Source organism: Phragmites australis, chromosome 5 (genome assembly GCF_958298935.1).
Source record: "Phragmites australis chromosome 5, lpPhrAust1.1, whole genome shotgun sequence".
Taxonomy (NCBI): domain Eukaryota; kingdom Viridiplantae; phylum Streptophyta; class Magnoliopsida; order Poales; family Poaceae; genus Phragmites; species Phragmites australis.
Genome location: NC_084925.1, coordinates 6,779,600 through 6,849,445, shown reverse-complemented (window position 1 = coordinate 6,849,445; position 69,846 = coordinate 6,779,600). Strand labels below are relative to the sequence as shown.

The 69,846-nt window shown below is 44.0% G+C and overlaps 5 protein-coding genes across 19 annotated transcripts; 2 read left to right on the top strand and 3 right to left on the bottom strand.

Moving 5' to 3' along the window:
* Nucleotides 1-10,670: 10,670 nt before the first annotated feature.
* On the bottom strand, nt 10,671-15,666 carry LOC133918619 (probable histone deacetylase 19). 8 transcript variants are annotated; one of them, XM_062362580.1, is made up of 7 exons: nt 15,037-15,665; nt 14,272-14,712; nt 13,353-13,583; nt 11,496-11,587; nt 11,317-11,377; nt 11,167-11,226; nt 10,671-11,022 (listed from the first exon to the last, which is right to left on the bottom strand). In XM_062362580.1, exons 1-7 carry the CDS (start codon nt 15,577-15,579, stop codon nt 10,915-10,917), a joined length of 1,536 nt encoding a protein of 511 aa, XP_062218564.1. In that variant the 5' UTR covers nt 15,580-15,665; the 3' UTR covers nt 10,671-10,914. The 8 variants fall into 8 exon arrangements, 7 of the variants coding, with proteins under 7 accessions (XP_062218564.1, XP_062218565.1, XP_062218566.1 ...); XM_062362581.1 differs by having other exon boundaries at nt 10,671-11,019; XM_062362582.1 differs by having other exon boundaries at nt 11,317-11,374.
* A 13,573-nt stretch (nt 15,667-29,239) lies between these two features.
* Nucleotides 29,240-35,880, bottom strand: LOC133918618 (pentatricopeptide repeat-containing protein At2g02750). Of its 4 annotated transcripts, XM_062362577.1 has the most exons (5): nt 33,765-35,880; nt 30,636-31,264; nt 30,457-30,561; nt 29,932-30,086; nt 29,240-29,574 (listed from the first exon to the last, which is right to left on the bottom strand). In XM_062362577.1, the coding sequence occupies exon 1, from the start codon at nt 35,774-35,776 to the stop codon at nt 33,890-33,892; it is 1,887 nt and encodes a 628-aa protein (XP_062218561.1). In that variant the 5' UTR covers nt 35,777-35,880; the 3' UTR covers nt 29,240-29,574; nt 29,932-30,086; nt 30,457-30,561; nt 30,636-31,264; nt 33,765-33,889. The 4 variants fall into 4 exon arrangements, with proteins under 4 accessions (XP_062218561.1, XP_062218560.1, XP_062218562.1 ...); XM_062362576.1 differs by having other exon boundaries at nt 30,457-31,264; XM_062362578.1 differs by lacking the exons at nt 29,240-29,574; nt 29,932-30,086; nt 30,457-30,561; nt 30,636-31,264 and adding exons at nt 31,281-32,995; nt 33,057-33,183.
* A 37-nt stretch (nt 35,881-35,917) lies between these two features.
* LOC133918617 (uncharacterized) lies at nt 35,918-43,260 on the top strand. Of its 4 annotated transcripts, none has more exons than XM_062362571.1 (13): nt 35,918-37,012; nt 37,112-37,292; nt 37,694-37,806; nt 37,939-38,043; nt 38,486-38,555; nt 39,040-39,095; nt 40,052-40,102; nt 40,692-40,796; nt 40,881-40,925; nt 40,991-41,102; nt 41,520-41,722; nt 42,087-42,173; nt 42,613-43,260. In XM_062362571.1, the coding sequence occupies exons 1-13, from the start codon at nt 36,083-36,085 to the stop codon at nt 42,781-42,783; spliced, it is 2,229 nt and encodes a 742-aa protein (XP_062218555.1). In that variant the 5' UTR covers nt 35,918-36,082; the 3' UTR covers nt 42,784-43,260. The 4 variants fall into 4 exon arrangements, with proteins under 4 accessions (XP_062218555.1, XP_062218557.1, XP_062218558.1 ...); XM_062362572.1 differs by having other exon boundaries at nt 35,920-37,012; nt 41,529-41,722; XM_062362573.1 differs by lacking the exon at nt 40,881-40,925.
* Nucleotides 43,261-58,760: 15,500 nt separating this feature from the next.
* On the top strand, nt 58,761-60,991 carry LOC133918614 (pectate lyase-like). The gene is made up of 4 exons (XM_062362568.1): nt 58,761-58,969; nt 59,173-59,940; nt 60,078-60,216; nt 60,523-60,991. The coding sequence occupies exons 1-4, from the start codon at nt 58,761-58,763 to the stop codon at nt 60,739-60,741; spliced, it is 1,335 nt and encodes a 444-aa protein (XP_062218552.1). The 3' UTR covers nt 60,742-60,991.
* A 108-nt stretch (nt 60,992-61,099) lies between these two features.
* On the bottom strand, nt 61,100-63,380 carry LOC133918615 (nuclear ribonuclease Z). Of its 2 annotated transcripts, XM_062362569.1 has the most exons (6): nt 62,821-63,380; nt 62,624-62,719; nt 62,410-62,523; nt 62,085-62,153; nt 61,929-62,003; nt 61,100-61,375 (listed from the first exon to the last, which is right to left on the bottom strand). In XM_062362569.1, the coding sequence occupies exons 1-6, from the start codon at nt 63,301-63,303 to the stop codon at nt 61,301-61,303; spliced, it is 912 nt and encodes a 303-aa protein (XP_062218553.1). In that variant the 5' UTR covers nt 63,304-63,380; the 3' UTR covers nt 61,100-61,300. The 2 variants fall into 2 exon arrangements, with proteins under 2 accessions (XP_062218553.1, XP_062218554.1); XM_062362570.1 differs by lacking the exons at nt 61,929-62,003; nt 62,085-62,153.
* Between the last annotated feature and the right edge of the window lie 6,466 nt (nt 63,381-69,846).

The window sequence follows — 69,846 nt, the reverse complement described above, 5'->3', positions numbered from 1 at the left end:
GGGATCACAGTATCCAAATCAATGGCCAAACCGCTAATGTTCTGAAAACTGAACTGACGAGGGTGTGCACCAGAGGATGAAATAACAAAGGAGTTGATCACCTGAGAGAGGCCGGGAATGACAAGAGTGGGGGCAGATCCAATAGCGACCGATAGAGCACCAGCAACACCGGCAGCAACTGAAAGATCAGCAGCAGCTTCATGTCCAAACGTCACATGAACGACATGGTTGACCTCCACATGCACACCTCCAGAAGCAGCAAAAGCAGCAGCACCACCAGAAGAGGCTTCATCATGAGGGACGTCAGCTACGAGCATCTCAGCACCCTGGTCCCTGGAGCGGTGCATCTTTCACATTATCATTATCAACACCAGTCTGTCAGTCACGTAGATTATCAACCCTGAGGAGGCAGAGGATCCTCATCGGTACCATTATCAACACCAGTCTGTCAGTCACGTAGATTGCCTCAACTGGGACTGACCAAGAGCGAACACCAGTCTGAGGAGGCTTCTCCGATTGACACAGTAACCTCATCAAGCACGTTTGAATTGAAATTTGGATTCCGAGGAGCCCGATGATCACGCGCCCCGTTACGGGGAGACCACGTTTCCGTTGCGTGCAGATGATCAACCGGCGCATCCAAGACCCCCAGAGATGGATCATGTCGACCTTGATCTGAGGCAGGAGCACTACTAAAAGAACCAATGGGGAGATCCTCAGCATAATTCAATTGATAATAACTTGCAGGATAAGAAATCCTCTTGAAGACCGAAGAGTGCTTTGATGGAGCAGTTGAGGAACTGAAGGATGAACAGCTGATGTATTGGATGCAACAGCAGCATTCATCAGGGGCATCACCGTGACAGTTCGCCGGCCGGCCCAGCTCTCGTCGAGGTGGCGTGGCACCTCGCCGTCGATCTTGCCCACGTACATCCGCAGCAAGTCCGGCTTCGGGAACTCGGCCAGTGAGCGCGGATGCGCTTGTGATCGGTGCCGACAATGTCTAGCACCCCACATGACCCTCTGCACGGACCGGGGGTGCCGCATCGCCAATGTGCCACTAACGAAGATGAACTTGTTTCCCACTGGCTCCATCACGATCTGCAGGTTGGGCTGCGAACTGGGCTGCATGGAAACAGCTACGAAGGAAGGAGACAGTTGCGTCCTTATATGTCACGGACGGTTGATTGCAACATGATTGCACCATGACGTAGAAGTGGACAACGTCAGATAATCCGGATCCGCCGGGGAGTCGGGGTCTCGAGGAGCTATCGGGTTGGTTGCAGAGGGGGAGGGATCGCTAGATCGTAGATAATTTCCACCAATTTTGATGTTTACGTTGGTTTGCTTGTTTCACATAATCTAACGGAAGCAGGGAGAAATCAGATGGTAGATTATGATACAATCCAGTCTCAAATCGTAAATTGTGATTATAAAATCAAGCTGCTTGTTTTGGTTTTTGGCTTTTGCTACTAAAATTCAAAAGCAAAAATAAAAACAAATAGATCCTTATTAAACTCACTAAACATTATGAACTTTTGTTACTATACGTTTTCGCAGTACTTCTTGGAGACTTTGAGCCCTGTAGGTTACCCTGTTTCAATTCCGGAATGAGCCCACTAAACTCACTGAACATTATGAACTGCTTCCTAACTAGTTTTGTTTTGCATTCTCCTTCAATAGAATAATGACTTATCGTTGAGCCTTGTAAAGAAAGATTATTACATTCTCAAATACTATGTTTTTGGCCAGGTACCGACTCATACTCTGATGTGAAAGCAAAATGCTGGTAAAACATCTCTTTTTTACTATATGAAACATGAGTTAGTTCACGTGTCACCTCTTCTCCCACTCTCCTCTTATTTAATAAAAAAAATAAAATTTAAATAATTTATCCACTAGGAAGGTCAGTTGTGACACCAACTGATCCGGTGGTTTCCTTGGCCCACCAAAGTGTTGGGCCAGAAAAGAGTCCATGTGAGAAGAGTTGGTTCATATCTTGTTGGCCCGGCCTCACTCGTGTGGTCCATATTTTGTCTCCTTGTATTCTCCAACGATGAGTCAGTGTCGGCGTGACAGCGTGAGCTCTCTAGCCTCACCTTGAGTTTTGGTACCTACACCGTCGACGTCGCCAGAATCAGGCCACAACTGCCTCTGTCCATGAAGGCTTCCTATCCGGGCGGTTCACACCCCGCTCTCCACCGTATTCCCAAATGGCGAGCTCGATGGCGATGATCTTTTTTTTTTCAACGAACTAGGCAGGAGAGGCTGGCTGTCGATTGTATTGATAAAGAAGAAGGCTCAGACTGGGCAAAACCATGGCCCCAAAAGGGGTTAAAGCGACGAAACAATAACTGCTACAACTAAGGCATAAAACAACAACGACAACTCTCAATAGCAGCCGGTTGGACAAAAGCCCCAACATGCACCACACCACCTTGGTCACCGACGTGTCGCCCCAGAGAGCATGCCTGCCCTTCACCAAACCGACCACCGCCATGCAGGACTGACCGCCATCGAGCCACAGTGCCCCATAGGGCTACCACAATCGTAACCACCAGACATTGACCACCATCAATGGAGCACCATCTGACCACCATATCACCAGATCGCTGAGCACCGGTCTAGCCACCGTCATGCGAGGCTAGCTGCCGCCACGGCGCCAAGCTATCGCCAGCCCCAACACATCTCAGACTCGCGTTTGCAATCATCAAAACTGTGGTCTTGATCGAGCATAGAGGAAGCCGTCGCAAAGCCGACCACACCGCACCGAGAAGGCCACCGATGTGTGGGACCCATCGCTGCAGTGCTGCTGCAACACCGCATAGACCCACCGACTGAAGCATCGCACCAGATCTGGTCACCCCTGAGGTTGCCTCAATCATCGCCTAGATCACAGCGCGTGGGCACCGCCCCACACCTATCGCCAGACACCACACTTCGGATCTGGTTTGCCTCGCCATCGGGGGTGCGTAACCCTGCCCTGAAACCCATACAGATCCTCATTCCACCGAGCCACCACCAACATCATGGCCGCACCACACAGACAGATGTGCCTTGCCTTACTAAGCAGGGCTCCTTGCTGCAAACCGATGCCACGCCAGCCATTGCCGCCCTCACACAGCCACCACCACGTGCCGTCGCGCACCGAACTCACCTCTGCCCTATAGGGCAAGCCGCCGCAGGACGTCGTGCGCCGTCTTGCCGACCTGAAGCCACTCGGGCGAGCATCTGCCGACATTTGTGTTGCTCGACCGAATTCAGGCACCAGTCGCCTCTAGCCACCGCCTGTTGTCATCATCGGCATGGCCCCGACCAGATTTGGTCGATCACACGTGGATCCGACTAGCCTTGACTGGATCCAGCTGGTCCTGACCGGATTCGGCCCCCAGTCGCCACCAGCCATCGTCGATTGTCGTCATCAGCGCGGCCAGGGGCCGTCAAAGTCCGTCGCCACGCCGCCCCTTGTGCACGCTGCTATGGCCCACCCTCGGGCCGCTGAGTCACTACCTGGTCCCAGATTTAGCCGCGAGACACCATGTTGAAGGGCACCAACAGGGTGTGAAAATCCCCGTCGTCGCCGTCCTCACCGCGACATGGACTTCTGGCAGCCGGCTCTGGCAACGGCGGGGTGGGGGAGAGGAGTTGGGTGGTGGTGGCACCGGAGGTCAAGGAACCGCGCGCTCGTGTCGCCCCTCGGGAGTGGCCGAGGGGAACCAAAAAGCTATATTATTACCTTTGGTGGCGATGACCTTGCCCACACATCGAAGGGTATGCGCCAACTATAGCGAAAATGACCCTATTAAGCTATGATTGTGATTTTGGTGATTAATGATAATATAGTCATTGGGACTAGTATGTTTGTCAAAGATATATGTTAGTAGGTCTAATAGATGCAATATATCAAGAAGCCACCGCAGTCGAGATAAAGTTTGATTGAATTAGAAAAGTCATAGGAAGATTTACCTCACCAGATGGTCTGGTGCAGATGAGTTTGCACTTACTGGAGTATTTTACACAGAGAGGATGCAAAGGCTCAGATGGTTAAAGATAACTCACCGGAAGGTCCAGTGATATATTTGAAGGTACACCAGAGTGTCTAGTGTTCATAGAGGAACTGAGTGGACCTCACCGGAGTCTGGTGATCTGCACTGGGTAACATCGGAATATTTCCTACAGAGAAGAATACAAGTGTAAAAGACTGAAGATCAACTCACTGGATGGTTCGTTGCTTGGTTTGTGCACACTGAGTTATAACACCAGAGCATTTGTTGCAAAGGTGACTACAAGTGTTGAAGAATAAAGAACAACCCACCGGAAGGTCTGATGTTCTAAGGATGAATGCACCGGAGTATTTTACACAGAGAGGATACAAATGCTCGAATGGCTCAAGATAACTCACCGGAAGGTCCGGTGATAAATTTGAAGGTACATCGAGTGTCCGGTGTTCACAGAGGCATTGAGTGGAGTTCTAACAACTAGTTTCTGATATTGTACTCACCGAATGATCCGATGTTAGTACTAATATTCTCACCGAATCATCCGGTGTTAACAACTTTTCTGAGCCGTTGGGAAAACGACTAGTTGGCGGGTTTAAGACTATAAATACCCCTCAACTCAATTAGTTGAAGGCGTGACATGCTACTGGAGCCCAGAGAAACTCATATAAACTTGAGAAGATATTCAAGCCACTAAAGTGTTTAAAGTGATCATCCAAGGCAATTAGGCATAAGATTAGTGAGTGATTAGTGCTTATAGGCCTAGAGAGAGTGTTGCTAGGTGATTGCTGCCTAAAGAGTATATCAAGGAGTGATCCTACCTTGTAATAAGTGGTACTCTGGCGCCTTAGAATCTTGCTGACTCACCGGCAACTTGAGTTGGAGTTGCTCAAGCTTGTTGACCCTTTGACTTGGTGTGGAGCGGCGGCAAGATACATAGACGGGGATGCGGAGACCTTTGCCTTGATGGCTCAAGCTCCGAAGTGATCACAACGGCAAGTGACCGGAAGAAAGGCTAGTGGTGAGATCTTGCCTTGGTGGCTTGGTGGCTCATCCGGCTTTAGTTGCCTTGGTAGCTTAGTGGCTCATCCAGCTTGGTGGCTCATACGGAGTCTAAGGGGAGAGCTTGGTGTATGCCATCCCTATGATATTGTGTGAGGGGGAGTTGCCTTTGTACATACTCTATATTACTTTTGCTGTATTTGCATTGCATAGCATTTTTGTAAGACAATTATGTTAGTAAGCTTTACTTATATGTTCTTTACACTTTCTTATACTAGTTATGAATTTATGCTAAGTGTAGTGGATGTATAACAATTTATGCAAACTTAGGCTCTTATTGAAATATGACATAAAATCTGTTGAGCAAGCTTGTCTTTTCTAAGAATAAACTTGAAATTTGAACATAACCTTTTGTCACCTTTGAGTGTTTGCTTTAGCTTGATCACTGCTTAAATTAGGGCTAGGTCTGTGAAAAGCTTGTGCTAGGCCGCTTTGTTCAGTTCAATAGATTGAGGAGAGCTTTGTCTATGTAAATGTTTAGCCCATGATTAACCATTGGGAAAGTATGTGCTCTTTTGTGTTGTAAATGCACAACTTGTTTTGGTTTAATGAAAAATTTCATATCTTGAATCCTATGTTGAGTTAATAAAATGAATGATGAAGTTTTGAGCTAAAATTGAATCCAATACGGTGACTTAAGGCTTTATGTGGTTTGCCAAAGAAGTAAACTCATAGTTGCTTAAAACTCACTTAAGGATAGTTAAATGATAAAATGAGAAAATTAACTTGTGCTTTTTAATGTGCGAAGAATGTTATTTTTCATGTTGTCAAACTAAGGTTTGGATTGATACGTGGGTGTTTGCCTAGCCCATCGGGTTGAACTTGACATATCACTAGTTTCTCTAATCTTTACACTGATCATGAAACTATAGATGCTTTTGTGGTGACATCTTTTGGATAATTGAACAATATGATTAAAATTTGCTTCATTTCCGGTGCTTGTGGCATAAACTCACTCCGAGACTTTGTGCGCCTTTGAGTTCTATTGTTTACTCCTCCTAATGCTTTGATATCTCTAGTCCTTGCAAGTGCTTTGTGATCTATATATGAAGTTTTATAGATTTGTATTTTATTTGCACATATTTTGCATAGTCTTGTATCTTTGATGTTTGTATTGTCAAAGGGGGAGAAAATATGCCTAAAGATATTATACATAAATATTCAACAAAGAGGGAGAAAAAAATAAAATACGTGCAATTATTAAAGAGGAGCACATGTTCTTGGGTTTTTGAGTTTTTCTTGCTATTTTGAGGTTTTTGGCTCGTCTTTGTCTTTCTTTTGGCTTTTGCAATATTTCTTATACCGAGTGACATATTTTTTCTCTTTCTCGAGTTTTTGTTCACTTGGATGAGCTTATCTTGTATTAATTCTTTAAACCAAAATCTTTGTGCTTTGAGGGTTGTCAATGCACTTATCAAGGGGGAGATTGAGAAACCTAAGTTGAAATGTGACTTGTTTTACTTGATGAGCGATTGACATTGATATTTATTTGCCTTGATGATCTTCGGTTTTGCATGAGTTTTGATGTGATTTGAATTAATTTAGGATTTCATTTGAGCATACTGATTATGGATTAACTGGAATTGGAGTTGGGGATATGTGTTTGCTTGTCTCATGGTGTGCAGTGATGGATGCAATTTGGCGGTCGACGGCGGGATGATCGGAGCTTAGTGCCAGACGATCAAGGAGGTCGGGCGGAATCAAGGGTGATTCTAGCTGAACATGTGGAGATCAAGCAGAACATAGAAGGCGGATAGAGATAGCGTGTTGACAAAGTCAATCAAATGGGATGTCGGTGCAAGTGACAAGGCGACCAAAGAGATCAAGAGCGGGAGAGACTTGCCGGCGGTTAGGATCGCATGACGGAGTACACACGTAGATATCGAAGCGCTTGCTTAAGATGTAAGCAGGGCAGCGAGTCACGCTTTGAGAAGCGTGCAGGCGGTTTCAGAGTTTGGCCTCAACCGTGGGAGGATTGGAGGAGCATGTGGCACCATCGCGAAGCTTGAGTCGAGGCAAAGCTAAGTCTTGAAGGCGCCATGGCTGTCCGATGAATGGAGAAGAAAATAGACTAAAATATCCTCTGTGATAGGTAGGAGTGTACTTCAAGAGAGGGATATTTTTGAAAAAAGCTAGGAAACTTAGGAATAAAATTTTCTAGACCTATAAATAAAGGATAGGGCTATGAGAGAGTTTGAAACAGCCACTTGAGCCCCTTTGTACCACCTATTTGAGAGTTTAGAGTTAGAGTTTTAGAGGAGAGAAGGATGAATGCTTAGTCCATATAATAGTCGAGAGTTTTGAGAGATAAATCTTTGTAATCCGTCTAAAATATGACTGACCTCTTTGAGTATGAAATTTATATTTTTGTATATGCTTGAATTCCCCTCCTTCTAGTTTCTCTCTATCGTTTCTTTTGCAAGTTTGTAAGTTTTGTGGTTTTTGATTTTAATTTTTGTTTTGGTTTTTTAGGTTGATATTTCAGCATCTTGTGAGTTCATTTTTCTTATTGCTAGTGGTATAAAATTTGTATACACACTCTCATGTGATATGGTCTTAAATTTTCTTGCCTCTAGACAATCAACTTAGAGAGTTTTGTTGTTAAATATTCATCTTTTCTTGTTTCTTTGTAAGTTGTGATTTTTTGAGTGCTAAGATATATAGATTGATCTTAAATAGAATCTATGATTTATATACCATTCGTGGAGTTATGTTGTATCGATTTTCTCTTGGTAAAAATTTTCTTTATTTTTACTTTCGTTTGAATTTTGAGATATATTAGATTATTCAAATAAAAAAGTCATCAATTTTATAAATTTTTTATTAAAATAACTATTCACCTGCTCTAGTCAACCATCTCATCCCTACGCTGTCGTTCCATTACCTCCTCACGGACCAAGAGTTCGGCAATTAGGCCCAGAGTAAAGCGTCGATCTTCGAATACGGTCCAGTCTACGACGAAGACACCGTAGATCCTTTCTTACTGATCCAAACTTGTCACGGTCCCAGACTTGTAAAATGGACTTAATCTCCCAAGTTGGACCGCAATCCGGCGCCAGATCAGAAACACCATGACTCCAGCCTTCAGTGATCACCGTTCCGTAGTTTTCATGCCGACGCCACATATTTTCATATCGAAACGGCTTCTCATTTTGCCTCCTGTCCTACACCAGTGTGCTTTTAATGGAGATTAGTAGAGCACAGTGGTCAGACTCTGTGGTTTGAATGCGTGTGACACCTGTACCACCAAATTTTGTCAGCAAGCAGTCATCTGCAAGGGCTCTATCCAGGCGTACCTCAAGTCTTGCGCCTTCACTGCACTCATCTTAGTTTCAGACAAGAACAGCATCACGGGATTATAAGGCCATCTCCAATCATTTTATCTTTATTTTGTTTTCTTTCTAATTCTTTTTTCTTATTTCTAACTACTTCTTTTTAAAGTATTCGCGAAAGGAAAAGAGAGAATTTTGAGACGAAGGGAATAATTTAAAAATCCTTTTATGAAGAAAAAGCATTGGAGCATTGAAAAAAATGAAAATCTCTTCGCTAAGAAAATATGACTCGCGAAGGAAATCGATTAGAAATGATAAGTCTCTAAGATTGCGACAATGTATTTTACTGTAGCAGCTGAAACAATATTTCACCCCACTGTAGCGATAGCTTTTACTGTTCATAGGTTACTGTAGTATCTGACCTAATCTGTTGTTTTATCTGATAGTTGAGAAGGAATCCTAATGTATTTTACTATAATACTCTGTATTTGCTAGTTGTAACTACAGAGGATCTCGATCCATTCATTATGCCCGGCGGGACTGCTTCAAGGCAGCCGCCGCCGATCTGTCTTCTTTTGCTTCTTAGAACACTCCTCGGCGACCTGTCTGTTTTTGGAAGTGTCCAGTTGTTGGACCTTGGAGTGGACCAACTCTGCCGGAACCAAATCAAAGGTTTCCTCTATAGGCAGATTCAAGTCCGGCGTTCCTTCTCTTGACTCTCCCACTGATGGTTGTCTACTAGGCTTCCTCTTTCTAGGGACCAAAAGAGTATCAATCTTTGTCGCCGGTGGAGTTGAGTCCTGCTGCTGCATCGCATGCCTGTCCATACCAGCATGTGTCGCCGAAGGTCGAGCGTTGGAGCTCGAGTGAGATGAGGCCATAGTACCAGAACCAAAGGTTTCGTAAGCAGCTTGACTAAAACCCTTATGCTCTGTTTGTTTGTCCTTGTATCATGAATTCTGGATTATAGATTTTGTAAATAAATAGTTAGATTTTAAAAATAGATTATACAAATATTTGTTTGAATTATAGTACAATTCATAATCCACTAAAATAAACTCCTACAATCTAGAATTTAGAGAGAGAAAAAAAAGACCTTAGCCTTTTTCTTTTTCTCCTCGGGAGCTCTCAAATTGCGGTCATACGGTAACTTGCCCTCAGAATCACGAAGAGCCGGGGTAGGACATTCCAACTCCGAGTGCCCCATAAGCCCACAAGAGAAACAATAAAAGGGAAGCTTCTCGTACTGAATCTCATACCACGCATTTGTTTTACGAATATCATCTCTCAAGAAAACTCCACGCCGAAGCGGTTTATTAATCTCAATAAAAGCTTGGCACGTAAGAAATTACGCCATGCAGTGAGCAGCACACGGCCGCCATGATCCCAAACCAAAGCGCCAATATGTATGCGTATCCAGTATTCCAGTTGCCAACATCGTTTAACATACGGGTCAGTGGAAGAAAGTTTATTACGGGTGTGATTGGTCGTTTGTATTTGGAGATCTTGTCTGACGGATACATATTATTTCATAAAATATGTATTTAGTTATTACTATTTTCAAGTCAGATTCTACGATTATAAATATACGTCTTCAACCTAAGTCGTAAGTCGGAAGTGAAGTTTGACTCGATGCAAGGTCTTGCATCTATTTATACAGACAAGTTTACTTGTCAGTGTCATAAAATCACTTTAATACAAACAACCAATCACAATCTCAACTCTTGCATCTACTTGTAGCCTCAGATTCGATCAGCAAAATAAAAACTTATATCAGTATATTCAGACAGATACGACCAATCAAACGTCAATCTTTCCAATAAATATAACTCCATTCAACCTATTTCCTCTCAACCTATATATACAATTTATATAAATAAAATTCATACAAGTAACCAGTCACACTCTATACAACTTTGAATGTCTCGTACAATATGGCAAGCGGAACTTTGGATTTGTCGAAGGATGCGTGAAACGTCGCTCTTCTCTTGACCCTTTTTCTTTTCTCTTTTTTGGTCGAGCTCCACATCACTCGGTTCCGTGCCTAACTTGCCTCGTTATTCCCAAAGCAAAATTAAGGGCCACCATTCTTTTCAAAAGGGGACGCTTTTTTTGAAAGGTTACAAATTTCAACTAAGTCTCTCACCTTAACTAAGCCTCCACGGAGTCCCAATTTTTTCCGACGTGGTACTATCAACTTGGCCCTTTCAGCTACTGTCGCTGATGCTTGTTTTTACCCCAAGTTTTTTACCATCAATATCATGATCCATGGAACCCTAAGTTTGATAGGGTGGAAAAGATCCAGCTGCAGAATTATATAAAAAGGAACGCAAAGAAATTTAGCCTCAAGTTCATTGCATTGACTAATGACTGTACAACTTAATTCACGTTTCATGTATACATGGGTCAGACTATCGTCTATCTCAACCGCCATGGAATCCTATTGAACTAAAAGGTACAGATGTATAGAACTCGGATCAAATTTGAAATGGCAGAATGTATCCCGGATTCACTTCAGTTTTTGAGCATCAAAAGATGTGGGAACCTGTGCGCCAGAAGCAAGGCAACTCCAGATGTTGCAATTATGGCTTGTGGTACATAGCTGGTTGGTCTGACAATTTAGTTGAGCTCTCCGGTTCATTCATGACGTTGATTGTCTCGTCGATTGCCATCGCATTTGCATCCGCCTGCTGCAGTTGACAGCACCGTGGAGAGAAAAAACAGCTTCGGTTAGATGATCACTGTAACCGTGTTGACCAACATTTAGAGTAGCGTGCATGTTTTGAGTTCTTCCAAGATATTATATTAACGAATACGAAAAAGAAGACACTTACAGGAGCTTGCCTGGAGGAGCCAATGTCTTCTACCATGGGTTTCAGTCCTCTGCTACCATCCTGCAGAATGTAAAACAATAAGAATGCCTATTTTAACAGATAATTACATTATTCCACGAAAGAAAATATGCTAAAGAAACTGCAAAATACCTGGATTTTGGTCTCATTTTCAGCAAATTCTCTCTTAACTCTGATACCTAGAATGCTTCTCCTACAAAAAGTGACATGAGGCAAGGCACACACAGTAGCCATCAGGATGAAAGAAAAACAACCGTAAATGAATACAATCTCAGAGAGAGAGAGAGAGACAGCGCGCGCGCGAGAGAGACCTTGTTGACTCTTCCAAAGGTGTGCGATCATCCATTTCCACATCAGAATCAGGATCGTGCCTTTCATCTGGATCCTCTTGATCTTCATCTGGCTGTATATCAAACATTCATGTACCCAAAATACAATCAGCTTTTGACTTGTCACCTCCAAGGAAAGACCAGGACCCATTCAACAACTAAGGATCACTTAAAAATTTTCATTTCTGGTAGCCCAACTGCGTAGCTTAACGTTTGATGTGGATCAGATTCAGAACAGTGTTATAATATTCATGTAGATAGTTCAAGGGTCAAACTAACCAAAATAAATTATTAATCATCCATCCTTTGTTCATAATTGGCATCACAGATCTATGCTCAATTAAGCATATTAATTTTTTTATCAAACCTAATATTATGACTTGTTCAGCGAGCCCATGGACCATAGTACTGAGCTTGAGATGATAACATCAGAATGGGCTTCAGATATATTAAAAGAACACTTTATAGCAAAAATCACACTCTTAGCCACAACACAGTCCCTGGTATACAAATAAACCGTATATGGAACAAAGTGTGCATCCAAAACCAATACGGATGAGAAGAATCAAAGAATTTTTTTTCTCGAATACGTAAAAGAGCTGCGTATCATTTTTATTAAGATAGAAGATAGCCGAACCAAGTACGAAGCTTCAAGGGGAGCCCCTTGAAGCAAGAAAGAGAGGGGTAGGAGAGGGTAAGCTACTCAAATGGTTTGCTACAGAATCCAAAAGAAACAACCATAGTTGAGGCCTCTATCATGCGTCCTAATCTTGCCATAAGGCACCCAACCTCTTTGCCCCCACCATAATCCACAGTCGTGCCTCATATGAGATCTCTTGCAGGACCGTTCCCACACGAGGTGAGGCACCCTCAAACACACAATTGTTACGGTGCTTCCACAGCCACCATGCGCCTAGGATGATGAGAGAGTTGAGCCCTCTGCGTCTTCCTTTTCCTACCCTTCGATGCGCTTGGCGCCACTAGTCCACAAAAACGTCATCTGTATCAGATGGTGCAAGCTATTGGAGACCGACTTAGCTAAGGAGCCTGAACCACAAGTCCCATGCAAAAGCACAAGAACAGAGAATATGTTGAATGGTTTCGTCCTCTTGATCACAAAGTGGGCATCTTGCCGGATGCGGCATTCCTCTCCGAGCTAGACAATCGGCCGTCCAACATCGGTTAAGCACTGCCAACCATAAGAACTTGCATCGTCTTGGCACCCAAGTTTTCCACAGTCTCTTCCAAGACTCGAAACGCGAAAAATCAAAGAATAAAGGTGAAAAAATCAAATGTATAAATTATCTTGGCAAGCCACCTCAACTGAAACGCATAGAACACAAATATATGGGATGAAGACAAGGCGTGACTGCATGAGTACATCACAAGCATTGAAATACATAGCATGCCCACTGCATCTAACAAAGTCACTACATGAAGCAAGATGATGTTAAGGACAACATGCATTAGTTCATTTGTTGTAGAAAAAAAAGGCACCAAGTTTCTATCAGTCTTCCATCTTTGGTCAACTCAAAACCACGATGTTCCAAAAGCAGGTCTATTAGGTCGTATACAAGGAACAGGTAAGGCTGTAAAACTACTAGGTGGGTGACGGATTTAATACCGCTTATTGATATTTAAAAGAAATAGATAACATATTTATTATGACTGAATCTAAGTTCTACTATTTGCTTCTAGGAATCTGCATCTGGTAGAGATCAAGTTTCCCCAGTTTACTAGATTAAAAATAAATAGAAACCACAAATCTAATACTCATGAAGACAGCCATGCAAGAAAGAATCCAGCAACTAGATCATACCCTCTTGGTCAGTTTCTCACCTCAGGTAACTCTGTGTCAGGAGATCGCTCTTGAAACTGGACACTAGGAGCGTGTCGAAGTTTTGAAAGATTATCCAGAAGTTTGATTCTTATATCATCCAGTTGCTGTCGTGTATTTTTGTTCTCCATGTTACTTGGTGCAACATGAAGAGTGTAATCTGGACCGAAGTATTCGTAGTACTCATTGACAGGCATCTTGTCTTCAAGCTCTTGACCAAGCGCAACTCCAGTCTGCACAATGATTTTTTAATTAAAAAAAATACTATATGAAACAAACATCAGGCAGCATCAAAATTCAAAACAAGGACAAATATGTACTATTCTAACATCTGCAATCTAAAATTTAAGTCCAGCGACAAAAGTCCTTGGTACAAGATGAAAGTGATATTTGGGCTAATTTATTCTCTCTACTACAGATCTACTCTAAGGATGATAATAAGCGTAAGCTTGGCTAAGAAGGCACTCTTGCTCGCACAAATCCTCAATAAACTCCAAGGTTGATAATAAGAGTAAGCTTGGCTAAGAAGGCACTCTTGCTCTACACAAATCCTCGATAATTTGAGAAACACGAAATCTGTTACTGCATAAGTTCATAAACGTATCTCAACTCTTTAACAAATATATGCATTTGAGCAAGATAACATATACAAACTTTCAAACCATGCATTACATGTATTGCTCAAAACCCTGGGCCATGGGTGTTATGTGGCTTAAACTGCAGTCTGGTCAACATAAGCAAAGGTACCACAAATATCTAGAGTGCGGACTGAAGTGGAACATAAAACAATATTAGGTTCTAGAACATTCTAGCTTGCCTTTGCACATCATCTACAACTTATTTCAGCGTAACCCTCATTGGTCATTACAGTGCACCAGAAAAAGGATTCAAGAAAGTCAGCTTTTACTTAGATCATCATACCTCATAACACCAACAGCGTGCAACATTTCTTATGGTATATCCACCACCACCGAGAAGCAACAATGGAACGTTGAAAGCCCTCATGTACTTCACACATTCTGCATGGCCTCTGATTGAGAGATTGAAGCAGCCCAACCTATCCCCAGACAAGGAATCAGCACCACATTGAAGCACAACTGCACCAGGGCGGAAAAGCTCCATAACTTTGCTCATGATTGGCTTGAACAGGGACTGGTAGCTTTCATCATCAATCCCATCATCCAGCGGAACATTCATTGCGTAATAATCCCCCTTTGAATGCCCAATGTCTCGGATATCCCCTGTTCCTGGGAAATAATCCCCATACTTGTGGAATGAGACTGTCATAACCCTGTCTGTTGTGTAGAAAGCCTCCTCAACTCCATCACCATGGTGGATATCAATATCAACATATAGAACTCTCTGCACATATTGAGACATCACATATTAGCACACCAAAACGACTAAGAACGCTGTGATAGAAGATTAAAACAAAAAGGGAGGCCATCGACGAAAATGAGTGACGATGGAAATGTGGAAAAATTGCTATAGCTACTTCTGTACCTAGTTTTCCCCAAACGGCACATACCCATCACCAAGTAACTTCACAGAATTACCCATAACCATGTAGCTATACGGAATGAACCAATAGAAAGACCTAATTAATCGAGCCCGCCGAAGCAAAGCATGGCAAGGCACGGGTCAGGGGCAATGGCATACAGATAGAGAGGAAGCATCATCCTTCACCTCGTGATGCTTGAGGAGCTCGAGTATGGCGAGCACGATGTCGTTGACGTAGCAGAATCCGGACGCCTCGCACTTCTTCGCGTGGTGCAGGCCCCCCGACCAGTTGATTGCGATGTCGTGGCCGTGATTGAGCTTGACGGCCCCGCCCACCGACGCGCCCGCGTAGGTCTGGCAGTAGCTGTAGAGCCCGTCGAAGACGGGGCAGTCATCGCCGACGTTGAACCGCTTCAGCGCGCGGATCTGATCCTGCTGCGTCTCGGGCGTGACGGAGCGGAGGAAGTGGATGTAGTCGTCGGAGTGGAAGCGGCAGAGGTCGCGGTCGCGCGCCGGCTGCGGGCGGAGCACCTGCATCTGGTCGAGGAGGCCGTAGCGCGCCAGCAGCGTGTGCGCCATGCGGATGCGGTGCGGCTTCATCGGGTGGCCCTGCCCGTAGTAGTAGTTGCCCACCTCCGGGTCGTAGAAGTAGCACACGCGCCGCTTCTGCCCGTCGGGGCCGACCGACGGCAGCGAGTTGCCGCCGGAGCCCGCCGACGCGGGGTCCATCGCTGGTGATTTGGGGTTTGGGGCGGGAAATTTTTTTCCGTTTTCTGATGCTAGTGCTTGTTTGAGGAGGAGACGTGAGAGGCGAACCGGCGAGGAGAATTTATACGAGGGGGACAAAATCGGAGAAGGGGCTAGAAAGCGGGGGTGGGCCGTGTGCGACGGAAAATGTGAAAACGAGGAATTGATTAACTAATTTTCTGGTTTATGCAATTATCACTTTGTTATTAGAACAAAACAATAATGATTTTATTAGGGAGAAACCAATATACCCATCGGCGCATACGCAATACACGTCTGAAATATCGATAATACACCGGAATATGTGCTACGCCATTTGAAATTTGAAATTCAAATTATGAACAAACGTGGGATGTAGACGCATCCAATGTCCTCGGTGTGAATATATGAGCAAATGATTCGATACTAAGTTAGTAGAACAAAACGATAAATATTTTATCCGGGGAAATCAATGTACCCCTCGCGCATATGCACTGCATACGTTGATAATGTAATAGGATATGTGGTCCGCAATTTGAGATTTGAACTTGAATTTTGAATGAACATGTGATGTAAAAGCACCTAATGCATCCTTAGTGATGTTTTAGGTCTACTTGTCAGAGCTCTTATGACAGCTTTTCAGTTAGAATTAGAGGAGTTTAGTTAAACAACAGTTTTCAACTTTTAGCTTTTTAAGTAAAATTTATAGGAGTGATTCTCTAAAATGAACTAAAAAATGAGGAGTTAAAAAAAGCAGTCCCACCTGATTCACTTTCCGTACAGAATTACTTCCTCCATAAATTTATTTTAGATAATCACTTTCAACTACAAAATCACTTCCCAGAGAATCACTCTTCATAAAAAATTTAAATCAAGAAAAATTTAAATCAAGAGAGCTCTATCAAACATGCTATAAATATATATGCGAAAATTCAACACTAAGACAAACTTATATCATTTATTGCTTAGCAATTGTAACAGCCAAGTCTACTAACTACTGCTCAGCTTATAGCTGAGATGAGGAAAGAGAAGATAGTGGGCAAGCCGAAGAACTATAGGCTCGACGATTGGCACTAAGGACATATTTGGTTCAGACTTTGACAGGTAGCTCGCCAGACAGCGACCCTAGCCTTAGGCAATGGAAATCGAACACCTGGAGACGCTGCCTGGCCAGACAGCTTCGGCCGGGTTCCAACCCAAACATACACTAGCTCTACATCTCACACGAGTAGATCCTATTATTAGGCCAAATGCAATGATGATTCAAAATGCCAACGGAGATATTTCCATGCTGCTAAATGCTAACTCTGGCCCTTTCCTCAGTTGTAGATAAATCACTACCAGCGTCATAGGTGAAATGCAGAAGGCAGCATATCCTTCGAAGAAATCCGATGATATGGGTAAAATACGGAAGATGGTATATTTTTTGGAGAAATCCGACGATGAATATATAAAAAATAAATATTTGATGTTTAGGTGAGAAATATAAATAATGAGATATTGAATGTACTTTTAAAATATATAGAGAAAAAATATTAGAAGTTTAGGTATGTAAGATAGATAATAGAATATTAGATGTATTTTTGAAAAAAAAATATAGTTCAATTTTATACGACGACGACGGTTCCATCAACTTAGATGGACGGTAGGATTAATCAGATCTGTCATAATTAGATAGCTTATTTTAATTATTTTATTTTCTTTTCAACTGTACAACCACGTGAAAAGATCAAATTACTCCTCCCTCCGACCCTCCCCACCCACATATTTCTCTCGCCATCGTGGTGCAAGCCAGGGCTCATGCAGACGTGGGAAGGGGAGCTGATTTGGCCAGTGGTGGCGCAGCGAAGCGGTCGCGCCGTCGCTCCTTGTGCCAAGTGACAGTGGAAAGTACTTTAAAATGGCAATCGAAAGTTTTTTCTAAGGGATCAAGTGATATTTTGAAATAGTAGCTCGAGTGGATATCATTTGAGAAATATCCATCACGTAGAGTAGAAAAAAAAATTAACCCTCTGTGCTTCCCGCCCTTTGAGCACGTGTTGGCTCCTCAGTGTTTCCCCTTCACGCCAGGACGTGCACTATGGGCCAGCCGGCCCCTGCCCCTCCGTTCTATTACCCACAGACATGGCACCCGGTTTTGACTCCAGTCGGTCTCATGGCACGCACCAGATTGTGCTTCGTTGGTAAGTCTCATTACACGTGTTGGATGAAACATAAGAAAAACAAAATGGAATCAAAAGCGAGACAAACACAAAATGATTTCTTGCATGAGGTTTGGCCTCGTGTTAGAAATTCTTCAAAATTTTATGGAATAAGCATGTCATGTGTGTTGTAAACCTGATCTTCCCACGAGGGGAGACCAACTTGGCCACGACAACACCAAGCAGGCGCAGTGCAGGACAGATGGGCACATATGTCCTCTTACTTATGTATGAACTCTTTACCTAGCTTCTTTCATATTTTATATAGTAAGAAGTTATCCCATTGTATAAGGAAGAAGAAAGAGAAAGAATAAGGAAGAGAGCTTCATCCTATCTATGATGTCCTTATGTTATTGATTAGATCTATGTTTGTGCTTTATTTATCGGACAGTAGTGTCATAACCAACATTAATCACAACAATATGGATTTAAAAGAAATTAAAGAGGCCAATTCCTTCATTCAGAGCGTTTTATACAGTTCCCCCCATAATATTCAATTATGTTGAAATTCTTCATTTCTCCTTTGCTTCAAAAGGGTCCTTATGGGATTTTTGGTTTTTCCACCTCTTCAAAATACTTTTAGGCTGCCATATTTTTTTCGTTTACTGGTCTGATACCACTGAATTGAAAAGGTTACTTGCCTTTTGCCACTCTGACAATGTCAAACAACATTTGAATGTTGTTAAAAGAAGTTTTCGTCAGGCCTCTGACATAGCCTACGTAACAGTACAAAGTCAAACGGCAAAAAAGAATATTCGTAGCAAAAATCAAAATCAATGGGTTTATCCTCTGCAAACCAAAAACATCAACTTGCAAACATGGCCATTTGGACTTGGAAAACTCTATACGTACGAAACTTGTTATGAAACGATTACGAAGGCCATTCTCACATGACCTCTGCCGGCAAAGTCACCACCGTCTCTTTCCTAGTCACACCTTTGCATTGTGCGATAGCTACCAGCAGCTTTTTGGCCCCTTTCTATGGTCTCAGCTTTGCTAGTATATTTCAAGGTTCAAACTTTCCATTATCCTGTGGGTTTCGAGAGCTGTAAGCGCGTTTCCTTATATACTTCAAAAGAGGCAGCTTGACCCAAATTTTACGTCAAGAAATTAGGCATATAGACATACAGCCACCAATAGCGATATACTCCCTCTGATTATAAATGTAGGTCGTTTTAATTTCCTCAACTATTCTCTAAATGTAAGTCATTCTCAAATTTCTATATATTTTTTTTCTCTTTTATTCTTTTTTTTTGCTCTTGTTTAATAAATGCTATCACTCTCACAAATGAATAGATTATCTTTTCCAATACAGAATAAATAAGAGGCAACAAGATCATTTGATCTACTTTCTTAATCTTTGTACATAAATCTAAAATGATATATATTTGTAATCGGAGGGAGTAGATGTTACGAAAAAGAGCTTGCGATGGTAATAAGATTAAAACTCTAGGAACATTCATGGCTGGGTCCCATCTTTGTCGTGCTTCCACCCAGTTAAATGTGTGCTTAACTTTCTTTGGAAGAAAAATATGTGCTTAACTTGGCCTAGCTAGACAACTTAAAACAGCATCAGGCTCAAGCCTAACTCAATTAGTTTCACAGCAACGGGACTTTCAGAGTGCTGTCGTTCAAGTGTCATGTTCACGCTTGATCCCAACCATGGCCGGCCAGAGTTCAGCCCAAACTGTGTCATGTCCTGATATCCAGATACGCAAACCAGCTGGTTATTAACAGCTGACAAGCAGGGGTGGACCCACCATGATGCAAGGGTATTCAACTAAATACCTAACTTTTTTTTTTAAAAAAAGTATATAGCACCTATACAACATGTATATATATCTCTAGTTAGGCCAACTTACTTATTTACTGCTTCAATTCATCAGACCACCCAGCAAAACGTGAGCCTAAGCTACCATCTATCCTCCACTTAACCTATTAACTGGAAAGAGTTCACCTTCTCATACCATAACAGCAGGTATCAGGAGCTCATGATCTCCATATTGTGACTGCGTGATATCATTAAACGCTTTTAAGCCGTAAAGGAACACAAAGTTAAATTGTAATTTTTTTAAGTACTTTATAATTTTTCTTAATTAGTTAAAACTTCTCTACTCTGAATAATTTATACTTTAAAATTTACGCTACTATGGACTTCTCATATTTTGAATTAATTTTTTTTTTATAAATACTAAATACTTCATCGTCAAATCTTAGGTCCGCCACCGCTGAGAAGTGACAAGTTGGAAAAGTGTCACGAGATATGGCACTGTAGATTTCTCCATCATTGTGTGCCGTGCTATGTGAGCTGTTAAGAGTGAACAAAATAAACATACAAAACAAGAACTCAGTTGTGCGCATGGTTTGCTCCAGCACTGTTTTTTTTTTTGGAACGATGACAGTAGGGCAACACACTACTGCGAAAATTTTATTAAAAAAAGGCAAAGGAAACAACAAACAAAGAAAACGATGTACAAAACCTCCAGGAGGAAAAAGAAAAGAGAGAGAAAGCCGAGAGAAAGCAAAAGAGAAGGACTCTAAACAAGAGAGCTAGGGATTGTTTGGTTCTCGCTCTTAGGAAGCCAAGCCAAAATTTGGTAGAAGTCAAAACTAAGGTTATGCTAAAATTTAGTCATACCAAATAGTATTTGGTTTGAGATCGAGCTAAAATTTTAGTCAGCCAAAAATCTAGGTAGCAATTTGGGTGCCAAAATCTTGCCTAGCTTTGCTATAGAAAAAATTTGGCCAGCCAAATTTTTCGGAGCGTAGCCAAATTTTGGTCTTGATCCAAACGGAAACCAAATTTCCTAAGCATGTCTAAATTTTGGCTCGGCTTCTGGGGGGGCAAGAACCACCCCCCCCCCCAATCCATAAAGAAAGCGAAGAATGCAGGTGCCACTCATTCTATGCATCTGCAGATGCATCGAGTCACAGAAGTTATTCTTCCATTTTAGGAGCGAAGGCCTTTCCCTTTGAAAGATCTTGGTGTTTCTCAGCTTTCAGATTTCCCACGTAGCAATAGCAAAGATTTCCATGAAGAAAGGCTCCTGGAAAGAATGGTTTGCCTGCTCAACCATTGAGAAGAAATTTGTAGTCCGATTCTAAGAGATCCCAACTTTCGACTAGTAAGCCAAGCTGAAGGAGCAATTAAAAAATAGGTGAAAGGATGTCTCTCCAATCATCAGGGAACATAAAACGCAGTTATAATCATTGCCTTCAATCTTTGCCTATCCTTGAAAAGGAGCCACATAAAAACTTCGATCTTTTTTGAACAATTTGTAGTCCAAACGTTTCGAATTGGAACCAATGACGAGATAGCTTTATATGGTAGCCTATAGAAGTTAGTGGACTTGTAGTTGTCATTTCCCCAGCAATACGTCAAGGTATCTTTTATGTTACTCTGATGATCCACCCCCGAAAGCATCAATTGGAGACTATGGAGTTCTCCAAAGGCTTGTGGGGAAAGAGGTATGTGAAAATTCCTATCTGGCAAATCCCTCTTCGGGAACTTTGTGATAGAAGTGTTCTTATCCTTCGCAATAAAATACAAACGCGGCATCTGGTCTTTGAGGGGGGTATCCTTCCAGACATCATGCCAAAGGAGGATCATTGAACCATCACCTGGAGTTGCAGATGCAATACCTGAAAGTGCATCTAGCCCTTATGTGTGGTTTTGGTAATTAATGACAATACCTATGGACTAACAATGGTGTTGAGTTTGTTAGTAGATTGTTCCATAGGCAATGCATTGAGAGATATGCATGAGCTATAAGTGAATGAAGAGATTGAAAATGCATCAAGATAAATGATCTCTAGGTTATTTCATAGGATATGCATAAGTGATGAATCATAGATTTATTGAGAAATGCCATGAGAACAAAAAAAAATGCATCTTTCTCAATGAGCTCTTAGTGATGCTCATAAGGAGAAAGAAAAACTCAAAAAGATTGGTAATAAACTTGAAGACTAAGTTACTTGTGGAGATCAAGTAACTAAAGGTATGGTATTATCAATAGAGTTTTATGGACTAACCCGTGTGCTGTGTGCTTAAGAGTGAGTTGGGGTTAGAATCCATATGAAGACATAAGTTGAATTGAAATCATATATGCTAAGAGTAAAGAACAAGAATGGACTCCATATTTGATAAAGTTAATTCCTTGAAGATGTCGAATACAAAGTAGTTTTCTATGGCAAGACGGTGAAGGGCAAGCAAGACTCAGCTGCGATGGACAAACCGGTGGTGAAGGGCAAGCAAATGGCTTTGCGCCAAAGGACCAAGGTGGTGGTGAAGAGCGAGTGAAGGCTTTGCGCCAATAGACCATGTGAGGCCATGGGGAGCTATGAGTGATTCGCATCAATCATATGAAGAATCAAGAAAAGTTGGAGTGAAGAATATATGAAAGTTGGCAACCATCAAGGTTTGAATGAAAGAAGCGGTACTTGAAAGTTATTCAAAGGCTCAATATGGTTCAAATAAGTTCTATATTTGAATTTGAGTATAGGTATGCTGCACTATTAAGAGGGATGCAATGTAGAGCTAATTGTCGTGTCTCAGTGCTCAAGAGTTTCTAACCAAACCCAAGTGAGAGTTCCTTTTAGAAATCCCAGTGTGGAAAGTGTGGAAGTGTCCGAATTGGATTTTAGAGTGTTCCTAATTTTATCCAATGTGTTTGAGGTCATGAATTCAATTGGGATATGTAGCCCTATGAATAAGCTTTTTATAGAGTCCAAAATCGTCGAAATCAGACTTCGGGATCAAAAGTTATCGTCGTTTTTCGAAGTTCAGCTGTGCGGATTATCCAGGTTGTTTGGAGTCTCCGGGTGAGATTCCGGGGAGCGGTCTCGGTTTGGGCTCTTTTAATTGACCCGGATACTCCGGGTGAGGTTCCGAGTCTGGGTGCTCGTTTTTGCCTTCTTTATCTTACCCGGATACTCCGGGTTGACCCGGAGACTCCTGGTTAGTACAAAAATGTGCTGTAACGGCTAGTTTTTGGGGGTTGGGTATTTATACCCCCTCACCCCTATCATTTGGGGCTGCTGCAAGGGCACGAAAGAAACATCTTTTAGAGCCAAAAGAACTCCCTCCTACTCCAATCTAATGTGTGATTTGAGAAGAAAAGTGAGTTGGGTTGAGAGATTAAAAGATTGAGTGCAAATGAGTTAAATCCTATTCTTTAGCACTCGAGTTCATCGGGAAGAAGTTCGATTGCGTTTGTTACTCTTTGAGTTTTGAGCTCCTAGCCGGTTAGGTGTCGCCAGTTAGGTGAGTCGCGGGAAAGTTTGTGAAGGTTTCGATTTCGCCTCCGCAAGGGAAGAAATCAAGAGTGGAAGCCAAGCTCAAGTGTGACCGAGCTTGGAGAGGAAAGTGGTTGAAAGAGACCCGGCTCATTGGAGCTTCCTCAACGGACACGTAGGATTCACGGTGGTGAATCCGAACTTCAGGAAACAAATCTTGTGTCTCCTCTCTTGTTCCCTTTCATTTGAGTTCTTACTTAATATTTATGTATTTTGCTCGATCTACTTGTTCATGTGTATTTTATTGTAGGTTCTCTGTGGATCTACTCGAAATTATCATTTAGAACACACGGTATCACTTAGTTTGAGCTAGAACTCTTTAGACGTACTTTAAATTTAGTTTCGAGCTCAGTTCTATACAGAACCCGGAGAATCTGGATTTACCCGGAGGTTCCGAAACTGTACAACCCGAAGACTCCGGGTTGTACACGGAGTATCCGAGTGAACAGTGTTTTCATCCTCATGAACAGTGTTTTCAGCCTTTTTCAATTAGTGCTTTCTTGCCTATCTTTTGTTAGAATTGAATAATTTTTTTCACCTTATGATTGTAACTTTCACAATTATTTAGGCTGATTGTGCAGTTGAGCTTAGCATATTTAGGTTTTTCACTTGTGAAAAATCCATTAGTTTATATTCCGCTGCAAGTTTAGACACACGGTAAAAGGTGACGAATTTTTAGAAAAACACCTATTCACCCCCCCTCTAGGTGACATCATTGTCCTTTCAATACCTCCGAAGTGATACTTAAAACTCATGATATCCTTCAACTAGAAAGAACCTTTATCTGGTGAAGCATGAGGGATTTTGCCATTCTTGTAGTGAGTATTCAAGATCAAATTAACCCAAGGGATGTCAAGCTTATTGTAGAACTTGTGCAGATGTTTGACTAGCAATGCTTCATTTTGTATGGCCAGATTAAGAACCCTCAACCCGCCCTTGTCCTTGGGGGCATAGACCTTCTTCCAAGTCACTAGTGCTTTACCTTTAGCAGACCCATCAGGTCCTCTCCAAATACAATTTCTTCTAGCTATGTCAATAATTCCAATGACTTTCTTGGGCAATTTGAAGGTGCACATGCTATACGTTGGAAGTGAAGAGAGGGCCGAGTTGACAAGTGTGAGCTTTCTAGCAAGGCCTAGAAGCGAGGATGTCCTGATCATTGGTGTCAAATCCTCCAACCTCGGTCTAGTTGTACCCATTGGAAGGCCCAGATTAGTGAATGGAAGGCTACCAATAGAACAACCAAAGACCCCCGCCAGCTGCTTGGTTTTTTCCCCATTCAAATTGATTGGCACCAGGAAAGATTTGGCAAAGTTCACTTTGAGCCCTATGGTTTAAGAGAAGCTATTTAGCAACCCTCTTAGGTACAATTGCTCTCTCTGAGCAGCTTTCATAATGATGATCATATCATCTACATACTGAATGATAGGAAAGTCGTTCATGTGTGGCAAGTTGAGAGGAAGAGTTAGCAAGCCTCTAGCTCTAGCCTCATTGATAATATATTGTAGGAGATTAGCTGCTAAAACAAAGAGTAGGGGGAGAGGGGATCTCCCTGCCTGACTCCCCTTTTACAGTGAAAGGATTTCCCATGGACCCTATTAAGCAAAACCGATGACGAACTAGAGGAGAGAATCATACTGATCCAGGCTATCCATTTGGCATTGGAATCATCTTGAGGATAATATTATGATCTACGGTGTTGAAGGGCTTCTCAAAATCCAACTTAATGATCACCACTTGTTGCTTGGACTAGTGGCATTGATGAATGTATTCAAATACCCAACCAATGCAGTCTTGAATAGCTCTTCCTTTGATGAATCCACATTGATTCTTGTGCACTAGCTCTGTGATCCTAGCTTGAAGTCTATTTGCAAGCAGCTTGGTGATGATCTTGAGAGCTGTGTTGAGAAGGGAGATGAGTCTGAAGTCATTAGCAGACACAAGATTATTCGTCTTAGGGATCAAGGTTATGAAGGACATGTTTATAGCCTTCAATTCTAGCACACCCTCCTCAAAATCTCTAAACAGATCATAGAAATCTTCTCTGATAATTCCCAAACACTTCTTTATGAACAAACCGTTGAACCCATCTGGTCCCGGCTCTTATCAATAGGTAGCTTTTTTTACAAGAGAATCAATTTCTTCTCTGATGAAGGACTCTGGCAAAGAGTTCAGATCCTCTCTAGATGGGATTAACTCATGGAGATAAAAAAAACAATGGATGTACCTCCCTCCACTCACATTTTGTTTTGGTACATAGACCAAAGCACGACAACCTTCTCATTATAATCTAAGATAGTTCTACCATCATTAGTTTGTAAACTAGTAATGATGTTTATTCTGTACCTCTCTGTCACAGCAGCATTAAATTTTTTAGTGTTATCTTCCAATTTAAGCCATCTGCTCGTGTATCGCTTCCTCCAGTAGTTATTTTTGGCTTTTAGGAGTTTCATTATATGGGTCTTCAAGATTGTTCTGAAATTTTTTTCCTGCACATGCAGGTTTCTCAGTTCTTCCAACTTATCCAAGACTTCAAGGGTGTTGTTGCTCTCCCTAATGACATTGTTGATGTGAGAGATAAACTTACTCCACTGTTTTAGGTTTCTTCTAAGCAACTTGAGCTTTGTGACCACTCTGGAAACACTATTGTTAGCTATGGTAGAGGTGTTCTAGGAGGTTTGAACGGCCTCCGCAAATCCCATCTGGTCGGTCCAGTAATTTTCAAATCTGAAAATTTTGCCTTTGGGATAGCAAATCCAATCTGAATAAAGCATGGAATATGATCAGAGGTTGGCTTTGACATTGGGATTAACAGGTCCTGTTAACAGAAGTAAAGCACTGATCCAACTATTCTAGCAGCGGATTATCTTGCATATTTCTCCACATGAAGTTCCTTCCCTTGAGAGGGATTTCTAGCAACTCCAACCTACTAATAATGTCGTTAAAGATGAGCATGTCATGTAAATTTTCACCTGATCTACTTCTATGACTCGGACTCCTATAGAGATTGAAATCCCCAATCAGCATCCAATTGTCATGAGCCTAAATATCCATATTGCTCATCCAATCTAAGAAATCTTCTTTTGGATGTCCATGGCAAGGACCATAAACCACAATGAGCTTTCAATCCGCGACATTATGATTGGAGGTGAAAATTTTCACCTGATCTACTTCTATGACTCGGACTCCTATAGAGATTGAAATCCCTAATCAGCATCCAATTGTCATGAGCCTAAATATCCATATTGCTCATCCAATCTAAGAAATCTTCTTTTGGATGTCCATGGCAAGGACCATAAACCACAGTGTGCTTTCAATCCGCGACATTTATGATTGGAGGTGAAAATGATGGTGATGGCATGCCTAGATATGTACATTGGCTGCCTTGTACGGATAGATCCAATCCAAGCCACTAAGATCCCACTTGAGGAGTCAACTGACGGTGCAAAAGCAAAACAGTTAAATCTTTTGGGCGCAAACTTCCTAATGAAGGCACTGCCAACAACCTCTTTCTTGGTTTCTTGGAGGCAAACAATTCCTCAATTTTAGCTAATCTCTCCACTTTTCCTCACCGTTTAACTTTATAATATTCCAATTAAGGATATTCCAAAACCTGGTTGATGAATTCATTGCAAGAATACATGTACAACGCTGTTGTCCCAGTCAGAAGCCAGGCAAAGACCCAAAAAATGAACCAAAACCAAACAAGGGGCTAGCATGTTGTCCCTCTAAACAAGAGAGAGAATGAGGACCCCTACAAAGGGCAAGAGCAGAAAGGCATGCTTGCTACGTCTGGCAATAGCTATTGTTCAAAAACCATCAGGCACACCACCAGAATAACCAAGCACAAAAAGACCCGGAATCCAAGCACTAGCCATTGAGGGAGGATAGGCGATAAAAACAAAAACAAAGACAGACTTTGGTGATACGATGTGGAGAAGGAAGGGGCTAGGGGGACGAAGCCTCCAAAACAAAGGCCCTCAAGAGCAAGACCAAAGGGTAAAAACAAGCATCACTCCATAGAACACCAGATATCTAGTCATACACAAATCAGATCATTGTTCAAAGGTGAGGGAAGCAAAAGGTTGCCGACGCTCTGAAGTATTCCTGATGCAACTCCTCCAACATGTTCGTAGGATTCATGCTGCAGCTCTCCAGCGCGAAGGCCTGGATGATATGAACGGGAAACTCAGGATAAGATACTTGGCAAGAATCCAGATCATGCAGTGAGGGAAATTTAACCGGACTAGAACGTAAAGAGAGCACAATAGAGATACCATCATAAAGAGAGGGGGACAACAGGGCTTTGGGTATCTTAGGACTCTTCTTATTCCGATGTGTGGCTGGTGAGGTGGTCGAGCTTTTGTGGCCCTGAAGCTTGGGCTCAAGCCTCTTGCTTCTTGGGAGCGAGTCTGCAAGGAGAGGAGCGTGGTCAGGGAACAAATCTCTCTTGTTCGATGTGTTTCTACCCACTTTGTGATGATGAGATAAACCTTTGGAGGCCAAACCCTTTCTGTTGTAGGTCTTCTTAATTGACATGTTCACTTTGAGGGCATACTTGTCATGCCCATGCTACGAACTTGGTTCCTTGTCTCGGGTTCCTTGAGGCTCAGAACTACCGTCAAGCTCAGAAATCACCACCTTACTTCTGGATCTCTTCTTGATTGACACATGCTTGGCAGGACTACACTTAGGCAGATTGATAATAAGCTGGGAGTGACCATTCAGGAACACTGAGGCATGCCTGACGATGAACAATGGATAGTTACCATATCCAAGCACCTCAGAATTTTCTGTAATTCTCAAGGCATATCTTTATCCCTAGGAAGGAAATCCCTGAAAGAAAGAAAACCACCCATAGATACCCAAGATGTCCAGTAACCAGGAATGACTATCTCTAAGAATAGGAAGGAGAAGTCCAGATGATGTATGACACCCTATTTATATAAGAAGCCAAGGGGCCCTGTACAGGAGAGAGCCCAAGAAAGGAAAACAGGCCGAAACAAGCCAACAAAAGCCGAGAAGGAAGTCATTGACTAGGTTTAGATCCATCTAGGCTAACTACACACCTCCTTGTAACAGGCTCCGATTAATAGAAGATAGACATGACGTAGAGTTATTATTCTTAGAGAGGTCCGGACCTGTCTAAAAACTACTATGCGTTCCCTTGTGATTCGTCTACTTCAAGTATCTTTTATTTCTTCAATAAATTTGTTAGATCGACGGTTCACTAATCGTCGATAATGCTGTTCCGCCAGGCCTGAGTTCTGCGCTTGAGGGAAGGCTGATTGGAGTAACCGTGCAAGGGCTGAGGAAGCGAAGGGGCGAATCCATTCAAGTTGGGCTTCAAACTGATCTGCTTGCACAAGCTCCAGATCATCCTGACCCTGAACAAGAGGAACCGCCGAAGAACCACTAGACGCCACTTCAATGGAGGAATCCGATGAGGATTGGTTGAGGAACCCTGAACTGCTGTCCGAGGAGTCCCCTAACATCACTTGAGGTTGGTGCAGGTGCTGGTGAACTTGGTTGGCCGGTGGCCAGGCCGGTCAGTCCTGCTGTTGCTGATCAAACTCTTGAGCAGCCATTTCCCACGTTGGGTTTGTCTCGTGCTGCTTTTGCTGCTGGTTCAGCTGTCCGTCCAAAAGATTTGGGTCGTCAGGGATGACTGGCGGCTGGAAAGGGTGAGGGTTTCCACTGTTGGGATCCTCATCTTCAACATTTGAAGGTTGGTAAAAGAAGTTTTCGTCAGGCCTTTGACATAGCCTACGTAACAGTACACAGTCAAACGGCAAAAGAACATTCGTAGCAAAAATAAAAATTATTGGGTTTATCCTCTGCAAACCAAACACATCAACTTGCAAAGATGGCTTTGTTACGAAGCGACTACGAAGGCAATTCTCACATGACCTCTGCCGGCAAAGTCACCACCGTCTCTCTCCTAGTCACACCCTTGCATTGTACGATAGCTACCAGCAGCATTTTGGCCCCCTTCTATGGTCTCAGCTTTGCTAGTATATTTCAATGTTCAAACTTCCCAATATCATGTGGGTTTCGAGAGCTGTAAGCGCGTTTCCTTATATACTTCAAAAGAGGCAGCTTGACCCAAAGTTTACGTCAAGAAATTAGGCATATAGACATACAGCCACCAATAGGTATCCTTGTCCACGAAACAACACTCATAATGATTATGAACGGCGATATAGATTTTACAAAAAAGAGCTTGTGATGGTAATAAAATTAAAACTCTAGGAACATTCGTGGCTGGGTCCCAGCTTTGCCGTGCTTGCACCCGGGTAAATATGTGCTTAACTTTCTTTGCAAGAAAAATATGTGCTTAACTTGGCCTAGCTAGACAACTTAAACAGCATCAGGCTCAAGCCTAACTCAACTAGTTTCACAGCAACGGGTCTTTCAGAGTGCTGTTGCAGTGTCATGTTCACGCTTGATCCCAACCCCACCTCCATGACCGGCCAGAGCTCAGCCCAAACTGGGTCATGTCCTGATATCCATATATGCAAATCAGCTGGTTATTAACAGGTGACAAGTGACAAGTTGGATAAAATGGCAAGAAAAGTGTCACGAGATGTGGCACTGTAGATTCCCCCCTTCACTGTGCGCCGTGCCTATGTGAGCTGTTAAGAGTGAACAAAATGAAGATACAAAACAGAAATGAAGTTGTGCGCATGGTTTTCTCCAGCACTAATACACTGTTGTGTCCATCACACGGTCAACTTGTGGATTATGGCATTAGCTGCAAAGTCAAAACTACTCTGCTATGTGGTAGCCATAAAACAAGTATTTACAAGAAGAAAATGAGTATGGAAAGAACTTAGGGAGGACAGGCAGTATTTAGTACCGAATATCAGGTGGTGAATATTGTGTATCAGCAACTGTTGTTTGCAATGGATTATGCAGATTCAGATCAGTCTTGCGCAGCATTAACCAGGCTTTCATGCATAACTTCAACTCCCTAGTGTCGGTATACTTGGTTCAAAACAATTGCCTATTTACCTTAAAAAAGAATACAAATAAAACATAAACTCAGAAAAAATTGCAAAAATTCATGAAAAGTCTATCAATCAGTAACAAAAATGGGTAGATGAAAGTTGATGTGAAGTACTTAACAAGAACCAGAGTAAAATGGATTTGACAAGTCAGAAAAGAGTTACATCTTGCATGCCGTCCAATTTATCACGGTATAGCAAAATATTTATAAAAATGAGGATCAAGAAGTTCTCCCAACTATTGTTTAGTATAACTTTATATATTTACATGTGAAAATTTCATGCTGTGTACATTCTGTTAGATACTTATGTTCATCTTAAATCATCATTAGCCCTAAAGACATACACATCTTAATTACGGAAGAGTGAGAACTAACCGTTGTTTGGTGACGCCATTAGTCGAGGATGAGGAGCGTGTAGTCGTAGCCGGCGTGGTGAAGCACTTCGGTGAAGTCACGGCAGCAGCGGCGGCCTTCGCTCCACTGCAGCACACCATTTAGATCGGTCTAGGGTTTTGGTATGTTGGATATGCGTTAGCTACGTGAGAGATCGATACCTCACGAGCCCCGACGTTCCCCTTTATATTGTGGCGCTGTGTGGAGCGGGATCACAACCAAGATTGGTTGCGCTCCCGATCAGGGCGCTGAGGTGGGGACGGCTCCCCTTATCTCTCAGTCCTATTTTGTTAGAGAACGTTAGCACGAGCCGAGATCAATGGGAGGGATTTGCCAACCTCGACTGAATAATGTAGTTTATGTTCCTTCCATGAGAAGGAATCTCATTTCAGTTTCAATGTTAGATGATGATGGTTGGCAGATCCCTTCCATTAGTTCTTGGTAGTCGAGGTGCATTTGAATTACCCCTCCACGGATGCTAAGTACGTCTTAGCCTTTTCTGAGGTTGGGATTGCTCTCCTTATAGCTTCTGAGATCAAGTTCCTCATAATCATTAGTGACATGCGGTTGGATTGCTCCCACTTCTCAAAAAGTGCATCATAAATTTTCTTTAGTTCATCATAATTCTCCACGTCAGTGGCGGGAGCAGTGAGAGCGTCAACCCTGAGTGCATAGTCAAGGTCCAAAACTCCAAGGACAACAGTCACCTTAGCTTTTCAAGTAGAAAAATTATTCCCCGTAAGTTGCTCTATGCTGTCAATTGTGGTGGCAACAGAGGAAGCGTTAAGAGCTGGAGAGAAAAAATTAGGCCAAATTAAAAAATTTATCATAAAAAAATAATTTGCACGAAAATAACCCTACGTTGATCTGATTAAGATCATGCAAAAAATTAAAACTCTAATCCGCATCACCGTTGGGCAGAAAACGGAAAAGAATTTGAATGAACGCATAAAATGGCGTATAATTACAGTCAACTTTGGTTAGAAAGTAATTATGAACCTACATAAATTGATCATAAAAAATCTCTGAAAAAATCTTCTCGTTGGTTCCAATTCGTCCAGAGAATTAATCGTGATTTTGTGCATTAATCATCATTAATTTTGGGCTGTTTACATTAGATATTCCAGTGCATAAAAGAATGAAAGTGTTAGAAATCACTGAAGATTCCAAATAAATGGAAAAGCCCAAAGTTCTTAGAAAATGGGCCCGGCGAACGAGCTGGCCCACTTAATATCATGCGCGGCCCATGCGCATATGCATCGGCTCGGTCCAGAGGGAGCGCTGGCCCACGTTCCCTTGCCAGCCTAGTGACCCGAGCCCAACAAATCTCGGCCGCCCGATCAAATCCGACGGTCCTCTGTCCTTCTCGCCGGATCAAAACCCGCCGACCAACGCCGGTTGCCTTAACCCTACCCCATTCCTTCTCCTCCCCTCCGAAAAATGTGGCCGCTACGAGAGAGAGAAAGAGAGAGGCGATCGCCTGAGCCAGATCCGACGAGAGAGAAGAGGAGGAAGGCAAGAAGATGCCGCCATCGGTCGGCTTGCCGACGCGCGCGTGCGACAACGGCCGCGCGCAGCTCTGTCGAGCCGGTCTGTGGAGGTGTCGTGAAGGCGATGAGCGCGCGTGGCGAAAGGGAGTCATACTCCGGCGGATCTACAACGCCAGCAAGAAGACGGCGACGAGGCGAGGAGGTCTGAGCCGGATGATCCGCACGCGATAAGCCTAAATGGAAGGAGAACTTGCAGGAGAAGGAGGGGTTTGGGCAACTCCGACGTCCTCCACGGCAAGAGATGCCTCATAAAGCATGTAAGTCTTCCATCTTTCTTAGCTTAGGGTTCTGATTGGGTGGTTTTGCAGTTTAGGCTTTCAGGATTGAGAAATAATGGTTCGGATTTGGGGAATTGGAGAATTTTCTTAGGTTTTTCATTGGGGTTCTTTTGGATTCCCCAAATTCCCCTCCTTCTAAGTGCTACCCGAGGCTTATACATGCCCTAAGCCATCAAACCGATCCGAGCAGCACACAAGATCACACAATCTGAGCCATAAAACCCCTAATACATGAACATGTGATCTAATCCGACGCTAATTAGGGCTAATTATCACTTAACACATGCTCAATTAACATTAATCCGAAACATAAACAGCCTAAAACATGAATATGAGCATTGATCCGAGCCTAATTTGAACTTAAAACGCATAATTGATCATCAATATGCTTAAACCGATCAAGATTAAAACTAATCAACCACTAATTGGCGTCAACCGATCATAGTTTAACCTTAATTAAGCCTAATTAGGTCTGTTTAGGACTAATTCGGGCTCTGATACCATTGTTAGATACTTATGTTCATCTTAAATCATCATTAGCCCTAAAGACAGACATGTCTTAATTACGGAAGCGTGAGAACTAACCGTTGTTCGGTGACACCATAGTCGAGGATGAGGAGCGTGTTGTCGTAGGTAAAGCACTTCGGTGAAGTCACGGCAGCGGCGGCAGTCTTCGCTCCATTGCTGCACACGCTTTAGATCGGTCTAGGTTTTGGTATGTTGGGTGTGCGTTAGCTGCGTGAGAGATCGATACCTCACGAGCCCCGACGTTCCCCTTTATATTGTGGCGCTGTGTGGAACGGGACCGCAACCAAGGTTGGTTGCACCACCGATCAGGGCACTGAGGTGGGGATGACTCTCCCTTATCTCTCGGTCCCATTCTGTTAGAGAACGTTAGCACGAGCCGAGATCAATTCCAACACATACATGACATTGTTAGCCAAAATTATCTACTTCTCAGCATTTGTACTAATAAGATGAGCTTAAACACACTACAAAAAGTAACTGTTGGAATTTGTGTACTGTTATACATATACTGCCTCAGGAGGCGTGCCGGAAACAAAAAAGATGCTTCTGTGACTATTTGACAAGTTATCTTCAAATTTTAGACACTAAATGTGTACAAAGTATGCTGAATGGAGGACCAAGCCCTCTCTGCCCAAAAAGGAAATGTTTCTGCTGAAGCAATTTTGGTTATTATACCCCATACGGTTACAGCCTAACCTACTTGACCTTGAGTATAGAACTCTAGGCGATAGCAAATGTATCACGGGACAAGTACTTATCCTGTGGTGTTTTCCTGCAGCAGACTGATAAAAAATACCAATGCGGACAAACTGTGGCTCTTCTGTTCAGGGTTACATCATAACGAGGACCATATTCATTGAAGTTCAAAATGCGCAGTATTTTCAATTAACAATGGATGGCCTATATCATGCCTGGGCAAGAAGTTATCACTTACATTTCTAGCAAGAAACTGACTTCTGTTATGAACAGATGGCTGACATGTGAAGAAATGCTCATGCCTTTGTATTGGAACGTAGAGGAGCCATTTCCTTCCAATCAAGGAAAGAAACAACAGGAGTTTCATACAAGTTCACTATAGGCTGAAACTTTGGAGAGGCTCTTGTCTAACATCAGTTCCCTCAATCTCTCCACTTCACTCCATCGATCTTGTGCAGCATATATGTTGGATAAAATTACCCATGGAGTTATGCTCGTAGGGTCCAAATCATAAAGCTTTGTCGCTGCTATTTCACCAAGATGCACATTACAGCAGTTTCTACACGCACCAAGGAAAGAATACCACATTGAAGCTGGTGCATTAGGATGTTTCAGTAATAGATCATAAGCTTCATATATCTTTCCAGCACGGCAAAAAAGATCAACCATGACGCTCAAATGTTCAACAGTTGGGTTGATCTTGTACATAATCTCCATCATTTGGTACATATGCATTGCTTTTTGGACTAATCCAGCGTGACTACAGGCTGAAAGAGCACACAAGAAGGTGGCGGAGTTGGGCTGCACTTGCTGCTCAAGCATCTCATTGAAGGTTTGCAATGCTAAATCGTTTTTCCCACACTTCCCATAACCAGAAATCATTGCATTCCACACAACTGGATCAGTCAATGTCCTCTTGATTTTATCAAATACTCTGCCAGCATACAAGTCACATCCACAGCTCATAAACATATCAATCACTGTTGTCTGGAAAACATCATCCTCAAAGTCTTGCATTGTTCGAATTACATGGCAATAAATCACCTTCCCACTCTGGATATCTGACATGGCTGAACAAGCATTCAACAAACTTGTCATGGTTTCCAGACTTGCACATGACACTCCCTCCAATCGCATCTTGCAGAAAAATGAGAAGACGTCAGCGAACCTCCCATGATGTGCAAGCCCATTAATCATCAAACCACATGTAATGCTGTCAGGATCGAATCCTTTCAACCTTAGCTGTTCAAACAACCCCAAGGCATCTGCGAGCTTCTCGTGTATCAGAAAACTGGAGATCATGGTATTCCAAGACACCAAGTTCCGCACCTTCATGACTGAGAAAACCAGGTAAGCACACTCCAAGGATCCACACTTCGAGTACATGTCAACAAGTGCGGTCCCAATCTTAATGTTACAATCCATCCCTCGCTTCAGGACATAGCAATGGGCCTCTTTACCATGTAACAACACTGACATACTAGAGCACGCTGAGAGGATTACCAGCAAAGTCGTCTCATTAGGTTCTTCACTGAACTCAAATACCATTTCCTTGATAGTACCCAGAGCCATGGAGTGTTCACCATTCCTCAACAATCCGGAAGCCATGGCATTGTAACTCTCGACACCCTTGTCCACCATGAACTCAAGAACCCTCCTCGCCGAGCTTACACCCCCACAATCCAAGTACATTGTGATGAGTGCCGTCGCAACATAGCGATCCAAACAATCCCCAGTCTTCACCACAAGTCCATGCAGCTGCTCCCCCTGCTCGACCCCAGCACAAGCAGGCAGCACGCTTGCAACGGTGACTGAGCTCAGCAGCAGCCCTTCTTCCCGGAGGAGGAGCCTGAACACGCGCCTCGCCTCGCCGGCCTCCCCCCGCTGCGCGAGTCCGGCCACGAGCGCGTTAAAGCACGGGACCGTTCGTTCCGGCATTTCGTCGAACACCCTGCGCGCGTCCCGGAGGCGCCCGAGCCGCGCGTAGGTGCTCGTCAGGGCTGTGGCCGCGTACGGGCAGGAGGAGAGGCCCGACTTGGCGAGTTGCGCGTGGAGCTGGAGCGCGGCGGGGGTGGCCTTCAGCTCGGCGCAGGACTTGAGGAGGCACGGGAAGGTGAAGGCGCCTGGGCGGAGGCCGGACGCATGGCCGCGAGAGTAGGAGAGTAGAGCTTCACTGTAGCGGCCGTCGGAGACGAGCTTGCGGAGCCGCTTCCATGGCGTGGCGGCGGCCCCGGAGAGATTGCCGGCCATGGAGGCGGCGGCATTGGTTCGGCGGCGAGCGGGAGTCTTGAGGACAATTTGCAGTTACGGAGTTGGAGAAATTTAGAATTTCATATATAGGTCCTTTGTGCAAAGTTCTCCTCCAAAACAAGACTCTTATAGGGTAATAAAAGCAAAACAACCAGCTTGCACGTCTTCTTCCGTTCTTTAGCGCGCCGCGCGCCCCTTTGGTCCAGAAAGCTTCTCGAACCTTCTCGAAACCCCAACCCTCCGCCCGCCTCGTCCTCTCCTTCCGCCAAAACCCTAGATCTCTGAGCCCCACCCGACCACCTCCGCATGGACCATCCGTGGCGCTTCCCCGCCGGCGCCGACCTCTGCCCCGTCTGCTCCGCGCGCCACTTCCCCTTCTGCCCGCCTCCGCCCCTCCCGCCCCACCCCTTCCCGTACGATCTCCACCCGCCGCCGCCTCCTCCCCCGCTGCAGTATCAGCCCCCTTTCCACCCGCCGCCGCCGCCGCCGATGTGGGGCCCTCCGGCTCCGGGGCCGCAACCCTACGAGCTCCCCGACAGGGAGGGGCCCCACAAGCGGATGCGCGTCGGCGAGACGCCCCCGTTCGATCCATACGACGCCGCGCCTCCACCGCCACCGGCGCCGCCGGGAAGGGCTTCCGTGGAGGGCGATCGGCTGCTCGGCTTGATCCGGGATCATGGCCACCCTCGGCTGCCTGCATCGCCGCCGACGCAGTGGCATGGCGAGCCGTACCCACCTGACGGCTTCAGTTACGGAGGAGGTAGAGGTTATCCTTCTCCATACGCACAAGGGGCTGATTTTGTGAATTTCGACCACGCCGGAAGGTTTCCACCTCCAGTGCCGATGCACGATAGGCATAATGGCTTTAGTCGAGGTTTTGTGCCAGGAGGAGGGCCTCGCGAGAATTATTTTGACAGCGATCACTATTACCATCAGTTCCACCGTGAGGCATTGCCTGGTGCGCTGCCACTACCTCAATATGCTGAAGCAGGCAACCCCTATGATTCCCATGCTTGGCATCCTGAGGCGGGTGCTGTGCTGCCACCACCAGAGCCTCCATTTCCTTCACACCCGGATTATCGTGCCATGCCACCTCGGCCGACTGCAAATTCGATGTTGTTTCCTGTCCTTTCTGGTTCTCCAGCCACAGCAGCTCGTCCACCTAGTGCACATACCTTGCATCAAGCACACCCGATGCCAAATGTAAACTGTTATGACGGACACATCAACGATGAGGTTGCTTCTGCTCTCTCAATACTTATCTATTGTAGATATTTTTAGATGGCTTACTCTTCAATAAAAAGCGTTGACCATTATATGCTTATGTACTCGCAGGGTTCAGGTTTGATTTATCGACCACAATCAGAGCAGCACTTGATAGATGGAAGGCCGACCAGTACACACCATTCTCTGGACAATTCCAAAGTCACAATCATCAATGCTTGCGATTTGTTCAAGCAACCCCTTCGTTCTTCACGCCCTGACCATATAGTTATCATTCTCCGAGGGCTTCCAGGTGTACTGAAAATATTGTTAATATTTCTTATTATTGATCAAGTATGTATTATTGATCACAAGAACTAGTATTTTGACTAAATATTTAGCAGTTCCTACTTCTTTGGTGGTAAAATAATAGTGGTTCATACTTCCTAGCATGGAAGTGATAAGCCAAACAATGTGATACATGAGCCCTTTTACATTACGTTGAAATCAAGACAACTATTTTCGCTGTTTTTAACTGGCAACTGTCTACTTCAAAAAATTCCTATGTCATATGTAGTTACACAAGATTATAATCATGGCTTTACAGTATTCCAAATTATTATACTTTTACTCTGTAAAGTTATTTCATGTAACTGCTGTTAGGCCCTTCACTATTTCTGTGAACTGTAATTCTCACAAAATTTTAACATTTAGGTAGTGGAAAGAGCTATCTGGCAAAGGCATTGCGTGATCTTGAAGTTGAGAATGGTGCAAATGCACCTAGAATCCACTCAATGGATGATTATTTCATGATTGAAGTTGAGAAGGTAAGTAGAGATTGGAAACTACTGTTCACTGTAGCGTTGATTTAATTTGTGGAATAATTTGTCTTTTAACTGAAATATGGGTATCTTGTTAAAAAACTGAAATACGGGTAAATTTGACCTATATTTTCTTAGAAAGTTGAAGACAGTGAAGGATCTAAATCTTCTAGTGCATCAAAAGGGAGGAGGCGGTTGACCAAGAAAGTGATCGAATACTGTTATGAGCCGGAAATGGAGGAGGTGATATAACTTTATTTTAGTTATGTCCTTCTTTTTCTCTTGTTTGCGCCTGCAAAAAATTTGGACCCCGCTACATTAGCAAACTGTAACACTCAAATGTTATCATTTATAAAAAAACATACGAAGATAATCATCATCTAATTGCAGCAGCAATTCAACTTTTAGTGAAGATGCATATTTCATGTTACTAGAAACAATGGGTTTAAAGGTATCTTGTCTTGAATACACAATGCACAAAGGCACCATATTTAAGAATTATATACTATCTCAGAATAGAATTAATCATTCGGTAGCACTTGGGACATCGACATATTTTTCTTGTCAGCTAAATCCCTGTTTAGCCTTCTCTGGGGAGGAACTTTGAATAACAAAAGAGAAATCACTTTTTTCTTTAGTTTCAGCACAGTTCTTAATTTGCTAATTTTTCCTATTCATTTTATAGACTTACAGGTCAAGCATGTTAAAGGCATTCAAGAAGACCCTCGATGAAGGAAATTTTACATTTGTGATTGGTATGAAGCTATTTGGAATATTATAAATCGTGTAGCAACTTATATCTCAATCATTTAGTTCCCATAGGTGGTATTTGCTTTTATGGTTGTCTCTCCAATATTCTGGATGCCACATATTATTGCCTTCAAATTTCATGGATTAGTAAAAAGTCTGCTACGCTTTATTTTTTCTTTCACACCATAGGCGCTGAATGGATTTTTTGGGCCAACTATCACAAAATTTTGATTCTCTTTTGGTTAATTTTGCAATAATTGGTGTTTTGTCTCCAAAAGCAACGATTCCCTGGACATCTGGATAGTGCCCACTTCCGTTGGCACTTCATGATATTCTGTACTGTTTGAAACATTCAATTTAGTAACAGTTTAGCTGTCCTAGCAACATACAGAGGTTATGCACCAAGAGATGCCTTCAATTTCACCTACGACTGATGTGTGCTTTTGGTAACTGACTTGTTTACTGCTGGTATTCCTGGCCGTTTTTAAGTGGATGACCGCAATCTGCGGGTAGCTGATTTTGCTCAATTTTGGGCAACTGCGAAGGTAAATCCTCAGTCTCTGATGTGTCAACTGCAAGGTTACTTTGTGTATGGATTTCTTCTTCTTTTCTGGTTTTTGAACCCTTAAAGAGGTCCACTGCTTGAAAAAAAAACCCAGTGCCACGGAGATGCTAGTTTTTCTTTTTCCTTAAAGATATTATCCATGCCATGTGGTATAGTTTTATGATATCTGATTACTAGGAAATCTACCCTTCATTTCTTCTTTTTTCTTATTTTTAAAAAATGTTTCCTCATCCTACTAAACTTTTTTGGAGGTGCAACATAACCTTCATGGCCACTTAGGTTTATCATTATATACATAATATTATAAAATTGTTATAAATTAAGGAAGATTTACTATGAACTAAGAGCGGTTATTATGTCTAAGAATGCTCTCTCTCTCTCTTTCTCTCTCTCTCTCTCTCGTTGTTGTATGTCTGAATAATTTGAGTATAGCTCTTGTTGTATCATTGTGAATGCTAGCTGGCTTGTTTTCTATTGTCATTCTTGTTTTCCATTGTCATTTAAGTTACATGCAACCATACAGGAGAATACTCGTTTTTGCTATTGAACTGTCTTGGCTTTTGTACTTGCTTTCTTCAACTGTTTCAGTAGTTGTACATACCCTGAATCAATTGTTGAGTTGGACTCTAATAAAGTCATGATTGCTGGGTATTTATTTCGCTCTTGGGCTCTTGGTGCTTTAGTTGCTCCAAAGTATACTCATTTGTAGTTTTTTGGCAGTATAACTTGTTGGGTGCTATTTTCATAAAAGCTCTTTAATTTCTGATATTTCAGTTGACTAATCTGTGCTTTTGTCGGACAATATCTTTGGCATTTCAGGAGCTACTCTAGCTTGTTCTTTAGAATTTCACTTTTTTTTAATACTGTAGTAGTCTCATGTCATATTGAATTCATCCTGACAGTGTTCTGATTCTTTTTTTCTTCTCTCTTTTGCAGAAATCAGGCTATGAGGTGTACTTGCTGGAGGCACCATACAAGGATCCAACGGTAATTTCCATGAGTATTGCCAATCATAAGTCTACTCACTGTAAAACTATGTATTTAGGTGTTTGGCAACCACCTACTTTGTTATGCTTTAGAATGAACCTTGTGATGTCTCAGTTCCCTTTCTTGACATGGTTAGTAATATTATCAACCAATCTGTAAGTACCATGTGATCCTAGTGAACTAAGCACATGAAGTTCTGGGAATTAGATTGATGTGAGGCTAGCAGAAATTTTGCCAGCACTTGTAATCTTCATATATTCATTCACTTTTGACTTTGTGTTCACACTTCTGTCAAATGCATAAATCTTTGCAAGAGGTAACATATAGAGTATTTTACTGGTTCCCAGTAACAAAAAGGTTTTGAAACCTTTTTACTGACTGGATGGTGTAATGAACGATTGAAGGATCTATCTTGTACATCATTTTTCACATGGCAGTAATATGTTAGCCTTCAGGATGGCATTTCCTTCTGTTCTGCATCTCTGTTTTTTAATTAGCTGGATTGACTAAGAGCCTAAGACTACTGTTGATTATCTATTACCTCGTTAGTTATAGCATAGTAGAACTTTGATATCCTTATGAATAACAGGGCTGTGCTGCGAGGAATGTGCATGGACTTACATTGGATGATATAAAAAAGATGGCAGCAGACTGGGAGGAGGCTCCACCACTATATCTGCAGCTAGATATACATGTATATTTCTTGCAATTATTAATATATTTTGCAGTGCATGAGTAACATGTTTCTCATCATTTATAATCCTCTTATACCTTTCAGTCATTGTTTCATGATGACAATTTCTGTGGCCATTCTATACAAGAGGTAATGCTATACTTTAGTTACTTTCAAATAAATTGATGTGCTCATGATTTCTTTCCGCCAAACAGGTAGATATGGATACAGACGATGTTGATGATGCTAATGACACAACAACTAGCCTCACTGCTGAAAACTCACAGAAGGCTATACAGGAGCCACAACATAATGAATCATATGAAGGTACACATCTATACCATATCTTACATTCTTGACCGAGGATATATCACTGGTCATAGTTTGTCTTCTTAACGTTAAGCCCGTCAGGAGGAAGCCTGTAATGTAGAAAGCTCGATAGATTGGCTTGCACAGACATATACTGCTTTATCAAGTCAGAGCTGGTGATGTAGGTGAAGGATGTAGGGGATGAACCAAGTATCAAGTACCTTTCCTTATGCTAGTTATCTTATTCTGTCAATTGGTTATACTCTGAGTAATTTAACGAAAAAAAAGACATGGATGTACTGTCAAACAATCGAATCTGCGAAAACAAGCTTGCTTTTGTAGTGTTATCTAGTGTATTCTAGTGTCCAGTTAGTATATATTCCATGCTCATTTAAGCATTTACATCACATTGAGATTTTGCATGTACTAAAATAGTTTGTGCAGGATCCTCAAAGCCAGGGGATAAGTGGAACTCAGAAGATCTGGATGGCTTCAAAGAGCTAGTGAAGAGTAAATGGTCAAAAGATTTTGAGGAGGACACTGTGAAGCCTGAAAATGCAGAGGGAAATACACATGCTCTTTTTGGCCTGGCTCAGACATATGGCACTCGTCGCAAATGTGTCAGTTGGGGTGATCGGGTATGGCTTGGTGTTTCAAAGTGAACTTTATACATTGCCTCTCTTGTGCCTTGTTTGTGCTGATTATTATCTCTTAAGTACAAGAAAGTTGGGTAGTCAACCTCATTTTAAAAATGTGTTCCTAACTTCTGAGCTGAAACATATTTCTAGTTGATTAGTTGGACATATTCGTTCAGTTACTTATCTCATATGGTACTTCAGGGATAGAACTCTATGGCCAAGCTTACGTTCAAGTGTCTGTTAGTACAATAGCAATGCCATAACTATACCGATGATATATTCCAATGAACAAGAATAAATACTGTGGTGTTTGCCTTTTGTTTTATTGATATGCACTTAATCTTCATCGAATTTACTTTTGCAGCTTGAAAAGGGTGGGTTTTCCATTGCTGCAACTAAAAGAAAACTCACTTCGTCGTTAATCATAGGGCCTGGATCAGGGTATAATTTGGTAAGTATCACCTCATTGCTAACTTTGTGACGTTTAGTCAGTAGCATCTCAACTTTCTGCTGATATACATCATTTGGCATTTGCACATTTTGTCATGCCATCTATTATTTTTCGAAATCATTTGTTTGTGAATTGCTATCCTCTCTATTGGCCATCCTATTTTAGTTTATCTAGAAAATGTAGCTCCTGGAAATTCAGAATGATGGAAATTAAATGTTATAAAAGGAGCAGTGTAGTCTAGGAAGAACAATTTTATGTGTTACTTTGCTTAAACTAATCTACGTTTACTTTTATTGGAACTTGGTGCTTTGGCCACCCAAGCAATAATTTACTCTTCGTTTGGGTGCCGTTGTTACAAAAAATGATCATCATCATTGCTTCCAGCAAGAAGCACCTAGACTATCTAGCAAATTTGTAAGCATAGAACTGCATATTGCAGGTCTCCAACCCCTTGGCTGAAGGTAATTCCACAGGGATGAAAGGGAAGACCAACAACGAGACCAAGAAAAGGTTCAGTGAGCAACTTCGTGATGAAGGTGAATCCTTCAGAGCAGCTTTTGACAAGAGAAAGCAGCGCATTGGAGTTTTCGAGAATGGAGGCAATGAGTAATCCTTGACAGAGAAGCCTCTCATGGTTGTCCTTCAGTTTTCCGGATGCCTAAGGTATGGCTTGGAGGAGACTAACTGCAGACAGCTCGGAGTTACTGCCTAGTCGCCTCTTGTCCTCCAGCACAATTTCGCGCTGTTCAGTGATCTGCAGAATTCAATTCTGCCTCCCAGTTGCATGTTCGAGGAAAATCATCAGTTTGAATGCGCCATCTTCTATGACCCTTTCAGCCCACAGGAAGTGAAGGCAATGCGGAGTTGTTGCTCGGGTCGCTTTCTTTTATTTGTAAGGTGTTGACCATGTGAATTTTTCCCCCATCATTCGAGGGAAGCCCCCATAAGCCATAGGATGTACCCACTTTCTCGGTCACACTGAATAGTGGCCAATAATTTTGATTCGATGTAATAGTTTTTGCATGTATCAGTCATGTTGTTATCATGAGAATTAGCGATCCAAATTCCGAAGGTAACCTCTTTGCAACCAGGTTCAGTACACTATTCTTCTAGAGTTTGAACCTTTGACGTTTGAAGTTGGTGCTTTCCTGCATTCCCAACGTCTGAAGTTGAAATTGTATTTATCTTTTTCTTGTATCGTTTGAGCAGTGAGTTTACAGCTGCGCTGTCCCTTGGTAGCTGTATGGTTTCATCTGATCATGCTAGTTCAGTCTGTCAGCCAGTGACGCTGTCACGCGGTCTATGCTTCTACATGGACACAACATGGACACAGCATTCTCCTGGTTATTTAAAAAAAAAAAAAATCTCCTGGTTGTTTCGTCCATCTATTAGGTCGCACAAATATCTGCCGTGGGTTGCCTAATGACTGTTACAAACTTAAAATCTTGCTGAAACAGTTCAACTTCAGATTTGTTGAGCTAGTGCACTCTTCGCCCACTGACCCACAAAGCTAGAATCTTGCGAAACACGTTCGGATTTTAAGTGCTTTTTGTTGGATCACATCATTCATCATCGCGATTCATCTGTACATACGTACGTACGTACGTACAAAGCACCAGGCTACCACACAACTGCACGTACGTACAAAGCACGAGTCATCTGTAAAGAAACTAAAGAAGCAACCCATCGTCGAAACCTTTTCATGCTTCTGACAAACTGATTAAATAATTCATCTTGCACGATTACACGAAGAATAAAGTAGTCCTCTTGCACGATTCTATGAAGAACGTTGCCCTTTTCCATTAACCGGAGTTGCACGGCCAAATCGCCGGCCACCAACGCAGTTACACGAAAATGGAAGAACACGTATGGGAAGCGATCCAGCCACACCTCGTCCTCACGCTCTCTCTCTCGCTCACTCAGCAGCAGATTCTAGGACATGCATGCGCTTGCACTGTTACAGATTCTAGTGTAAAAGCCTACTCGAAAAGGGAAAAAAAAGAGAGAGACATCAACAGCACGATGACCTCGCTTCTTGTTCTTGATTGGCCTTCCACAAGCCTTGCCGCGTCGACTTCTTGTGGGCCCGCCGGCCAAGCAGCTGGTGGTGTCTTCCGTAGTCTTGTATCGTCGCTTCATGGTGTGATCTTGCACCGAGCTCCGATCTGCCGTTCTTGGTTCAGCCTTGCACTGCCACAGGAATCCGCGTCTTGTCGCCCGGCGGGGCCGTGAACCGAAGCCGCCGTCGGCCGGCGAGTCAGTTCTTGATCAGCCGTCACCGTGTCTCGCGCCGCGTCGACTTCTTGGACCGGCCAAGCAGGATGTTGCCTTCCGTAGTCTTGATTCGTCGCTTGAGAACGTGATCTTGCACCGAGCCGGATCTGCCGGTTCGTGGACCTTACACTGCCACAGGAGCCTCATCTGTCGATCTGTCTCACGCGGCTCGGAGGACTCGTTCGAGCGCCACGCCGTACCAGTCGTTCTCGGCTTTCTCCCACACGGCGAGCGGGACGAGCCTGTCGGTACACACCTGCTCGCGCTTGTACGCTGTTGAATAAACTTGCGTGCTCAGTCTAGTTGAGCCTGTTTTGGCGCGTCAGTTAGTTCGGTATGCAGTTCAGGTAGTTTCAGATTAGTGGTGGCATAAGAAGAGAAAATGGCCGTGTGGGAGTCATCGTTTTGTGCCGCAAATTTGTTTGGCCATCATGGCCTATTAATTAGTTAGTTTGGTACCTTGTAATTCCCTTTAAATAGCTGTTCAATCAATGGAAAAAGTCGTCAGTCCAGCGACACCTAAACACACAAAGCCAAAAGTCTGAAGTTTAGACTCCGAACTTCAGTGCACTGTAGCGCGTCTGAAAAACTCCTGATTTTCACGTTGGGGGGTAGTTTGAAGAATTATCAGATTGTATTGAGTGATTGAGTGAATTGCGAGATCGAAGAATAGCTGAGTTCCAACAATTGGTATCAGAGCCGTGTTATCGATCCTGACACCGCCATGCCATCATGGGCACTGACGGGTGCACACTCGAGAACACCACCACACCAAGGCTGTCGTGGGTTTCCATCGCCTCCCTCGTGTCGACCGTGACACCACAACAAAGGTGGCCGAGGGTTGGTCGTGCAGCATGTTGTGAAGGAAGCATTGAGCTCGGTGGTTACCCAACACTCACTCAGACCAATTACACCGATTGGGCCCTTGTTATGCGTGTTAACCTGTAGGCTCAAGGACTCTAAGATGCGATCTAGTTCGGTGGCAAAGACTGTGAGGAACCCTCCAAACAGTATTCCTCATTAAGATGATCATTTACTTAGTCACGTCCATAATGATTATTTAGAATACCTTTCCGGTAGTCTTGACACGTATTTTATGCCTAAGATCGGAACACATGTCTTTTCAATATTTAACATCACAACACAACTTAATGAAGAGCGAATAATTAAATTTATATTACAAGTTCTTAAGCATCTACAGTTTCTTACAATTTACAACAAAAGAGAGCTAGGAGGAGATAAAAACCAACTCAACTCCTAACCAACAATAGAAAACTACACAGCGGAAGACTAAAGACTATACAACAAAAAAAAGGATGGAGCTATATGCCCTTAAGCTCCATCTAAGCAGAACTCGTGTGGCTCGGTGTCACCTTCAACCACACCCGCGCCACGCTTCAGATCCTCGTTCACTAAACAAGAATACGTGCAATGATAAGTATGAATGAAGTGCAACAGTGTATGCTACAATATGCATAACAGCAAGCTAAAAAGTGCAAAACATGCAAAATATCAACAAACTTTGTGATCTAAATGACTTTGAAAAGCTAACAGGAGGCCGGAGACTCTGGGTTGAACTCGAAATATTCGGGTTCTAGAACCTCCAGGTTGTACTCCAGACGAGGGGTCTCAGTTAGCCATTTTTGAATTAACTCGGAAGGTCCAGGCTAAGTCCGAATATTCCGGGTTAGGCCGAAATGTCCGGGTGAGGCTCCGAGTGGGAATGCTTGGTTAAAAGCATCACGAATTACCTAGAACTTCCGGGTGGTACCCAGAACCTCCAGGTTGGGCAGACTTGAGCCTCTCGATGATTTTCTTCGACCGATTCGACTCGCATGTTAAATCTATCCTACATAGCCATACATATACAATATACAAAGGGTTATAGACTCAACTTGCACTATAAATCCTAACGATTTTTAGCACAAATCATCAGGGTTTTCACTGGGCTACCCAGACTATTCGGGTTCTACCTGAACTATCCGGGTTAGGACAGAGAGCAATTTCTACTGGGAGAACTTGATCGATTTGCTTTGCGAGCCTCACCAAATAAAAGGGAAACACGTTTGAGATAGTTCATAAAGTCTAAAATTCACTCACCACGCTAGCAACACGATTCCTAAATCAAATCTCACCCTAATCCCTCTAGATCGCTCCCGAGCTCAAGAACTTGATAATTTTCAACCGTAGCTTCAAATCCAAAATCGATTAACTAATTCACGCACTCTTGCCGAGGGAAGCCTAAGGGACCTACCCACGATAGTTGTGGAGGTTGGTGACCATTGGGTGACGAAGGAAACAGAGGAATCACTTGGGAAGAGAAAGAAATCCACGGCTTCAAGAACACCAAGAAACGTCAAGAACGACTCAAATCTTCCAGGAAAATGCAAATGAATGAGATGGATGGGAAGATTAAGAGCTTGTGATTGCGTGGATACCACATGCATGCCTTGGCTTCGCTTCTAGAGAGAGGAATCCGAGTGAGGAGTGAGAGAGCTTAAGAGGGAGTAAGAGGAGGGGAGCTCCCTGCTGCCTTGGCCGATTGGGAGGGAGTGGGCGCACGGGGAGGGAGAGAGAGTGAGGGGAGTGGGTGAGGGAGTGGTTAGCCAACACATGTGGGCCCCATTTGCTATAGAGATAAGATATTTCCAAAGCAAATTTGATTCTTTTCTCTCCCAAAAGTCTTTCTCTCAATCGATTGACTCCGAATGAAGTGCTCTAGTGTGCCAAAATAAATTGCTCAATTTTAGGCACGATGCTAATGACACACGATTCGGCTTAATCAAATGGTTATGGATTTGGAAGTGACAGAGACTACCGTGATGATCACCTAACACCATTTGTCATCCTCTAAGCTGTGCCACAGGAGATGCTATCGACCCTCGCCGTCAAGGACACCTACAAGGATGTCTGGGGTGCAATCAAGACTATGCGCATTGGCGTGGAGTGGGTCAGAGAAGCTAGCACCCATATATTGTGATGTGAGCTCGGAGAGATCGCGTTCATGGATGGTGAGTCCATCGATGATTTTTTCATGTAGATCACAAGCCTCACTTTGGGTTACAATGTCACCGACATGGAGGTAGTCAAGAAGATTCTTTAGGTTGTCCCCAAGGGTTCACGCAGGTCATGATCTCCATTGAAAAGCTGCTCAATCTAACCACGCTGAGCATTGAGGAGGTGATTGTCCACCTTTGCACAGTGGAACAATTGCACAAGCTTGGCCTCAACTCCAACTCCAGTGGCTGAGTTGATGCTAACAAATGTCTCCTTTTCACAGAGGAGGAATGGCAAGCCTGGTTACCCAAATGTGACAATGACGGTGGAAGCAACTCTAGTGGGAATTGATGCCATGAAAAAGGACTCAAGTGCAGTCGTGGCATGGGAATGCGCAACAACAACAATGGCGGAGGTACCTAGGTAGGAGGGCGTAACAATTCTAGAGACCAGTGCTGAAATTACGGAAAGTGTGGGCACTGGGCAAAGGATTACCGCTCCAAGCCAAAGAAGTACCAGGCTTAGTTGGTCAGCGGCGACGACAATGAACCAACTCTACTGATGGTTGTGGCCATTCCCCAAGCCGATGCCCCTCCCTCGCCATGCCAAGCATCTCCACCAGCATCTCTGCACGGCCACATGGCTGTAAACGAGGAGAAGGTCCTCTTCTAGACCGGGCAACAACACGACCACCGGTGGTGTGTCCTTGACATAGGGGCCACCAACCACATGATTGGCTCCAGGCTGGCCTTCTCTAAGCTGGACACTTCCATTTGCAGCATAGTGAAGTTTAGCGATGACCTGGTCTTGGAGATTGAAGGGTGCGACACCATCATCTTCTCTTGTAGATTGGGAAGCACCGAGCGATCACCAGAGTCTACTTCATCCCAAAGCTGACTACAAATATCATCAATCTCGAGCAACTCAATGAGACGGGCGGCACCGTGATGATCGATGATGGTGTGCTGCAGATTCTCGATCAACAATGACAACTGCTGGCAAGGGTGAAGTGCTCCCTGAGCCACCTGCTTTGGCGTGTCAGTTAGTTTCAGATTAGTGGCGGCATGAGAGGAGAAAATGTCCGTGTGGGATGGCACATGATCATCGTGCCGCAAATTGTTCGGCCATCACGGCCTGTTAGTTAGTTAGTTTGGTAGGTTGTAATTCCCTTTAAATAGCTGTTCAATCAATGGAAAAAGTCGCCAGTCCAGCGACACCCAAAGACACAGCCAAAAGTTTGAAGTTCAGACTCTGAACTTCAGTGCACTGTAGCGCGTGTGAAAAACTCCTGATTTTAGTCAGTCGAGAGAGCGAGAGAGAGCGAGAGGGTGAGGTGGGTGCTGCAGTTTGAAGAATTGTCAGATTGTATTGAGTACCTGAGCGATTTGCGAGGTCCAAGAATAGCTGAGCTCCAACATACGCTTCCCGGCACAGCGTGTGCGTCACATGGTTGCCCTCTCGGTAGACGTGCCACGCCTCGCAGCAGTAGAAGCACCCCAAAAGCTCAACGATCTCCTCCATGGCCCGCGGGATGCACCAGCGTCAGATCGTCGCCCTCGATGATGACACGATCGCAACCGTTGTCCAGCGCGTGGCTCAACCCGCGGAGGAGCGCCCGGGCCTTGACCACGCCCACCGGCGTGTGCTCTGTCCGCTCTGCGAAGGTGAGGATGACGCGGCCGGTGCAGTCGCGGATGGCGCCGCCGATGCTCGTGCGCCCGGAGCCGTCGTGGAAGACCTGACGAGCACGATGGGAGGAGCACAGCGCAAGGGGAAGCAGCCGGCGAGGTGGCCCGGCGGGCCGTCGTGGAGCAACGGCTAGGACGTAGTGGTGGCCAGAAGGGGGAAGGACGATCACCGCCATCACGCACGAGAGAGAGAGAATCGGTGGACTGATCACAATCGCACATTGAGTGGTGCTGGTGCCACCATATATAGCCGCGTGGCGGGGTTCAATAGCCAAGTAGGAGTGGGCATATAAATTGATGGTTTGCCATTGAAAAGATTGACCATTTGATTTTGATACCACTGATGTCAATAAAATGTGAGATTATTTGAGTCAATAATTATGGGCTAGAGTGGTAAATAAACGAAACTACTTTTTAGCGGTGGCAAAAAAAAAAATTAATTGGCTCGCCAACGATGACGTGCGCTCCAGCACACCCCTACCCCTTCCCCCTCGTTCCTCACCTCCGATGAGCTTCTTGACAGAGCCATCACCCCTGCCCCGCTCTCCTTCATCATCTTTAGCAGCTCCTGCCGCCAGATCTACCACCGCCATGCACTCCCTCGCTAACCTTCCTCTTTCTTGACGCCCCCGCTGCTAACCCTACCTACCGATTGTCATCCTGCCGCTCCAACTGTGCCACCCTGCCTCGTCACACCACCAGGCCATCGTCCACCATCGGTCTGGTCGCCGCTCACGACCTTCCCTCTAAGCCCGACTCCACATGCTAAACCTGAACCTCCGAGCCTCCGAACCCCAAAACCCTAACCTAACCTTGTCGGAGCACTCGCCGGAGTTGAGGAAGACAACCTGAGCATGAATCGCAGCGCACATTGCACTGTCAGAAAATCGAGTGATCATGGAAGCTGGCTAAAACGCTCGAGCTTTAATTTAGCTTTTCCGTTTTAAAACATTTTCAAGACCAAAGTCTAACTATTACATGCGTGGCTTTTGTTTCGTGTTATGTTAGGACCATTAATTAGAACACACTGATAGGTTTTGCTACATCAAGGGATTGGAAAGACTTTTCAACCGCTCAGCTCTAACACTATCGCATCTATTTATACTTCACTCCCCCAGAGGGGGTTTGCAGCCTACCAGTTGGAATCTCAGCATTGCGAGGGAGGAGGAAAGTTGCCATCACAAGCAGGGAAAATCAGATGTGATTCATGTCGTGTTAGGATGAAAACCAGATGTGATTCATGTCGTGTTAGGATGAAACCCAGATGTGATTCATGTCGTGTTAGGATAAAACCCAGATATGATTCATGTCGTGTTAGGATGAAGCAGTCTAATTTGCCAGGCCGTCCATATGCACCGAGCTTCAACCCTTCCGGGGAAGAAGAGGTATCTGACATCTCGTCAGGCAAAATATATAGTGTTTTATTTATCCATTACTTTGACCCTCTCGGGTCCTTTCTGATGAGGACATCCCTCCTACGGATGCAAACGAAACTCCTCGAGTTGCTGTGCAAGGTCCAATTACTCGCGCTCGCGCTCGACTCTTAAATTTACAGGTGAACTCGTTCCTAAGCAATTCTTTTTGTGAGTTTGAGAATAAATTGCTACCTAATGATTTAATTGTACTTAGGAACACAGGAGAGGACCAGCAAGGGCGTGGAGAAGGCCTTCGAGGCGTGGAGGGCCAGCGCGGACGTCCGGTTCAAGATGGAGGCCCAAACCGATTCGATTTCGTTTCTGTTTCGGACTCCAGAAACAGCCTGCACTAAAACGGACGCCCAGGTTGCATACGGAGTCGGATTTGGGCGTACTATAGATGGATGGAAAGATAATTTCAAGACGCTTCCAATGGCACCAGTATCAGGCTCAAATTCATCTGGAGTTAACAGGAATCGTCCGAACAAGTTGACGTCCAGAATCTGTCTCGGCGATGCGACGTCGTATTTTGGTCTTTGGGCCTTGTATCGTGTTGGAGCCCAATAGGGGCGCGTCCAGAGGGTCTTGCGCGACCCTAGAGTCTCCATAAATAGCCGTCGTGCCATCGTTTAGGGCTGGGTTTTGCTTAAATTAATCTGTCAAGAACAGTTCGCCGCTAGATCGGTTTGTGAGACCCCAACTTGTGAGCTTAATCAATTCATCTGCAATTTTTCAGATTGTGTTCTTCTTGGTTCTTGCTTGTGTCTTCGATTCGCAGGCAAGGATTAGCCTTCGTGGCGAGGTCAATCGCGCAGCGCACGGTTGATAACCCGAGGAGAAGTGGTGCTGCGATTGCGGGGTTCGAATCTTATTGATTGGAAGCCGGATCGTTTGTATCAAATCTCCACCAAATCGTTAGTTATCCCCACCTGACGGAAGATCGGGACCCCCTGTTCCTATCAAGTGGTAATCAGAGACTCAGGTATAACCGTCAGGCTTACCCTAGTTTGCGTGTGTTTCTGTCTTTCGTCCCATAGTCCACAAAAACAAAAAATTTAGGTTCTAGTTTACCCGTCCTACAACCGTGTTTAGCCTTTGCATAGTCACTTTCAGAGTCCGTAGTGTTGAGTTTATGTCCTAGTCGTGTCTTTGTTGCTGGTTTAGTGCGTGTTTTAGTTCAATTGTGTTTCCCCTTTGTAACCCTAGCCGCCACCTCCACAGCTCATAGCCGCACAATTTTTTTTTGATCGTCGTTTTCCTACCATATTTGTTTGATCCGGTGCTAGGGTTCATCAATTCCACCAGTTTCCACCATCATATACACCTACCCAGATCACCACGCCACTCCAGACCAGTGTCCATATATCCGCTGCCACCGTATCACCCCCCACCGCCAATCCAATTGTGTTTTTCCCCATCTGAAAATCATAATCGGAAGCCCTAATTTCAAACGGCCATAACTCCCTCATACGGACTCCGAATCAGGAAATTTTTGATTCTACGGACATCTACACGAAATTTCCCATCCACTGGCCACACGCTTCGCCGGTTTTGACGATTTTAGAATCCCCAAATTCGTCTCAGAAAATTGTCTGTTCGAGCTTCGAAGTTTTGGCACGCTTTTTAAAGATTTTGCAGAAATTTCCTAGGCCACATCTTAAGTCTGATTGAGCTGAAACTTTGTGTGGTTCCTTTTCCAGTGTGCCTATTGGAGAAAAAAATATCAAAAAAATAAAAGAAAAAAGTGAAAGATTTTGATTCCTACTAGTGCCTGGCTGTCACGATAGCGTCCATTGAGCTCGATTCCAGAGAGGCTGTTTTGCTGAATTGTGCTGGTTTTTGCCTAGTCCGTGAGTTGCTGTTGTTTCTCCTATCCATACTCGAGCCTTCCTTGTTAGCACTCCTGTTCTAGGACACGTATAGGCCAGCAACTAGGACAAGTGTACTTTGGACCTTTATTCAGCATTGCTATCTGTTATTGAATTGTGTTCCACTCACATACATTTTTTTTGTGTGCCCTCTGAGCTCCACATATCATCTTCTGATCAATACAGTTTTGACCTTGCAATCGCGGTTTCACTCCTTCTCGGTAAGTATCACGAACCAGCCTCCGATTGTACCGTCCTCTGTATTGTGTTTTTCGTAAGATACTTGTAAGTGCTCAGTAAGACGCATTAGAGTGTGTGCCTTTTCCCACCAAAGAGAGCGTAGTCGGATTACCAGAGAGAGCATAGTTGGATTATTAGGGATAACCTTCACTGTTTGTTCCTGTTTTTGGTGTTTACAATGGCAGGAGATGATATGAAGATTCCCACAGATTTCAACGAATGTGTCAGTCGCGAAGAGCTAGAAGCTGCTCGGCAGCTTATGGAGGAAAAGATGGAGGAAACGGTCCGCAAGTCTGTCCATGACGCGCTTATTGCGATGCAGCTTGGCACCATGCTGGAGCGGGTGGACAGACAGGTGTCCGAGCTCACTGATAGAATTGCTGCATTGGAGACACGTCCACCTCCACACCCACAGAACACCGGTCCACGCTTTCCAGATGACGCGGTGTTTGATGCCAACGGTAATTACGTTGAAGCAGCTACCAAGGAAGCACGCCTACGACGTCGTCTCCGCACCAACACAGAAGGTATGGGTGGTGCTCACCATCAGCATGGTAATAATAATCGTGTACCCGATGATCCTTATGCTAAGATTAAATTCACAATACCATCTTTTTCGGGTCATTATGATGCTGAGGGATATCTGGATTGGGAGATGACAGTAGAGCAGAAGTTTTGTTCCCACCTTGTGCCTGAGCAACATAGAGTTAGACAAGCCACTAGTGAGTTTAAAGATTTTGCTATCATTTGGTGGACGGGCTTAGCTGCAGATGGTGCTTTACCTACCACGTGGGAAGAACTTAAGGTGGCTATGCGTGATAGATTTGTTCCCCCATCTTATCATAGAGACTTGCGTAAGAAATTGATGCGTTTAGAGCAAGGGGATAAATCTGTGCAGGATTATTATGGTGACCTTCAAAAGGGGTTGATGCGTTGTAGCATCGTGGAGGGGAATGAGGATTCCATTTGTCATTTTTACTCGGGATTGAGGCGTGAAATTCAGGACATAGTTGATTTTAAGGAATTTAACTCTGTCGGCCAGTTGTTCCAGTTTGCTATGCTTGCAGAGAAGGAATTGCAGGGACGCCAACAGCATAAAACCCGGAGTAATTTTGGCGCTTCCTATGCGCCAAAGACGACTACATTAGCACCTCCTTCGAGTGCCCGCGTACCACCACTACTACCACCAGCTCAGGCCGCTGGTAAGCCTTCTTTGCAGGTACCCGCCAAGAAATCAGATTCAGCGCCTTCCAGTGGTCGCACTTCGAGCATTCAGTGCCACCGCTGCCATGGGCTTGGCCACGTGAAGAAGGATTGCCCTAGCCAACGGGTGTACATTGCTACAGATGATGGCTACATTAGTGCTTCGGATGTTGATGAGGATGATGACACGAGTGCCGTTTCCGGCGATGACAACATGTATGATGCCAATGCTTTGGGTGGTGCTGCCACGGCGGGTTTTCGGAACATTATTGTGCAGCGTGTCCTTAGTACTCAGCTTGAGCAATCAGAGAGGCAGCAGCGCCATAATTTGTTCCAAACCTTCTTCGTCATCAACAATCGACGTGCCCGTGTTATAATTGATGGAGGAAGCTGCAACAATTTGGTGAGTTTAGATTTGGTCAAGAAGCTTGGCTTGGCCACAAGACCACGGCCACACCCCTATCATATTCAGTGGTTTAATGATTCCGGCAAGGTTAAGGTAACACAAACAGTACGCGTGCATTTTTCCATTGGTATATATTCTGATTTTGCTGATTGTGATGTAGTACCTATGGAAGCATGCTCTCTTTTGTTGGGTCGACCTTGGGAATATGATAATGATGCACGTCACCATGGTAGAAGTAATAAATACACCTTCATGCATCAGGGAAAGAAAATTACTTTGCTGCCTTTAACTCCTGCTGAAATTGTTCAAGCTGAAAAGGATAGAGCTGAAAGTGCAAAAAATGAACCTCATGTTAAACCTGAAAATCAGCAAGCAATTAAATTGAAAGCCCCTGTCATGCTTGCAACAAAATCTGATCTTTCTGGACTTCATGATGATGATACTTGCTGCTATGCCTTGATTTGCAAAGATGCTTTATTTTCCATTGATGATATTGCTAGCACTTTCCCTGCACCTGTGACTAACCTTTTGCAGGAGTTCAGAGATGTTTTCCCCTCTGAGATACCTCCAGGCCTTCCCCCCATTCGCGGGATTGAGCATCAAATTGATTTGATTCCTGGAGCGAGCTTGCCCAACCGTGCTGCATATAGGGCCAACCCTGAGGAGACTAAGGAGATTCAGCGCCAAGTCCAAGACCTTTTGGACCGCGGGTATGTACGTGAGAGCCTTAGTCCTTGTTCTGTTCCTGTCATTTTGGTTCCAAAAAAAGATGGCAGTTGGCGCATGTGTGTCGATTGTAGAGCCATTAACAACATCACCATCCGGTACCGTCATCCTATTCCTCGATTAGATGATATGCTTGATGAGTTAAGTGGTTCTAAGATTTTCTCTAAGGTTGATTTACGCAGTGGTTACCACCAAATTAGAATGAAATTGGGCGATGAATGGAAAACTGCCTTTAAAACCAAGTTCGGCTTGTATGAGTGGTTAGTCATGCCTTTTGGGTTAACTAATGCACCTAGTACTTTCATGCGTTTGATGAACGAGGTTTTACGCCCATTTATTGGCAAATTTGTGGTGGTTTATTTTGATGATATCTTGATTTACAGCACATGTTTATCTGAACATCTTGATCATCTACGTGCTGTTTTTGATGCTTTGCGAGCCGCGCGCTTATTTGGTAACCTCGAGAAGTGCACCTTTTGCACCGAATGAGTCTCGTTTCTTGGCTATGTTGTGACTCCACAGGGCATTGAGGTGGATGAGGCCAAGGTGCATGCCATTCAGAGTTGGCCAACGCCTTCGACGGTGACACAAGTGCGGAGTTTCCTTGGACTTGCAGGATTTTATCGCCGTTTTGTGAAGGATTTCAGCACCATCGCTGCCCCTTTACATGAGCTGACCAAGAAGGGTGTTTCATTCCATTGGGGGCAGCCACAGGAGGATTCTTTTGCTCTTTTGAAAGGCAAGCTTACTCACGCGCCGCTACTCCAACTTCCTGATTTTGGTAAGACTTTTGAGCTTGAATGCGATGCAAGTGGAGTTGTCATTGGTGCTGTTTTGATGCAAGGAAGTAAACCCGTTGCTTACTTTAGTGAGAAATTGCATGGGCCTGTTCTTAATTATTCCATGTATGATAAAGAATTGTATGCTCTCATTCGTTCTTTAGAAACGTGGCAACATTATTTATGGCCTAAGGAATTTGTTATTCATTCGGATCATGAATCACTTAAACATCTTCGTTGCCAAACGAATCTGAATCGTAGACATGCTAAGTGGGTGGAATTTCTTGAATCGTTTCCCTACATCATTAAACACAAGAAGGGGAATGATAATGTGATTGCGGATGCTTTGTCTCGACGCTATGCCATGTTGTCTCAACTTGATTATCGTATTTTTGGACTTGAAACGATTAAGGGACAATATGCTCGAGATGATGATTTTAAAGATGTGCTTTTGAATTGCAAAGAGGGACGTACATGGAATAAATTTGTGCTTAATGATGGATACTTGTTTAGAGCTAACCGTCTATGCATTCCAGTTGGATCCGTTCGTCACTTGTTGTTGCAGGAAGCACATGGCGGTGGTTTGATGGGCCACTTTGGTGCTAAGAAGACGGAGGATGTGCTGTCCACACACTTCTTTTGGCCTAGGATGCGGCGTGATGTCGAGCGCTTTGTTTCTCGATGCACTACGTGTCAAAAGGCTAAGTCCCGATTGAATCCACATGGTTTGTATATGCCTCTTCCTATTCCTTCGGTTCCGTGGGCTGATATTTCTATGGACTTTGTTTTGAGATTGCCTCGGACAAAGAGGGGGAGCGATAGTGTTTTTGTTGTGGTCGATCGCTTTTCTAAGATGGCACATTTTCTTCCTTGTCATAAAACGGATGATGCCGTTCATATTGCTAACCTCTTCTTCAAAAAGATTGTTCGCTTGCATGGTATGCCTTCTACTATTATTTCAGATCGTGATGCAAAATTCTTGAGTCACTTTTGGCGTACGCTATGGAACAAATTGGGTACAAAGCTGCTGTTTTCTACAACATGTCATCCACAAACAGATGGTCAGACAGAGGTTGTAAATAGAACATTGTCTGCAATGCTGCGAGCGATATTGCGAGCGATATTGAAGCGATATTGTCTGCAATGTTTACCTCATGTTGAGTTTGCATATAATCGGGCGGCTCACTCCACCACCAAGGTAAGTCCTTTTCAGGTAGTGTATGGCTTTAACCCTCGTGCTCCCATTGATCTTTTGCCTCTACCTACTTCTGAGCGAGTACATAGTGATGCTACGGAGCGTGCTGATTTTATTTTGAAATTACATGCTTCAATTAAAGAGAACATAGAAAAGATGACTGAAAAGTATAGAATTGCTGGTAGTCAAGGTAGAAAGGAAGTTCAACTTGAACCAGGTGATTTAGTGTGGTTGCATTTGAGAAAAGATAGATTTCCAGATTTGCGAAAGTCTAAATTGATGCCACGTGCTGCTGGTCCATATAAAATTTTGGCAAAGCTTAATGACAATGCATATAAGCTTGAGTTGCCTCCCGAGTTTGGGGTTAGTCCCACTTTTAACATTTCAGATTTGAAGCCATATTTGGGAGAAGAAGATGAGCTTGAGTCGAGGACGACTCCTTTTCAAGAGGGGGAGGATGATGAGGACATCCCTCCTACGGATGCAAACGAAACTCCTCAAGTTGCTGTGCAAGGTCCAATTACTCGCGCTCGCGCTCGACTCTTAAATTTACAGGTGAACTCGTTCCTAAGCAATTCTTTTTGTGAGTTTGAGAATAAATTGCTACCTAATGATTTAATTGTACTTAGGAACACAGGAGAGGACCAGCAAGGGCGTGGAGAAGGCCTTCGAGGCGTGGAGGGCCAGCGCGGACGTCCGGTTCAAGATGGAGGCCCAAACCGATTCGATTTCGTTTCTGTTTCGGACTCCAGAAACAGCCCGCACTAAAACGGACGCCCAGGTTGCATACGGAGTCGGATTTGGGCGTACTATAGATGGATGGAAAGATAATTTCAAGACGCTTCCAATGGCACCAGTATCAGGCTCAAATTCATCTGGAGTTAACGTGAATCGTCCGAACAAGTTGACGTCCAGAATCTGTCTCGGCGATGCGACGTCGTATTTTGGTCTTTGGGCCTTGTATCGTGTTGGAGCCCAATAGGGGCGCGTCCAGAGGGTCTTGCGCGACCCTAGAGTCTCCATAAACAGCCGTCGTGCCGTCGTTTAGGGCTGGATTTTGCTTAAGTTAATCTGTCAAGAACAGTTCGCCGCTAGATCGGTTTGTGAGACCCCAACTTGTGAGCTTAATCAATTCATCTGCAATTTTTCAGATTGTGTTCTTCTTGGTTCTTGTTTGTGTCTTCGATTCGCAGGCAAGGATTAGCCTTCGTGGCGAGGTCAATCGCGCAGCGCACGGTTGATAACCCGAGGAGAAGTGGTGCTGCGATTGCGGGGTTCGAATCTTATTGATTGGAAGCCGGATCGTTTGTGTCAAATCTCCACCAAATCGTTAGTTATCCCCACCTGACGGAAGATCGGGACCCCCTGTTCCCATCACTTTCCCTCTCTCCTTACCAGAATAGAAAGCCCAGCGACGTGCTATCTCTTCAAGGCGCTCTACAGACTTCACACATTCACACTTGCGGTAAACTTTGCTCGATCTCCGCCAACCAACAGTATATGATCAGAAACACCTGCAGCATTTCTTGCCGGGGAGTGTGGCTCGCTTCTCTCCTCGCCTCACACCCTCTCCTAATAATACCACATTTCCCTCCTTATATTGCGCTGTCCTCCCAGCCACGCGAGCAATAGGGTTCTCTTTCTCTCTCTTCCACAAGCTACCCATTTTACCAATAAACAAGAACCCTATTATCGCTCGTGCATGCATAAATAATTTATCTCCAAGTAATAAAGAAGAGGAGACAGTGAATAAGAGAAGAAGACATATCATAGAGAGGAGTACGTAAGGAACAGCAATGGAGGGGCTTCGGTGCAGCCGGCGCCCCGGCTCCTTTGTCCTCGTCGCAGTAGCGTTCCTGGCGGCGGCCGTCGTGTCGAGCGGCAACATCGGTGAGTTCGACGAGCACTGGCAGAGGCGCATGGAAGAGGCCGAGGCGTCGGCGAGGGAGACGTACAAGCACAACCCCTTCAACGTCACCAACAGCTTGAACCACGCCGTCCACAGGCACGTCCCCTCTCTCGCTATATCTGCTGTACCTAGACATTCGTGCTCCGGACGAGGATCCCTGAAATCGCGCGTCGTCGCCGACGCAGACGTCAGCGACGAAGCCACCGTGAAGTCGACGTGAGGGGATCCGGATCCAACTGCTCCGTGTGATTTGCAAATGCCGAATGCAACTGACTTGTTCTTGCATGTTGTGCACGCAGATCGCTGGCTAGGGTGAGCAGCCCGCGGCGTGGGCTGGGGGCGAAGAAGAACAAGTTCGCGGGTCCGTGCCGGGCGACGAACCCGATCGACCGGTGCTGGCGCTGCCGCAAGGACTGGGCGACGGACCGCATGCGTCTCGCCCGCTGCGCCAAGGGCTTCGGCCACGGGGCCACCGGCGGCCTCCGCGGCAAGATCTACCTCGTAACCGACCCGACCGACGACGACGTGGTAAACCCGCGGCCCGGCACGCTCCGGTGGGGCGCCATCCAGACGGAGCCGCTCTGGATCACCTTCGCGCGGTCCATGATCATCAAGCTCTCGCAGGAGCTCCTCGTCAGCAGCGACAAGACCATCGACGGCCGCGGCGCGCAGGTGCACATCGCCAACGGCGCCGGGATCACGGTGCAGTTCGCGCGCAACGTCATCATCCACAACCTCCACATCCACGACGTCAAGCACAGCCTCGGCGGGCTCATGCGGGACTCGCCGACACACCTGGGCCCCCGAACGCGGGCCGACGGCGACGCCATCTCCCTCTTCGGCGCCACCAACGTGTGGATCGACCATATCTCCATGTCCAACTGCGAGGACGGACTCGTCGACGTCGTGCAGAGCTCCACGGGCATCACCATCTCCAACTGCCACCTCACGAACCACAACGATGTCATGCTCTTCGGCGCCAGCGACTCGTACCCGCAGGACCAAGTCATGCAGATCACCGTCGCCTTCAACCACTTCGGCAGGGGGCTAGTACAGAGGATGCCAAGGTCAGCCTGTCCATCCAAATTAAATGCACTGCAAAAAAACTTAGCGGCCACTCTGTCTCAAAAGCCACGCCATCTTCCTATTGGCATTCTTCAAAACCACATAGCTAAACGGAATCCTACAACATTTGATTTTGCAGGTGCCGATGGGGCTTCTTCCACGTCGTGAACAATGACTACACGCACTGGCTCATGTATGCCATCGGCGGCAGCAACAACCCCACCATCATCAGCCAGGGCAACCGCTATATTGCGCCACCCAACATCGCCGCCAAAGTGGTAATGAGTCTTTCTCCAATTGGGCGAATAGACGAGTTCTTTCCTTTCAGAAGAAATTGCCCTTTTTCTGGGTCACGTGCAGTCAAACCAAAACCTCAGCAACCGATATCTTTTTTAATGTTGAGATAAGCCATTTGATGAATGACATTAGTAGATTTGTGTAGAAAAATAGTTTTTTTTGTACTATAATGTGCTACATGTTATAGATTTGTTGGTTAAAGTTACCGAGTTATGTTTTAGAGATTGAACGATGTCTCTAAAACCATTGACACTTTCTTGACCAACCTGGCAATTCTCCATGAGCAGATCACGAAGCACTACGCGGAGGAGCCAGTGTGGAAGAGCTGGGTTTGGCACTCGGAGGGCGACCTGCTCATGAACGGCGCCATCTTTATGCCGTCCGGCGGCCCTGTCCCAAGGAAGATCAAGGAGGACGACTGGATCAAACCCAAGCCGGGGTCCTACGTCAAGAGGCTCACTCGCTTCGCCGGTACCTTATCGTGCAGACCAGGCAAGCCGTGCTGACCGCCGGGCGCCAGGGCTCTAGGAGGAACATCAGCCGCCATTGCCGGCCAGGTCGGGAGATAGAAGTTAAAGCATGTTGCTATGTGTTTCCTGCGACGAGGGGTGGGATCCTGATGGAAGAAAGCAAGGACATGCACATAGTAATGGAGGGTTGCAAGGACATTGCCTTTTTTTCTCTTGTAGAATTGGTACAGTATTGTTTGATTATTTTCAGATGAGATAGGAATTGTCTCTATTCCAGGTGTATCTATATATATACAAGTTGTACAACATGAACCACTGTTGTTGTGGTCAGATGTCACATAGTATTCATCGTAATGTCAATGTTCAAAAAGAAAGTAAAGGTTGCTAATACGGGTTGTTTCACATTTCATTAAGTATTTCATTATTCTAATGTCATGTGAATGAAACAGCATTGAGTACCAATAAGACAAATTTCTCCTAAATTGTCAGATTGTACAGTAACACCAGAGATCACATCGCAAAAGGATTGCTAGTGAAAGTACCAAAAAGATTCTATCCAGAAAACTTCATTTGTGATTTTCCGGTTCATGTTCTTTTAGAAGCCTTCCTTCAATGCATAAACTCTTCTTCGAAAAGATGTCGGCAACCTGTTTATTGCTGCTTCAATTTCCTGAAAACAGAGCAGTCAAAAGATTTAGGTTTACGATACAGATATTATTCTTGTTGGGTTATATGTGTATGCATGTGTGATTTGGCCCGGCCCATGTATTGTATATATGTATAAGCTAATGGAATGCAATAGAGATAGGTTCCAGAAATTTCCCAAATTCACCAGTCTTCTTAAATAGGGGGCTATGAAATGCTGACAGATGAGTAAGAGAGACAACTGCCTCAGTTGCAGAGAATACAGAACAAATAGGCAACAATTTTCAGTAGGAAATGTAAATGCAGCAAGGCAATTGAAATATTGTGCTTCATTGTAAGTACAGCTTTAGAGTACAAAAGAGATGCACATATGGGTGAAGCTGTTTCAAACAAAAACTAGGACAGCCAAGTGGAAACAAAGCATCCTAACTATTTGGATAAAATGACCAAGTAAAAGGAGTCAAAATGCCATGAATTGACCTGAAAAAAAAAGGATTGACAGAAAAAAATTGTGCAGCCGGCCATAGCATATTAAGTAGACAGAACTGAGGCAATGGTTAGATACTATATTAGCCCACCTCTGTAGTATAACGAGCTGAAAAGTGAATAAGTAGAATAGCCTTGTTTTCAAGCTTGTCAGATTGACTCACAATCTGCATGTATTGCCAAATATAAACTTAAGTCTAAATACAAAGAAAAACATTGAGAATTGAATAAATAAAGTTTGGAATAACCTCAAACAAGTGTGTGTGCCCATATTCTTTTGCATGCTCAATCGAAATGAAGTCATCAAGAAATGTACTCTGAAATTTGTAGAGCACATTTCACTAGATTAAACATAGGAACAAATCAAAACTCATAAAGAGAAAAAGAAAATGATAGAAAGTAAACATTTAGTACAGGAAGTGGAAAATGTTTCTAATGAAGGTTGCTACTTTTAGTGCAATAAAATTGATTATGTGTTACAAACTTCAAGATAAGGTCCCCTCCCCCCTTTCGTAAGCTGAGTAGCAACGGCAACAAATTCACTGCAAAGTGATAGCTGATAAGAAGCCATACCTCCACAACAAGAACTCTTGCTTTCAACACATCCGCATTTCCAGGATCAAGGATAAAATCCGACATTGTGTCTCCCGTGAAAGCAATCTCAGGTGTTGTTACCGTATTTGTGATCTGCATATTACAATAAATCAACCAAAAGGCGCATACGCGCCAACAATTGTTACAAGATTGCACTTCAATTTGATTTCGACATCCACCAAGAAAGACAAACCTCGACACCTGACAATTTGAGCCTCTTGATCTCGCTCCCAGGGAGGCCAAGATACTCCTGCTTGAGCTTTTGCTTCACCGTGTATATCACATACCCCTGCACACATCGCGTGATGCACATTCCATCCAAACATTGCAAGATTCTTACATCATTTAAGAAGAAGCATAATACCAAGAAGTGATTCAATTCGCCCTCACCTGGCTGGGTATGACGTGGTAAGTCCTGAACGCCCTCACCTTGAGGTCCCTCCTGAACTCGTACTCATCCCCGACCTCGAGTGGCACGAGCTTGTGCGCGAGCTCGGACTGGTCCATGGCGCGGTGCACCTCGAACAGCCGCGCCACGAGCTCCGCAAGGCACGCCGGGACGAAGATGGTGGGCGGGCGCATCCTGTACAGCCCCCGCGTGGCCACGTACATGGGTAGGCCCCCGATGTGGTCGAGGTGCGCGTGGGAGATGAATAGGAACTCCTGCGAGACGGCGCGCTGCGGGCACCGGCCGATGTCGAAGGCAAGGCTGAGGGTGGGGAAGATGACGCAGGTCTCCTGCCCGCCGATGGAGACGCCCTCCACGGGGTAACCCTCGATCTCCAGCCGCGGCTTTGCCTTTGGCCGCGCGGACGGCGCGGGGGTGGGAGCAGCTGGGGAGTTCGGGGACGCCGGCTCGTCCCTCTTAGCCATACCGCCGCCGGCGAGGGAAGAGGGTTTTGGTGTCCGAGGATGGTGTAGTTGCAGAAAAGTCCCTGACAAGCTTTGTATTTGAGTTGTCCCAGAACGAAGGGTGAGTTAAAGTATACTAATTGTTGCAGTAATTAGATAATCTCAGGGCGCTAATCAACTATAATTAGAACTAGCAGAATGCCATTGCAATTTCGTGGCCAGGCTTAATTTTTAAAGATAATTTTTTTTTCGAAGTTGACAATGACAATATCCACTCTAATCAAAATGACATGGTTCCTATTAGTCGATTATTATTTGCTAAGAGCCTAAGACTTGTTATTTCGCGCTTCTAAGGCAGTACTTTTAACCTATTGATTGCCATGGTGGTAGTGTCGGAGAAATTATAGTACGTAACCAATTAATTTTTTTATGACAGTTGCTCTCTTTCGTTCTAAATTTGTTTTCCATACTCTTTTGCTCTCTCAATTTAGTTTGATAGATCAAGTCGGAGTCCTCACTTAGCCATGAAGTTGCTCAAGAAAGATGCAGTCGAGTTTGACTCGTTGTTTCAATGTTGACAAAATTAATTTTGTCGGTTGTCCCTTAGTTTATTCAAGATTGCTTTCTTTTGAGATATGCAACCAATGAAACACAAAATTTAGAAGTAATTGTTTTACAATTAGGATAATATTAATCTAACTTATTAAACTATGTGCTATTATAATATGAATACACCAAAAAAGGGGTTTGGATCTGTTGCACATTTTGTTTAGACATACCAAAATCAAATGTCAATTTGCCAACTATTTACACATAACTATCAAGGTGAGCACATCTGGAAAAAAATCATAACTATAGAGACTAAATCTCCTATACAACATCAGTATTACTCAAAATAGAAGCAATAAAAGTAAACATTATTTGTAAATCGAAGGTTTTCAAAAGTGAAAGCATACTTTGAAGATTCTGCAACATGTTATGTCACATGTGAAATATCCAGATTTCAAATGCACCTATGAAGTGGATGCTTTACCTCCAGAACCTAGATTAGGATTTATATCCTTTCATTTGGAAAGCTCTTCACTATTTTATGTGAAGTTGCCAACTACTACATCAAACATCTATAAATAATTTATGTCAAACCTGGTGCAAATAACTCTGCAGAAAAGAAAATCCAAACTCACCAACTTAATGTCAAAAGAAATTGCAACCAAAAAGAATAAGGAAGCTAACGTATAGTATTGTGTAAATATGCTATCTTTAGGACTGTGAAAAATTACTAGTTTTAACTGTTAGTGTGTGTTAGTTATAATTATAAAATAAGTTAGTGATTAAAATTTAAAAATAGAAGAAGGAATTTCTCTCTCAACCCTAAATCCCAAATTCTGCTCAAATCTTTTGAATAATTTTCAATATGGTATCATAGTCGATCATCGGGTGAGATCCTCTCTCATTTGATTCCATGAAGGTGCCCGTTCATCGTGCCTTTGTGGAGTGCGTCAAGCTTCCTTGCCACAACCTTGGAAAACTATGATCGAGTCTTGCATGTAGGGGAAGTCATTGCTATCTTCATCCCTTCCCTTGCGTACGCGTTGCTTGAGCTTGTCTAGCTTGGATTCAGCTAAACCGATAGCATCTTGCCCAGCCTAGTCTGCATGTTGTCTGCTTGCTTTTGTTTTACTCCAGTCTACATGCTAAGTGCTGCAAGTTTTCTCAAGAGAAAGTCCTCGATTCAAGAGCTTCAAGTTGGAGACAGAAAGACAAAGCCAAGTCCTACTGGACTGTGATTGATTTGGTGGCAAGATTAAAGGCGTGAGGTGCTCTACTACCCTTTATCTTGAATCAATTTGGTTATTATTTCCCAATCTTGGAGCTATTTGCAGTCTATTGTATTATTAAAGCTTGCGTACATACTTCACTAAGACAATGACTATGGGAGATATCAATGCAGAGAAATCTTAAAGCTATGTAAAATGATAGAGCAACCCGGGCTGATTTAGGAGATTTTCAAGCATACACTTGAGCTTAATCTTGTGAAGCTGTCATGACCAAATAATTATGTCAGTTGGGCTTGTCAGGCCAAATTAATCTTAGTCTCTCATGGGTATGAGAGCTTGTTTTGTGGTGTCGATGGAGATGAAGGAAAATGAAGTGATACAGAGACCAAGCAACTCAATGATAGATTACTAGTGTGGCTATTGAGCAACATGGAACCATCTATTCAAGAGAAAGTTGAGATAATAACTATAATTGCAGAAGTGTGGTTAGCTTTGGAGAAACAATTTACAAGAAAAACAAACAAGATGCAAGCTACTCAAATTATGCATGAATTGACTCACTTGAAGCAACACTCAAAATATGTGACAGAGTATGATGGTGAAATGAAAAAAAAAAAATATTGGAACTTGTATTATTATCATCCATTTGAGCCAGTGGACAAAAAGGATATGGATATTCATCATGCTTGGTTTTAGTCATTTGTGGACAAACTCTTACTAATGGATTGAATCAAAAGTTTGATCTTTGTCTTCAGCTCATCTTCTCTATGTCTGAATGGCCTAACCTTGATGATATAATTTCTATTATTATAGAGGAAGAAACCATACTATATCATCCCAAAATGGATAATCAAAGAGGAGTTGATATTTGTGATGCCTTATCTATGCAGAACAACCACACACACCTAATTTCCCAAGAAATCAAGGTAAGAAAAAATTGTTTTGTGATGGGCACACCATGGAGAAATGCTTTAAGTTACATGGCTATCCACCTAAGTGGAAAAGGGGAGAACTCAACCAGGAGAAGTCCGAGATGGTATGTGGAATCGAGCAAATCACAGTGAACCTGAAGAGGAGCTTCCAGTGATAGATGTACAAGCTCTTGAGGAGTACAAATCAAAGCTCAAAATCCCATAAGGCTTATCTTACTCTCAAGGTTCCTCTAGTGTTGATTCTAGTTTCCATGCCACATCCCAATGTATGAAACCCCATCAAGCACATGCATCCACAATTTAGTCTAAACCTTGGATCATTGATTCTAGAGCCACTAAGCATATGATAGGAGCATCTAACCTTTTCACTTCCTACACACCTTGTTTAGGTAAGGATAAGGTACGCGTAACTGATGAATCCATAGTTCTTATCATATGACATGGATTTGTCTGCTGCAACAAAACCTTATCCATGACACCAATTTTACATATTCCTAACTTCCCAATTAATCTTTTGTATGTTAGATCAATTACTAAATTACTCAATTGTAGAGGTTGGTTTGATCCTTCTCATTGTGCTTTTCAAGAGTTAGGAATAGGGAGAACTCTTAGGATTGGGATCGTGCATAATGGACTCTATTATCTCGATGACAGTAGTCATGAAGTTGCCCTTGCAACCAAGATGTTTCTATGTCAAGAATTATTATCACATCACTGCAGGCTTGCACTCTGCTATTTTGGTTCCATATCTCATATTTATCCTTATCTTTTTAATTCATGTTCTAGGGAATCACCTTTATATGATGCTTGTAAGTTAGCTAAGCACACAAGAGCTCCCTATCCTAATTTGTGTTTAAGAAGCCACAAACCATTTGACATTATCCATTCTGATGTCTAAGGCCATGTGATGTGACTCTATTTCTGGACATAGGTGGCTTGTAACCTTTATTGACGGTTTTAGTCATTATGCTGGCTAAGGCCGTTAACACAGTTCAAACAATAAATTTGTAAATTTCAATGTGCTTGCGACACAAAATCTTATAGGAAAAAAACTCATAACTTCTAACATAACCCCATAAATGTAAGATTGTTTCATCTACAAATGCCAAATCACAAAAGGGCATTCACCGTGTATGTGTTCCTTCTGTTAGTAATTAATTGATATTTTCAGAAGTATCACTCAATTTGAAGTTAGAATCAGCACAAGAATTTACTATTAACATTGTCATCTAAGTGTTGCTGCGCCTCTCCACGACACGACTACCGGCTCAACAGGGGGATAGGAGAGCGCCGACAGTGAGCACCTCGCTGCCTTGGCGGCTCATGGCTTTTAGCACAGATCCGGCTGCACGAAGGCGGGGCAACACCTGCTACCGAGCCTATGGAAGGGAAAGGGGCAGGCCGATGCCTTACCAGCACGGCAGGGGCTCAGACGGTCAGACAGGTGGATGTGGGTTTCTTCTCTGCTCTGGCGGTGTATATCTATGCAACGGCAGTGTTGTCTCCCACCCCGCGCTCCCAGTGATGAAGCCTCGATGACAGCTAGTAGATCGCATGCGACAACGTGCAATGTAGGTGATGGTGGTGGAGATTTGGGCTTTGGGAAGAGTTGATGAATCAGCCGGGGAGATGTCCGGCGAGGGTGGCATGGGATGTCCAGTGGTTTGGCACGGCAGGGCCCTGGAGAGCAGGTGACCGTGCGCGGGAGGCCAGGCACTGGACCGTGGGCGGGCGGGCTATCGTGGGACGACGAGCGGCCATGCGCGGGTGGGCTCCGGTCTAGCGCGGGAGGGAGGAATGGCACGGGATGGCTGAAAACGAGGATAGGGAGTCGACTCCCGTTCCCAAAATCTAGCAAGCGGAAGGGATGGGATAGGGGCTCAGTAAAGATTGGGGTTAGATACAGAGTCTGTTGGAAAATGATTTTGAGTCATAACTCCTAAATTTAGCTATAGAGAACTAAATAAAGAGTCTCTTGGAGATGCTCTTAGAGCCTAGCATTCTCCCTCTCTACTCTTCTCTCCTCCACCAGGACAAATGGTAATGTGGATGGGCTTATAGCCCCGGGCGTTTGGATTGTGTGGTACCGGAGTAGAATATCCCAATGGGTTAAAAGAGATGAGCAATCCACTTTCTTAGTATCCCAGCCCTCAACTTTCCCTATGACTATTATCCATATATCCCACCCTCTTGTCTCGCAATCCAAGCAGCCCGTTAGCAAGAGCAACCGCTATATTGAACCACCCAACATGGCCACCAAAGTTTAAATGACTCTTTAATTGGGTGTCAATATTGTTATGAAACCATATCCTTGAAGGACACTTACCTACATCATACCAAAACATGGACTCCTAGTATAACTCTATCCCATAGTTTCATATACTCCCTCCGTTTTTGATTCTTTGACAATTTGGCCCTAGCACGCACACCTAGGCAGCCATTTGATTTTGACTTTATGACCAAATTGCCTCTAGCACTTTGGTGTAGGGTGAAACGGTATGGCTAGCTATTCAAATTTCAAAGCAGGGATAGCTTGGCGCTCTTTCTTCACTTTTCCAGCTTCTGGAGTTCTCGTTGTCCCTGTGCGCGAGTTTCAGACAAGCCAACTCCTCCTGAGCTTCTCTTCTCATCTATGCTCTCTTTGACTTGAACAAATATCCTGAAGAAAATGACACGGGGCAAGCAAGGAACAACAATCCCTTATTCGATTCCCCGTGTCAAGACTGTACTCGACCAGTTTTGGGGGACTTCGATTTGAACCTCGATCTCCCGCAACAAGTTCTGTGAGACTTTGATCTGAACCTAGTTCCAGAGCAAGAAATGGAGGTGGAGCATCCCAATCAAGGTCCTGCAATCCGAGCTAAGTGGCCATGTGAAGATATTGGAAAAATGATATTCACACAACAAGATAATGCCCGCCCTCACATGAACCCGATGATCCTTTATTTTGTGAAGCAACACAACTAGAGGGATTCGATATACAACTGAATTGTCAACCACCAAATTCGCTAGACTTCTATATCCTTGATTTGGGTTTCTTTGTTGGTATTCATGCCATACAATATAAGAAGGCTGTTACAACATTGGCAGAGGTTGTAGCTTCTATTCAACAAGCATCCCAAGAGTACTCACCGACATTATCAAACCGAATTTTCTTAACATTGTAGCTTATCATGATTGAGGCCATAAAGGCAGGAGAGGCAACAACTATAAGATCCCTCATGTTAACAAAGCTTCATCAGAAAGAGAACGTGCACTTCCAGCCCAAATGAAATGTGATCTAAACTTGGTTCAGAGGTACGTAGGCAGATAAATGTCAAGGCTTAGGTATTGTCTTTTGGTCCATGTGATGTTCAGATGCCATTATTTTGTGTGAAGATGCCACTGCTGCACCTACTGTTGTTGGAGAAGTGTTTTGATCTATGTAAATAAGTATGGAGATGTCTTTTGGTCCATATAAATACGTGTAGATAACTCTTTTGATCCATATAAAAAGTATGGAGAAGTCTTTTGGTCCACGTAAAGAGGTATGGAGAAGTCTTTGGTCCATGTAAATATTTGTAGACAAGTCTTTTCATCCATGTAAATAAGTATGAACTAGTCTTTTGGGTCATGTAAATGCCTGGCCTTAATGTGATTATCTGCTACGTTGAGAATAATACACCAGCTCAGGCATTTTGCCGAACACATCAGCTGCACTGGCAAGCAAAATATCGCCCCTGATGCCATAACGTGGACGCAACAGCTCGGCTTAGGTGACGAGGTGACGCTCGGGAGGCTGGGCGTGCCCACACCCGCGCATGGCGGCGGGCAGGTTCCGGGCACATGCTGCTGGTGCACGGGGAAGCATCGGT

Excerpts from the sequence above, each read along its gene's own strand:
- LOC133918614 (XM_062362568.1), top strand. The coding sequence starts at position 58,761 with ATGGAGGGGCTTCGGTGCAGCCGGCGCCCCGGCTCCTTTGTCCTCGTC. Across the intron at positions 58,970-59,172 it reads TTGAACCACGCCGTCCACAG|ATCGCTGGCTAGGGTGAGCA; the intron begins GCACGTCCCCTC and ends TTGTGCACGCAG. Across the intron at positions 60,217-60,522 it reads CCAACATCGCCGCCAAAGTG|ATCACGAAGCACTACGCGGA; the intron begins GTAATGAGTCTT and ends CTCCATGAGCAG.
- LOC133918617 (XM_062362571.1), top strand. The coding sequence starts at position 36,083 with ATGGACCATCCGTGGCGCTTCCCCGCCGGCGCCGACCTCTGCCCCGTC. Across the intron at positions 37,807-37,938 it reads TCATGATTGAAGTTGAGAAG|AAAGTTGAAGACAGTGAAGG; the intron begins GTAAGTAGAGAT and ends ATATTTTCTTAG. Across the intron at positions 41,723-42,086 it reads GTGTCAGTTGGGGTGATCGG|CTTGAAAAGGGTGGGTTTTC; the intron begins GTATGGCTTGGT and ends TTACTTTTGCAG.
- LOC133918619 (XM_062362580.1), bottom strand. The coding sequence starts at position 15,579 with ATGGACCCCGCGTCGGCGGGCTCCGGCGGCAACTCGCTGCCGTCGGTC. Across the intron at positions 14,713-15,036 it reads AGCTCCTCAAGCATCACGAG|AGAGTTCTATATGTTGATAT; the intron begins GTGAAGGATGAT and ends CAATATGTGCAG. Across the intron at positions 11,227-11,316 it reads AAAATGAGACCAAAATCCAG|GATGGTAGCAGAGGACTGAA; the intron begins GTATTTTGCAGT and ends TACATTCTGCAG.
- LOC133918618 (XM_062362576.1), bottom strand. The coding sequence starts at position 35,776 with ATGGCCGGCAATCTCTCCGGGGCCGCCGCCACGCCATGGAAGCGGCTC.
- LOC133918615 (XM_062362569.1), bottom strand. The coding sequence starts at position 63,303 with ATGGCTAAGAGGGACGAGCCGGCGTCCCCGAACTCCCCAGCTGCTCCC. Across the intron at positions 62,524-62,623 it reads TCAAATTGTCAGGTGTCGAG|ATCACAAATACGGTAACAAC; the intron begins GTTTGTCTTTCT and ends TGTAATATGCAG. Across the intron at positions 61,376-61,928 it reads CAGCTCGTTATACTACAGAG|GAAATTGAAGCAGCAATAAA; the intron begins GTGGGCTAATAT and ends CTCTGTTTTCAG.